The following is a 71,824-nucleotide window of genomic DNA, read 5'->3' on the forward strand; positions in this document are numbered from 1 at the left end:
ACAGAGACAGGGCAAGGCAAACCTCCCCTTTGCTTCTTGCCAGAAAGGGGATCATGCTACCCGAGTTTATCAAAATTCTGTTCCCTCCAAACTCAAAAATGAACCCGACTTTCATTGTGTCTGTAAAAATACTGAATTGTTTCACAGTGTATGTTTCCGAATTATGTTTCTTGTCTCTTCTTGCCCAGTGTTCCTCAAACTTTTTTCCTTTTTTAAACTCAGGGCCCCTTCAAAGCTTTCTCACTCTGAATTCTTTATAACTGTGCCAGCCAAGATTTAGTCAGTTTTGTTTCCCGTAGTCTGATTAATGAAAATAACAGCTTTGTGGAAAAATTGTTCTTGAACCAAAGACACTTCACCATTCTCCTGGGTCTCCTGGAGGGGTCTTCCCCAATTCGAGAATGTGTGTCCTAGCCTTGCACATTAGTGCAAGTAATCCTTGTACTTTAAACCAACCTACTTACCTTCCTTCTTTACTTCCTTTTTTTTTTTTTTTTAAGATTTTATGTATTTATTTGGGAGAGTGAGAGTGGGAGAGGGCGCACAGGGAGAGGGACAAGCAGCAGGCTCCGTGTTGAGCACAGAACCCTACACAGGACTCGATCTCATGACCCTGCGATCATGACCTGAGCCAAAACCCAGAGTCTGACGCTCAACTGACTGAACTACCCAGGCACCCCATGAGTCATCTATTTCTAAATGTGATTAAAGTATACACTGTGTCAAGAAGAAATTTTGTTATGATTAAGTTTCTGTGATCTGGATAAGAAAACATGCACAAAAGAAAGATCTTTTATTACATCTCTCACAACCTGCATCCTTATTCTTATTTTCCTCATATTTACTTATTTTTATTACTCCCCCCAATTGGCATAAATTAATGGCTATAAATCAGGATACACTTTGCCTTCATTATAGTTTTCCTTAGATCACTAAAACGTAATTGCTTGTTCAATGAGTTTTCCTTTCAATATGAAGATTCTGTAACTTCAATTAAATTGAAAAATCACTTTATTACATATCTCCTGCATGCTTCTTATAGGTTGACTCATGTCCCCTCAAAAGACATGTTGAAATCCAGCCCTCAAGCCTGTAAATGTGACCTTATTTGGAAACGGGGTCTTTGCAGATATAATCAAGTTAAAATGAGGTCATTCTAGAGTAGGGTGGGCCCTAAATCTGATGACTGGTATTCTTATGAGAAATTTCGGCATAGAGACAGAGACACACATGAAGAACACCCTGGGAAGACAGAGAAGGTGACTGGAGTTCTATAATTTCAAGTCAAGGAATACCAAACACTCTGGAAACCACCAGAAGTTGGAAGAGACAAGGAAGGACTCTCCCCTAGAAACTTGGGAGACCATGACCCTACAGACACCTTGATTTTGGACTTCTAGCCTCTGAATTGAGGGACAATAAGTTTCAGTTGTTTTAAGCCACCCAGTTTGTAGGATTTTGTGACAGCAGGACATGAATAAAATGCCCAACTTGACAATGGGATATGAAGATAAATAAGAGACCAATCTTTTCATCAGGAGTCATTGCAATCTAAGAGAGGACATAGGTGTGGACATTTTTAAATTACAAGTATTTTGTGTGTTATAAACATATAAATCTGTACACACTATCAAGATACCACAAAGGAATACATTTTTGATTTCTTAAATTTTTTTTTGTTATGTATAAAAGCACTGACCTTTTTTGGTGAATCCTTTCTCCCTTTTCTGTTTGACTTGCTTCCTTCTCTCCTCCCCTTTCACCGTATATCAATCAGCATCCTTCACTCCAGCTAACCTTGCTAATTCTATGTTATATATTTTTCCATATTTTCCTCCAAGCTTAGGTAATCAATCATACTCATAGACATGTATATGTAGTCATTACTCATTTTACAAAAATGTGATAATATTTTAGACATTTACTGTATCTTTCTTTTCTCAGTGATACCTTATAGAAATTCCTACATTTCAATCGTTATAGCTCTAAATTATTCCTTTTATTGACTATGTAATATTTTGTCCTGTAAATATACCATATTTTTTCCAACCATTTCCCTGTTGATGAATATTATATGCACTGTTGTAATAGACATCTTTGGATATACACTCTTAACTGCAGCTACTTCTGTTTCTATGGGCTAGATTTCCAAGAGAGGGATTTTTGTGGCAAAACACACACTTTTAATGTTTTTAAATGTTGTCAGTTTGCTTTTCAAAAATACTACAATACCTCACATTTTACTTGTGTAAAAGAGAGAGTAGCGCTTCCTTCCCCCACCCATTCCCACCAGTCACCGAGGTCAAGATCTTTATAAATATTTGCCAACAAGCTGGGTAAAAACTGACATAGCATTAATTTGCATTTCCTGAATGTATTTTAGCAACCTTTTAAAAAGATTTATGTGTTTTAGAGAGAGTGTGTGTGTGTGTATGTGTGTGTGTGTGTGTGCGCGCACGCACGTACACACTCTTTCACATGTGAGCAGGGGAAAGGTAGAGGGAGAAAGAAAGACTCTCAAGTAGACTCCCCACTGAGCATGGAGACCTACATGGGGCTCCGTCTCACCTGAGATCATGATCAGAGTCAAAACCAAGAATCAGACACTTGACTGACTAAGCCACCAGGTACCCCTAATTTAGCAACTTTTAATATGCCTTCTAACCATATCAATTTGTTTTTCTGTGAATTGTCTTTTCTTATTGTTTGTTCATTTTTTTGATTGGGTTGTTTACTCTTTTGATCAGTTTGTATGAGTGTTTTGAATATTAACAGTACTACTGGCATATCTAAGACTGCATTTAATCATTTGACTTTTTCATCAACTATATTCATTATATCTTTTGTCATATAAAATTTTTAGTTGTTTTATTTTTTATTTTTTTAAGATTTTATTTATTTGAGAGAGAGCACAGGCAAGGGGAGGGACAGAAGGAGAGGGAGAAGCAGACTCCTCTGTAAGCAAGGATGCAGGGCTTGATCCCAGGACTTTGGAATCATGACCTGAGCCGAAGGCACATGCTTAACCAACCGAGCTGCCCAGGTGCCCCTGTTTGTTTTTTAAATATCTATTTTTATTTATTTATTTATTTATTTATTTATTTGAGAGAGAGCACATGAATGGGGGGGATGAGCAGAGGAAAAGGGAGAAGGAGAGAAGCAAACTTCCCACTGACTGGGGAGCCCAATATAGGGCTCTATCCCATGACCCTAAGTTCATGACCTAAGCAGAAATCAAGAGTCGAGGTTTAACCAACTGAGCTACCCAGGTACTTCTAAAATTTTTAGTTTTATGTAATCAAATATGTTTATCTTATTGTTTATAGCTTCTGTTTTCTACTTTATGTTAAGAAGACCTCCCTAAATAATTTTTGGGGCTATAATGTACAGTGACTATAGTTAATAATACTGTACTACATATTTGAAAGTTGCTATGAGAGTAGGTTTTAAGAAGTTGTCACCACAAGGAAAAAAGTTTTGTAACTCTGTGGGAGGTGGATGTTAACTAGACTTATGGAGGTGATCATTTCACAATATATAAATAGCAAATCATAATGTTGTACACCTGAAACCAATATAATGTTATACATCATTATACCTCAATTTAGAAAGTCTCTTCTGCTGCTTACAGGTAGTCTCCTGAATGTTCTTTCTTTTTTTTCCCCAGTTTTATTGAGGTATGATTAACAAATGAAAATTATACATATTTAGATAGTACAACATGATTTTTTAAGGTGTAACAAGTGATGATTTAATACATGTACACATTGTGAAATGATTGCCACAATCAAGTTAATTAACGTATCTATCACCTCACACAGTTGCCATTTTTTCATGTGTGTGGTGATGAGAACACTTAAGATGGAGTTGTTGTTTGTTTGTTTTTAAGATTTTATTTATTTATTTATTTGACAGAGAGAGACACAGTGAGAGAGGGAATACAAGCAAGGGGAGCAGGAGATTGAAGAAGCAGAATTCCCGCTGAGCAGGGAGCCCGATGTGGGGATCAATCCCAGAACCCAGGGATCATGGCCTGAGCTGGCCTGAGCTGAAGGCAGACACTTAATGACTAAACCACCCAGATGCCCTTAAGATGGAGATTTTAATCCTTCATTCTGTTCATTATGATGTATCATGTTTATTGATTTGTATCCCAGGGATAAATCCCACCCAATCATAGCACATGGTCTTTTTAATGTGCCGTTGAGTACAGTTTGCTAGTATTTTGTTGCGGATTTTTCCATCTTTGTTCATCAGGGATATTGTTCTGTAATTTTCTTGTGTCGTTATCTGGTTTGGTATGAAAGGAATGCTGGCCTTGTAAAATGTATTTGGAAGTGTTTTCTCCTCTTTGATTTTTGGAAGAGTTTGAGAAGGATTGGAATTAATTCTTCTTTAAATGTTTGGTAAAATTCACCAGTCAAGTCATTTGGTCTTAGGCTTTTCTTTCTTGGGAAGTTTTGATTACTGATCAATCTCCTTACTTGTAATTGATCATTTCAGATTATCTATTTCTTCAAGATTGATGTTGGAAGATTATATATTTTTAGGAATTTGTCCATTTCTTCTAGATTGTCCCATCTGTTGGTGTCTTTGTTTGTAATAGTCTCTTATCATCCTTTGTATTTCTGTGGTGTCAGCTATAATATCCTTTCATTTATAATTTTATTTATTTCAGTCCTCTCTTTTTTTTTCTTGGTTAATCTAGCTAAAAGTCCGACAATTTCATTTACCTTTCCCCCCCAAAATTCTTAGAGGCTAGAACTGAGTCATAAATCTGCTTTAAGATCATGGTCAGACTGAGGACATCTACCTTTGGATCTACCTCTGGAAGCATGGTTGGGTATGTCTCCTTGTGGGTTCTTGGGTGGACAGGGATACTCTTGGCCCATGCTGAGAGGAGCTGGAGCCCAGATGCAGGGCTATTTCAGGATATAAAGTCAAACGGAGATTGGCAGGCTTACCTCTGGGGACATGGATGGGCGTGTCTCCTTCTGGGTCTCTTGGCAGATGATTCTGGTGCAGGGCCAAGGTCAAATAGGCTGTATCCAAGTTCATGGGCAGTGTCTCCAGGTCTGGAGCCAGGACCACAGTTGATGAGTCTGCTACCTGGACATGTGCCTGCTTTTTCAAAATGGCTCTCCTCAGTCTTGGGGTCCATTAGGGTTTTAGTCTCCTATCTGGATATCACAGTGCTCCCAGAAAGGCACTTTGGTCTGTGAATGGCTGCCAAATCGTTGCTGAGTGGGCATTAGGAGGGGATCTCCTAGTCCACCATCTTGCTGAAGTCCTCTTAGATTTTCTTACAGGATTGCTATTATTCGGTTTTGTTTAATCCATCTTAAATTAGTATTTGTAGGGACACTTGGGTGGCTCAGTTGGTTGGGCCTCTGCCTTAGGCTCTGGTAAGAATCCCAGGGTCCTGGGGTCAAGTCCTGCATCAGGCTTCTTGCTCAGCGGGGAGCCTCTTCTCCCTCTGCCCCTTCCCCTGCTCATGCTCTCTCCCTCTCACTTACTCTCCCTCTCTCTCTGGACAAATAACTAAATAAAATCTTTTTAAAAATTAGCATTGGTATTTGAGATAGAGGTGCATCTTTTTTAACGATAGCCCTTCCCCACTGATTTGAACTACCCTCATTGACATATATTAAATTCTCACATACACTGAGGTCCATTTCTAGAATCACAATTCATTTCCACTGATTTTGTTTATTTGAATTTGTCTATTTCTAGCCTAATCCTAATTTCACTTGTTTATATCACCTCCACTATCTCCTTAGGCAAGTACCCCTCACGGTCATCTTTTGCATATTTTTCTTGACTGTCAGTATTTAATATTCATTCTCCCATATGAACTTTAAGATTCAATGTCTCAGGTAAGGGTATATGTCCAGCTCAGCCTGGGTCACATGCACAGGATAGGAAGCCAGTTTTGCAACTCCTTTTTTAATCATTAAACACCAAAGGTCTTATTTCGAAACCTCTCTCATAATAAAGACCCTAATTGCTCCTGGGGTCTCAGACTCTCAAAACAAGAAAGGTCTGATTAATTCTCTTCCAAGACATAGTAGAGTCGTTACTCCCTATGCCAAGAAGATAATTTATATTCCCAGAGTGAACAAAGGAACACCTCTTACTAGAGCAGCAGAAAAGAAAACACATATGCACACATTTTTTAATTGCTGCTGTATCATATTAAGGAAGTTGGACTTTACCCAACTTGTAGGTATTTGGCTAGCCATTTAAAAGTTTTAGGTGAAAGAGTCACAAGATCAGTTTGGCAGTGGCAAGGAAGATGAATTAGAGGGGGAAGAAACTGGAGACAGGAGGTTCACTGAAGGTACTACTGCAATGTCCAAGCAAAGATGACAAAGATCTTAAATAAGGCAACCGCCAGAGGTATGGAGAAAAGAGGACAGTTTTGAAACCACTTAGCAGGTAGAATTGACAGGATCCATGACTGATTTGATGTTGAGTTAGATAAGAAACCAGAATAACTGCCTGATCTCTAGCCTGGATGATAGAGTTGATGGTAGTACAGATAAATGACACAGAAGCACAGAAAACGAGGAGGTTTGGGTGAAATATAGATAAATAAGCTTAGTTTGGAACATGTTGAATTTGAAGCCCTATGAGACATTGAAGTGTTGATACCCAGCTGACATGAAGATTATATTCAGTTTGGAACTAAAGAGAGTGCAAGACTGAATATGTAGTTTTCGGAACCACCAGGCTGTATGTGGTAGTAAAAACCATGGAGGAGGAGAGCCGAGGACCCAACGCTGAGGGACATCAACTTATACCAGAGAAGAGAGGAATTGGAGACAGCCAGTGTTTCTGAGGATTATCCATTTAAGAGGCAGAAAGGAGGTAACACAGAGGGTAAGGGGGAAATGGGGTAAGAAGGAGGAAGTGGTCAGTTGTGTTGAAGGCAGCAAAGAGACCTCAGAGGTGTCCCGTGGATTTGGCAATTACCGAACGGTTTACTTTGCTAGAGCAATTTCAGTTGATTGGGATGACAAGAGGTCAGGTTTTAAATGTAGAGGGAAGTCAAAGAATGAGGGAATGTGCCAGATGTTCCCCCCTTTGTCCCTCCAGATCCATGCTCTACCCTTTGCCACTCTGCTGCCTGTCCCAGATCAACGGCAACATCAATAGAATACCGTTGAGTGACTCAATTGAGTTTGGCCAAATGTGAGCCCCAGGAGGAGACTGGAGGGAAGACGGAATGGGGTGGGGATATATATTCCCCCAACTCCCCACTTATGGAGCCTGCTGCATTCATTCAACCAAAGGTCCCAACTCTCTCCAGCTGGGTTCAGGTAACCATTTCCTCTTGGCTCCCCTCAGGCCTCACTCAGAGTGGTAATAGATCTGCTTTGCTGGTTCTAGTGCTCTCTACCACCCTTAATTTTCTCTACATCCTGCCCGCACACTTCTATACTAGTCCTTTATTAACCTTTTACAAACCGTCCTGATTTGAGCCCACCATCTGTATCCTGCTGGAGCCCTGAATGTTGCAAAGGGGAAGCCTGGCTGGGAAGAGCAAAGAGAGAGAGATACGCAAACACAAGGTAGGTTTTGTCATGGACCTTATTTTGTAAGAGCTAGAGAGGTTTGGCTATACTGACCAGCTCATGAAGTATCAACAGCCAAGCCTATTTCAATGGTGTGATCTGATAGGAAGGAAGAAGTGGGCAGAGAGCTCTATGCTGGCTGATGACATTATTGGTGGCTTCACCACTATTTCCTAAGACCTTCTAGAACCTGTGTTTCCAGTTTGACCAAGACAGCCCATTTACCAGGTTTGCCCATGGCTGTGTTGGCAAGTGTTGGTCTGAGCAATGAGCTCATGGAAAAGTAGACACGGAGACTAAAGGAGAAAGAACAAAGGTCAGGACCTTAACAGACCCAGGTACTCACCTCAGCGCAGCAAGGCAGTGGGACAATAAACAAAGTCATTGGTGTTTTTTTAAACTTTGCGAGGCTCTGTAGGAAGCAGCCTCCACACCTTACCAATCTCCTCCCTTGCTCTCTTGCGGGTTGCTGATTTGATTGTACGGCTCCCACTGGCCTCCTTTCGCTTTCTCAAATAATACTAAGTCCTGTTCTGCCCTTGAGCCTGAATTCTGACCTTCCCACTACCTGCGACCTGGCACTTTCCCCAACTCTTATTCCAGCTGACTCCTTCTCAGCCTTTCATCTTAAATGTCACTTCCTCAACAGGCTGACCACCAGTTCGAACCAGACCCCTTTGGTCCTCTTCTTCAGCAACCCTGGGTTCTGCTTTCATGTAGTCACCACATTGGAAAACATATTAAGGTGATGGGACGCCTGGGTGGCTCAGTTGTTAAGCATCTGCCTTTGGCTCAGGTCATGATCCCAGGGCCCTGGGATCGAGTCCCATATTGGGCTCCCTGCTCAGGGGGGAGCCTGCTTCTCCCTCTGCCTGCTACTCCCCCTGCTTATGCCTTCTTTCTCTCTCTGTCAAGAGATAAATAAAATCTTAAAATTAAATTAAATTAATTAATGTGCAGAATTGTATTTGGAAAGTCTCCTAGATTCTCTTACAAAACTTTCACTTTTGTTTGCTTTTACCTCTAAGTCTTTCATTCATCCGGGATTTGTTTTCAGTGTACTGCCTGGGGTAAGAGCCCCATCACACCTGTGTTTCGAAAGCACTTGGTCAGACCCTCATACAGCTCTTCCTTTCACTTGCTCATCCACTAACAATAGCTTCACAACCGATGACCCGATGACCCGACATGAAGCCCTTTGTTGCATACAATGAGAATATCCTTATCCCAATGGATTAAAAGAGAATAATGACAGAACTTCTGGGCGCGAGGCCCAGAGAGGATCTCTTCATACCTGGGGACACAGACGCATAAATGAAGAAATGACAGTGTAACAGGGTAAATGCTTTAATGCCACAAAATGATTATAATCATCTGGAATTGTGGCAAAGAATGTGTTTCTATTCACTTCAGTCTCTCAGTTTGTGGTGCTGTGTCTTGCCCAGTGAAATCACTTCATAAATATTTTAACAATTAATTGGAGTGTAAAGTCTTTTTTTTAAGCTTTCACTTTTCACCAAATTTCCAAACACGTGTTCAGTACTTTTTTTTTTAATTAACATAATGTATTATTTGCTTCAGGGGTACAGGTCTGTGATTCATCAGTCTTACCCAGTTCACAGCACTCACCATAGCACATACCCTCCCCAGTGTCCATCCCCCAGCCACCCTATCCCTCCCCCCTCACTACTTCTTCGATATCTCCACCCGTGTGTCCTACAGGAATTTCCAGTACAAGGTGTCCTAAACAGAATTCTCTCCTCCAAAACCCAGTCCTCCTCGACTCTTCGCTTCAGTTTTCTGGGATAGGAAACTCAGAATCATGCTCAATGCCACTCTCTCTCTCTGACCCCACATCCACTCTGTCACCATGTCCTGTCTGTGTAGGCCATAAATACTTCATTTTAGGTCATAAATGACTCATTCACTCATCTCTGCCATCTTGGGTCATGCCTTCATTATCACTTTCTTGAATTGGTTAAAAAAATATGCCAACAGATCTCTCTGCCTTTTCTCTCCTTTCTCTATAATCTAATTGCCACCACATCTTCTGTCTTTCTTTCTTTTTTTTTTTTTTTAAGATTTTATTTATTTATTTGCAAGAGAAAGAGAGAGTCCAAAAGCAGGGTGAGGGGCAGAGAGAGAGGGACAGGTAGACTCCTCGCTGAGCAGGGAGCTGGATATGGGGGCTCAATCCCAGGACCCTGGAATCATAGCCTGAGCCAAAGGCAGATGCTTAACTGTCAGAGCCACCCAGGTGCCCCCACAGTCTTGTTTTTGAAACATAAATCTGACATGATCACTCTTTTGCTTAAAATCCTTTTGCAGCTCCCCAGTGTTTGGGGAATAAAGTTCCAAAATTTTTAAGCATGCATCAATTGAAACATCTCAGTCTGACTGTAGACTGTTCTATCCCAAACAAAGAATCTAGAACATGGGAAAAATGATATACTCAGCGTTGTTCCTTGGGTACTACCATAGTTTTTATTGCTGTTCTAACAAATTATCACAAATTTAGTACCTTAAAATATCACAGAAGATGAAAAGATCCCTGGAATTTGTATCTCTAGGTTTACATTTGTGTGGCTAAATAACTTTTCTCTACTTAAGTCACATCACATTGTTTTCTGTTATTTGTAGTCAAATGCAGCCATAACTAGTTGATGCACCCCTATAATTAAAATAAAGAATAAAAAGTGGTCTGATTCCCAGATACATTTCTCTAATTCCTCATTATCCATTCCATGAGTAGGCCAAGGCCTCTGTTCTAAGCTCTGCTCATACTCTTTTCTTTTCCCTAATGCCTTCTAATCCCTAATGTCTTCTAATCTTTACCCTACTTCTTTCTCGGTTTAGCAAACTCCTGCTCATCCTTCAAAGCCCACATTAAATGTTACACCCCTACAAAATCTTTCCCAAGCTTTCCCTCAAACAGTTTCAACATCATTGTTCCCACAGCATTTTGTCAATCCTTCTACTCACTTTATTTCACTGACACTATATTGTATTTGTCTATTTTCTTGACTGTGTCTCCTACTGAACTGTGAGCAATACATGAGTAACTGGAGGGTCAAAAACCATGTTTAGTGTTTTTTCCCTCCAAAGCTGACATGGCATTCAGTATATAGTAAGTGCACAACAAATGCTTTTCAAATAAGTCAATGTAAGAGTAAAAAAAATGTCCACATGTTTAAACCAAATATCCTCCTTTCTTTCCTAGGTAAACCCCTGTCTTCTCCCCATTTCTGTTCATTTTGTTTGTTTGTTCTATCGGTAAAAGAAGAGTTGAGGTGGAAGTTAGAAAATGGTTATCAGTTCTTAGATCACTGTCATCAAGGTAGGAGTGGGAGGAATGTGACAACACATCTGACTGAAAGTGGGAAAAAAGGTAGAGAAGCACAGGAAATAATTTAGGGCAGAAATTCAAAATTCAGAATGAGAATCCCTCAGACTCTCCTGTCTCAAATCATGATCTATCGTGCTCAAAAGCATGGTGACTTTAGCAGAGTCACAGAGATGAAAATCTGAATCCCAGCTCCCCTTACCATCTCGTCGAATGTTGAGAAGGTAGGTCACTTCCATCCACCTTCCTCTGACACAGGAACCTTCCCTGAGAAAAAGGACTAGAAGTATCTGCCTGGCTGGCTCACAGAGTTATTGTGAAGATCAAAAAGGATGAGACTTCTGTATAAGATTTGCTCTGACACCCAGTGCAAATGTAAATCATGTAGTTTTGTTGTGTGTAGGACAAACCCAACAAAGGCATGGTGAATAACTGAATGAACAAATGAATGAGCCCAGTTTGCTGATGATCTTGTGTAAGTCCAAGACTAAATGCAAGAACAACTCCATTTTTAGGGTTTATATAAAATATAACCACTACATATGACATCATCATCATGAAGAAAGTTCTCCTCCCCATTGAATTGCTGACTCTTAGACTTTCTTCATATGGGATGAAATTTTTTATTCCATCATTTGAGAAATGACTTGAATTGCACTAGTCCTGAGAAAGGAAACATGGCAACTAAAATTGCACTAAGGAATCCATGCTTTCTTTTTTAAAATTTTTATTTCTTTTCTTTTTTTTCTTTTCCTTTTTCTCTTTTTCTTTTTATTTCTTTTATTTTTATTTATTTATTTATAAAGATTTTTTTTATTTATTTGACAGACAGAGATCACAAGTAGGCAGAGAGGCAGGCAGAGAGAGAGGGGGAAAAGCAGGCTCCCCGCTAAGCAGAGAGCCCTATGCAGGGCTCAATCCCAGGACCCTGAGATCATGACCCGAGCTGTAGGCAGAGGCTTAACCCACTGAGCCACACAGGGGTCCCTATGCTTTCTTTTTTTAAAGCATGTTTTAAGAGGGGCTAAGTGCCGAGGAGGACTGCAGCATCACGGTGGCTCAGTCGGTGAAACAACAGCTAGGTTTCAGCTCAGGTTGGGATCTCAGGGTTGTGAGATGGGGCTCGTGCTCAGCAGGGAATCTGCTTGAGAGTCTTCCTCTGTCCCTTAAATAATTGTGTGATCTAGAAGCCAGCCACTTACCACTCTGGTAGGCTATCAAAGGTATCCTTCTTTATTTCCTTCATCTTCCTACCCTTGAAATTTTGGACCTCTTGCTTAACAATTGTTCTTTTTCCTGCTAAACTCAACAGGTAGCTATAATATTGATTTGAAATTAAAAATAAAAAGTAAACACAGCAGGGACGCCTGGATGGCTCAGTCAGTTGGGTGGCCAACTCTTGTCCTCAGCTTCAGTCTTGATCTTGGGATCCTGAGTTTGGGCCCACAGTGGGCTCCACACTGGGTATCGAGTCTACTTAAAAAAAAAAAAAGGAAAGGGGCACCTGGGTGGCTCAGTGGGTTAAGCCGCTGCCTTCGGCTCAGGTCATGATCTCAGGGTCCTGGGATCGAGTCCCACATCGGGCTCTCTGCTCGGCAGGGAGCGTGCTTCCTCCTCTCTCTCTCTCTGCCTGCCTCTCTGCCTACTTGTGATCTCTCTCTGTCAAATAAATAAATAAAATCTTTAAAAAAAGGGAAGAAAGCAAGCAAGCAAGCACAACATAACCCTTACATTTTAGATATATATTTATTTGTGTATATAAATTATACATATGTATTTACATGCATGTGTGTGTGTGTATGTAAATCTGACTTGGAAAAATATTGGAGTAGATCATGAGGAATTTTACTGATTTGTCTCCACACACCAAATGCTCACTAATCTGCTCTTGCGATGATCAAGACAGTCATCACAAACACCATAATGAAAAAAACCCACATGAAGAATCGGTCTATGACTTTTGCAACCTTCTTCCACTCACTCCCCTTGGAGTTGGTGGCCTTGTGGTCTTTGAGGCACTTGGCAATGTACTCAATATTCCTCGTCAGCATCTGGTACCGAGCACAGTAACCGTCAGCATCCTGCGGATTCTCACCATGGCACCCCAAGTCATTTTTTACCAGTTTGTTTATTTCCTTCTTCTTGGGATGTCCTTTGTTTCTGTCTGTTTGCAGATTTGGCTCTGGAAGCTTGCCATATACCTTTGTGAGATGGGTTCGCTCCCTGTCGTGGTGGGGGCTAAGGCAGCTCTCACCCACATCATAGACACACAAGACCCTGGACATGTATTTCAGGATGACGACCCTGGCCCAGTGTGGTACCGGCCGGGCCTCAGCCCCACAGAAGTGGACGTTCATCACCATAATGGTCAAGGCAGTGGAAGCTGTGATCAAGGCCATTGTGGCTATGTAATATTTGCCTGGAAAATAACCACAACGAAGTTAGCTTAAACTGTCCTTGTGTTTGGCTCAAAAATACACAAACACCTTTTCTAGAGAACCTATAGACACTAATGGTTACCAGCATAAGCTTCTGAGTCAAACTTCCTAGATACACCACTCACTCAACTGGTGGCCTGGAGCAAGTTAGACCATCCCGCTAAGCCTCAGCTTTCTCCTCTGTAAAATGGGTATAATTATTGGATCTAATTAATGGAAATAGGATGAGGCTTAATTGAGAGGGTATGTGTAAAGTTCTCAGCACTGTCCCTTCACTGAGTTAAAGGTTTCTAAGTGTTGCCAGAGATCGTGATGTGAAAAAAATTCTACTCTCAACAAACAACGATCCTGCACAGCTCTCAGAATTGTCCTCAGACCTCATTACTATGGGTAAGGAAGGAGCCATTGTGTCACTGTTAGTCTTTAACGTGTGATTGCAAAAAGCAATATTCATGAAAAAGGAAAATTAAGGAAAGAAATAATAAAGGTAAGGGCACAGACTTAGAAAATACAGAACATAAAACCAAAAAGATGAAGAAAAGCAAAAGCTATTTGTAAAAAGGAGTAAGATTGATAAACCTTTGATAAAGCCTCTCACAGAATAGAGGTAGTGGGGGATAGAGAGGGAAGGAGAATGTAAAAGAAGAAATAACAGAATAGAAATTTAGAATACAATAAAATAATATTTAGCTGTATGATAATATATTTGAAAACCTAGATGAAATTTCTAGAAATACATAAGACATCAAATTTAGTGTAAGAAAAAAAGAAAATTGGAATAGAAAAGCTCCAGAGTTTGTCTTATAGGTGAGTTTTACCAAACTTTTAAAAGATAGATAACTCATATCATGCAAACCAAGTTGTTCCAGAAATACAAAAAGAGAGAAAACTGTCTAGCTTAGTTTATGAAGTCACTTTAGCTTTGATTCCAAAAGTAACAGGAAAGGAAGCATTAGGGCCATTTTCCTTATAGACATATTTTAGAAAGTCGTATAAAACTTGTCAGCTAATTAAATCCAGTAGTGTCTTAAAATGGTACTTCATCATGATGAAGGAGGAGTTAGTTCAACATCAGAAAACCTAATTCACTATATTAATGAGGCAAAAGAGAAAACTCAGATGATAATCTCAACAGATGAAAACAATGCATTTGATAATATGCATCATCTACTTATTTGTTAAAAGCTCAAAGTAAACTAAGAATAAATGGGGCCTGTTTTAATACAGTAGAGACCATGGGCCAGAAGCTTAGATCAAATGCTACACTTAGCAGAACACTTAAGCACATTTCTGTAAGATTGGAAGTGCATGTCGTAGGGGCTGCAAATAACAAGCTGTTGTTGTTAACAGATATGTTCTGTGTGCACCCTTTTTAAAAAGATACATTTTATATTATCACAGAAACAGAATAAATAATGTTTGTAGAACTCCTGAGACGCATCTCAAGACATCTGTCTTTAGAACTTTAACCAACTTGCTGTTGAATGTCCCTGCTAAAGAAGAGAGAGTGACCTACCAATTGTCTTGCCTCAAATGGGACTATGATTACAGATCATCACAGTCAATCATTTCTGTCTCAGGAGAGGTCACAGAAATGCCAGTACACCTCTTCCTCTTTATTAGTGGTAGGCGGGAGCGGTGGAGAGAACTTTCAGTGTCTAGTTCTCAAAAATGCGTGTGTGTGTCTGTGTGTATTTGTGTCCATGTGTTGGTGTGTCTGTGTTTTTTTGCTTGGAGAGACATAACAAGGAAGAAATCTCCAAACAAGAAAACCAGTGTGGTATTGTCTGAGTATCAGGTAATATTGCATTCAGTAGAGGATAAAAGAGCAGTACAACATCCCTTTCATATTGGTCTCTAAGTCTCTGCATGTTCTGAAATTCCTCCTCATTGTTTATCTTAAAAGAAATTATGTTTAGCTTCTGATTTTGGTAAGCATCTAGTACAAGAGCAAGTCATGGAAGCAGAGGTCTTGGAGCCAAGTAGTTCCTTGGTGGCGCTTGGTAGCATTAGGAAAGGTCTAAGAATGAGGTAGGGAGGGGCGCCTGGGGAGCTCAGTCCATTAATCTGCCTTTGGCTCAGCTCATGACCCCAGAGTCCTGGGATTGAGTCCCGCCTCCCCGCTCAGAGGGGAATCTGCTACACCCCCTTCCTCTGCCCCTCCGCCCACTTGTGCTCACTCTCTCCCTTTCAAACAAGTTAATAAGATCCTTTAAAAAAAAAAAAAAAAACGAGGTAGGGAAAAGATGAGAGGGTGGGAAGGGGTCATAGTCTCTGTGTCTAAGCCTACCCTTTATAAGGACATTCTAGTAGAGCAGACTTTGGAAACTATGGTCCATCCTAAAGTCACCTCAGGTTCCAAATTCTTGCAAAGATTGCTGAATCGCACTCTTTGGGTATAGGCACCAGCATTTTAACAAGCTCCCCCACCTCTGTTATACCCAATAAAGGTTAAAGATTATTCTATGAAGGGTACATGATGGGCTGCAAAATCCAGTCAACCATTTCTATCCTGTTTGCCACTCTTTCCCAAGAAGACATCCCATATGCTGTGAAAAGATAATAATAGTCACTACTGAAGGTGTACTTACCATATGCCAGCTTCCACGCTAAGCAACCACACATGGAGTAGCAATTACACACACTTTCCAGGTGATGAAGCAGAAACTAAAAGACTAAGTAACTCACCTAAGATCGATCATGAAGAAATGAGTGGTAAAATCAGAGTTCAAATGTAGAATTCTTTAACTTCAAAATCAGAGCCTTAACTTCTAAACCAGTGGAACAGAAAGTGCATGAAAATCACCCAGAAGTCTTGTTAAAACAGATTGCCAGGGCTCACCCCAGAGTGTCTAATTCAGGAAGTCTGGGGTAGGCCCTGAGAATCTGCATTTCGAAAGCGAGGCTGCCCTGTGGATCCAAGGATCACACTTTGAGAACCCCTCAAAGAACTGTCGCCTCCCCTCCCTCTTTTGTATAAACCCAGAGACAATAAGCCCAGTTCTGGAAAACAGCCATCTCGGTATTGAAAGACGCCAACTGAAGACACCACACCACACCGCATAATTGCAGCAGCTTGTGTTGAGTCTGAAGTTGACCTAACGGTTATGAGTTTAAAAGGACAGATGTTATCCCACTCACTAAAGCTAGGCTCAAAGAGTAAGGCGCTTGAACTCACCTATCAGAGGGACATTTTCTGAGGCCGGCATGATCTCTGCCACCATGAGCTGAAATACAGTCATGGCCAACAGGATGGTCACTCCCAAGGAGACCTTTTCCCCAGAGGCTGCTGGGAGATAAAAACTCAAGGGAGCCAGAAAAGAGATGAGGACACATGGGATGAGGAGGTTGACGATATAGAACGAGGACCGCCTCTTCAGAAGGAGAGTGAATGTCACATCCGGGTAAGGCTCCGAGCAGCAGCCATAGGAGATCACATTCTTTACAGCAGGCATGCCATGAACTTCCCACTCCACATCTTCGATGAAGTCGGAGAGATCTCCAGTGTCTAGGGCATTGAATATGTCTACCTGGTTGCCGTTGTAAGTCCAGGAACCAAAGGTCAGATTGCACTGCTGATTATCAAAGGGGAAATAGGTGACATCCACCACACAGGAGCTCTTGGTGATGGCTGGCGTATCCCAGGTGATCAGCCCGTCATACCGCAGGACCACATTGGTATTCACGGGCTCAGAAGACTCATCATCAGCCCTGGAGGTCAGAGGAGGGAAATGAAAGCTGCTTGTCAAGACAACTCATCACCTTCCTTACTCTGGACAGTTCACCAACCTCTGCCCATCCCTTCAGTGTCTCTGGCAATGGATCACCTCACCCTGGCTGAAAGCTGGAATCAACTCCAGTTTGCCCCTACCTCTCTCTCCCATAACTACTCTGGGCCAACTTTTCTTGGATTCTTCCTTTAAAGCATCCCTGCTCTATGTCCCTTCCTCTTCATTTCCAAAGCTGCTCTCTTAGTCCAGGTATAATGAGTCAAACATCTAGATAAAACAAATCAATAAACCAGCTCAGTAGTCCCTCCTCTCTCAAACCCTAGAGCAGTACCAGTCTATACAGTCTGTCCTTTATAAGAACTGGTCATTGATTTTTTTTTTTTTCCTTTTAATTCAGTGAGCTGTACCATACCCTTCCTATAAATTCCTTTTTCCAGAAGGTAGCCAAAGTCAGTTTCCAATGCTTACAACCCTAAATGATAGGTTTTTATTAACTTTTAATGCATGTTTCCCAGTATTCCTTATAATTTTTTCCCTACAAAATGTATTATGGCTAAATGTCATATGTAAGGTATCCTAGATTGGATTCGGGAACAGAGAAAGTTCACAAAAGTGGAAAAACTGATGAAATCCAAGTAAAGTCTATAGTTTAATTAATAATATTGTATTAGTTTTGACAAATGCACTATGTTATTTTGATGTAACAGTAGATGTAACATTAGGGGAAACGAGGGGAAGGGTGTATGGGAATTCTCTGTACCATCTTTGCAACTTTTCTGGAAATCTAAAATTATCCCAGAATCTAAAAAGTTAATTACCCCCCCAAAATATGATACAAAATTTAAAATGTGGTTATTCATTCATATTCTCCTACAACACTATTTTCATGGCAAATAGTTGTCCTATATATTCCATTATATAGCTATGCCATACTTATTTAATCAATCCATCGGTGTTCAACATTGTCTTTTCCAGGTTTTGCATTTACAAGTGATGCTATAGTCAAATCTTTGCATTTATCCACTGACTCTTTCCTTACATTAAATTGCCAGAAGAGGATTTGCTGGATCAAAGAACTGGCATGTTTTTAAATTATTTTTTCCCACTTTCTCAAAATCGGGCACCACAACACTAACTGTAATGGTCTGATTGAAGCGGACCAAATCAGACCATTACAGTTAATGTGTGGAGCTCAATTTTTAATGAGGGTCTTTAATAAGGAGGGTTTAAAGAGAAGGATCTTTAATATAGTCTCCATGAAGATAATAAGATGAAGTTTTTTGAAAATCCCTGAACCTAACCTCTGTAGCGATGAGAAATGGATATAGTTAGCGGAATGAGAAGTGAGCACTGTGATGAACTGAGAATATCCCTCACCCATCCTATCTTCCTTGGTATAAGAGAAGAGATCTCAAGATCAGAGAGAAACTATTTGGACAATTCCATATCAAAAAGAAGTCCCCCCGGGCGCCTGGGTGGCTCAGTGGGTTAAGCCGCTGCCTTCGGCTCAGGTCATGATCTCAGAGTCCTGGGATTGAGTCCCGCATCGGGCTCTCTGCTCAGCGGGGAGCCTGCTTCCCTCTCTCTCTCTCTCTGTCTGCCTCTCCATCTACTTGTGATTTCTCTGTCAAATAAATAAATAAAATCTTTAAAAAAAAAAAAAAAAAAAGAAGTCCCCCTCTTTCTTTCCAAGGCTAACTTCCCTCCTGGTACTGTGATTCATTTCCTCCCACATCTCCTTCACAATTTTGCTTCTCTTGGTTGCTCTTATTTTCTCTGACCCATCGAGACCCTCCCCAGTGCGTTCCCCAGTCTCTCCTACCAACTTCCCTTCTTCTCAGGCACTTCCCACACCCCGCCTCTCCTTCCACACACTGGAAGTGATACACACTGCTGTCACTTCCCTCCCCATTTTGCTTTTATTCTTGCAATTTGGCTTCTTCCCAACATGTGCTCTTTCAAACGCCATTCATGACTTGCAAACACACAAATCTAAAAACCTGTTCTAGGTACCTATCCTATTCAACTCTTTCCAAGCATTTCACACTGTAGGTTGTTCCTGGACATCCTTTCTTCCAGTGGTTTCTATTATACAACTCTCTGTCTTATTTCTCCTTCTACACCTTTAGCCATTTCTTTTAAGTGTCTTCTGTAAATGTCTGCAGTGAAGAGTTTCACCAACTTTATCTGCAGCCATTTTCTCTCCTTCCTTGAGTAGTTCTATAAGGGCTCACAGGGCTTTTGATATCTCTTCCCCAACCTTCTTTCCAGGCTTGAGGATTGCCTTTTCAGTCCCTTCTTGGTTGTCTTCAAGTGCACATTCCTTTGGTCTCCCAAACTGAACAACTCCCACACCAAACTCATCATCGTTTTCCTCAAACCTGTTCCTCTTCCCCTCCTTTACATCCAATCTCATCTAACAGGTTTGCCATTTTCTCAACCACAAGATGACTTAAGCAAACCTTAATGCCAAATTCCAGACAGATCTTTCTGAATATGACAGGGTATCCAATTCCTCACTAGCTCTAAAATCCAAGGGTTAAGATGGCCCATGAAAACCCGGCCATTAGAACTCTTTCATAACAAATGCACATTTGGAATTTCTATAACCCAGTCTCTACCCAATCTAATGTCAGGAATCCTTACAGACTCTTGCACTAACCAGCATATCGGCCATACCCTTAGACTAAACAACTTCACCAGAACTTTGAGCCCTGATTTATTTATCTCTTTACTGATTTGATAGCAGAGCCAATACCTGCTTGAATAACTATATTGCTAAAAAGCTCACTACTTCTTGGGAATAGTGATTGCTCAAGTTATGCATTATGATTAGTTTTAATTGTTATCTTCCCTTTAACTTTTGTCATTGTCTTTATTTTTGTCCTCTACAGAAAATTTCTCTTTTCTCTAACTTATTTTCTCCTTCACTGCTTAACATCTCCATTAAGTCTTTCCAAGAACTTCTGGCTTCCAAACTAGCATCAACAAATTCAACTACCCTTCCCATGAAGTAGCTCCCAGACCCATCTTGAACCTAATCACACCCTAGCAAGTTCAGCCCCATTGAGTCAGGCTCCAGTGGCGAATCTAGATGTGAAGCTTTATCTTTATCACACCTGACTGGATCACTACCACATACCCCTCTTTCCTCTCCCCACCACCACTCAGAAAGCCCATTTTGTGGTCTATGTGGTTCTATGCCGGCTTCTGAGAAATAATGAGAATATTATATCTGGGATCAGAAGAGTCCAGAGGTCCAGGGATTCAGCTGGAAGGACCAGGGTCAGGGAAATGGTTATGACTGAGGTCCCTTCTTTGCCTGATCCTATAAGTCTCTCGTGGCCTAATTTTAGCTAGTTATAGGAATGCAAATGATGTCCAACCATAGCCATATTTAGAGTTTCCTCTAAGTAATAAAACTCTGACATTACCGAGAAGGAGAATGCAAAGCAGAATAAAGGATCGGTGTGTAACAGGAGGGAGGAGAGGACTAAAGAGTCAACCCAGAGTAACAAAAGAGAGCTGATTAATCAGTGCAATGAAAAGATTTTGTGTGGAAAAGGGAAAGGGAACTGAACTCACACATCTCAAGGCCCAAAGGGAAAGAATTTGCCAAAGCCACAGCAGGTTTGCGTGAGCCCACGAGCACACAGCTGGCTTCTAGAATAAGCGCGGACTGGGACAGGCTTAACTTAGGTGACCGTGCAAGCTTGCAAAGAAGCATGTCAGTAAGAGTTACTCACTTCTTCAGCCAACCAAAGCAGGAGGAAGAAGAGAACACACATTCTGTTTGTTTCCCAGGAAGAACTGTTAGAACTGATAGAATGCTGTTAGTGGTCTGTATCAACTCTATTCTCTGATTACCTGCACCCTGTGAGTGAGAGGAGCTAGCGGACAACATGGTTTATTCTCTTGCCATATGTGTGTGTGTGTGTGTGTGTGTGTGTGTGTGTGAGAGAGAGAGAGAGAGAGAGAAGGGGGGAGTGAACCGGTATAATAAAGCACTAACCCTGGGACATTGTTTTGCTTGGAAAGGAATATGGAAGGACCCTCTGGCCATCCAGAGTGGAAAATGGTCAGCAGGATCAGGGCTATGAATAATTGGTCATGACCCTTGGCTGAGCTATCCGAATAAGGAACAAGACTAAAATCCAGGCTGCAACCCACCCCGTCTCTTCCTAAAGAGAAACTCACACCCACTAGAAAGCTGAGCTCTCAGGAAGCCCCCCGGAACTGCCCCTCCTTCACCCTGTTCTGAGTCAAAGAGGAACCATTCCCAACCCACAAGAGCTTGAGTTCCAGAATAAGAAGAGAGAAGCTCCTTTGACAACAGGTGGAGCAAATGAACCTGAACTGTGATAGACCAATGTGGTTCCTTCTCGAAGTCTGATCCAAGGACTAGCAGCCCTGACCTCTGGAGCTTCTAGACAAGCAGAACATCAAATTCTACCCCAACCTACTGAATCCAAATCTGTATTTTAACAAAACTCTTCATGTGCACTTTACAATTTGAAAAACATATCCCTTCTATCCCTTTACATGAAGCCCCTTGCCCTGAAACCAAGAAAGGGTAACTGATGATCTTACGATATAGTTTATCCTCCACTCCAATGTCAAAATCCACAGGTCAGCTGCTAGCTGGTCCATTCTGATTTAATCTTAGTAATATCACCGTTATTGATACATGATCTTGGGGAAGGGAGCACCACTATGATGGGTTGAATTATGTCCCCTCCCCTCAAAATTTATATGTCTAAATCCTAGCCCCCGCCACCTCAGAAGGTAAATTTACTTGGAATAGGGTCATTGTAGATATAATTAGTTAAGACAAGATCATACTGGAGTAGGGAGGGCCCTTAATCCAAAACGACTTTTGTTTTTATAAAAGGGGCAAAATGGACACAGACAACACACATGGAGAACACCAGGTGAAGAGGAAAGCAAAGATCAAGGTGATGTTTCTACAAGTCCAGGGACAACAAAGGCATCCAGCAACCACCAGAACCTAGAGGAGATGTGTGGAGCCCATTCTCCCTTACAGCCTCAGAAGGAACCAACCTTGGACATCTAGCCTTTAGACCTGGGAGAGAATACATTTCTGCCATGTGAGCCCCCCAGTCTGTGGTCCTGTGTTCCCACAGCCCTAGAAGACCAGTAGAGCCTATAATAGAGTATCTCATCCAAAAGGGGGAAGGAGCTCTAAGCTTTTATGACCTATTATTTTATTATCTAAGATCTTATGATCATCATTCTAGGGCCTAGGTAAATGAATTGGAACTTAACTTCAAGCGTGTATAAAACAGTCCTTTCTCATTGTGTTTAAATTCTATTAAATCAATAAGTTCATTCCTGAGCGATGACTGACTTGTACTTACTTGTTATATAGGACAATATCAGGCCTCCACACGAGGTCACTGGGGATCCTGATGGAGTCCAGTCCATCGTACTGGTCTCGATCCCACGTGAGATACGCATCATGCCAGATTTGGCGGATCCATAAATAGGCAGTCAGAATCTGGTTTCTTTCGTCCTGTACAAATAACCATGTTATAACTCTGTCCAGTAGACACCTCAACCAAATGCTTTCCATCTCTGGAGCATTTGTTCTTTGCAAAAGAAATTCCAAAAGCACAAATCTACTTTCACTAAATAAATGAGAGCTTTTCTAGTCTCTCCCTTTAACAAACTGCAAAAGCCGTACTTTTTCTTCTGCTTGATTTAGTGTTCTGAATGTAAAGTGAACAGGCGTTCAAGGCATCAGATCTTTTCATAGATCAACAGCCCACATTTCTCTGGAAATTGGTGAACCAACGACTCACTTGAATGAGAAAGTCAGGAAATACAGTTTCATAACTTTATGCAATTAAACACATACAAGCACAAAACAAGATATGCCATCTTAAAACACCATATTTATTAAAAAAAAAAAAACAGGAATAAAATTCATAGAAAACTCACCATTTAGCCATTTTTAAATGGATGGTTCAGTGGCTTACGGTAGATTCATGATATTGCGCAACCATCACCACTGTCCAGTTCCAGAGCATTTTGTCAGCTCAAAAAAGAAACCCTATGACCATCAAGTCATCACCCACTATTCCCCCGTTCTTCCCATAGTCCCTGGCAACCACCACTCTGCTTTCTGTCTCCAGGATTCTCCGTGTTTTGAACATTTCATAGAAAGGGAATCAAGTATCTGTGACACCATCTCTGTTTAGACAATCGAGACTGTTACTTTTAATGGCCAGGATTATGTAACATCGAGCGAAATGACTTTTGTAGAGAGCTTCCTTCCTTGGTATTCCCTTCCCCCACCAGCTTGTACACGTTCCTGTCTGGTCTCATTTCCTCTCAAATTCCAGGTAATGCATCTCTTTGGAAAGCGCGGCAAGTTTCATCCTAAGCACAATTTCATAGTCACCACTTTATTTTACTCACCATGTCCTTAATCTGAGAAAGTGTAATTTGGAGGGTGACATTCAGGACTTTATCTGTATCTTCTACTGGACGAAGAGCATTGGAATAATCTTCAAAAAGGTCATTAAACAACTTCTGAGCGTATTTTCCATCTGCTGTTTCTACAGCTGCTCAAAAAGAGGGACTGGGATCAACATTCGATGTCATGTATATTTCAAGGCAAAGAACAGCAAACCGAGGGCTAGAACTGGGCCTGACACAGTATCAGCTAGGGACAAGCTTTGGGTACACGAGAGTTAGTTTTCTGGCTAGTCAATAAAAGGCATGAACATTTTCTCGCAGTGAGAGTATCTGTTCTGTTTGCTGGTCCAGTCCCACCAAAGAAATGGCCCCAAATGATTACACACCCATCAGACTCTTACCTCTCAGTCTGGAGAAAGCAAAGTAAATCCAGCAAAAGGAGATGCAGGAATGGGGCCAGTTCATCATTCTCCTGAGCTTCTAGAAATTCTCAAGGAGGCAGCGGTCTTCCACTTCCCTCTGAATGGGAAGGGTCTGGGTACAAAGATCGCACTCTGCCAGAGTCTCACCAAAGCAGATGGAGAGCGCAGGCATGCAGTGCACGGAGGGCCCCGAGGTCCTGAGATCCAGACGGGCTCTCCCTCCTCCCCTCCAGTAATCCGAGACCGGCAGCTCTGGCCACGGAGATGCAGGAGCCTGGGTGGGCTAGGCAGGCAGTGCTGATCTGAGGAAGCTGTCCCAGCGAGGGTCCCTAGCCACCATCAGCAGGAGCATCCAGACCAAACTTTCAGAGGAGGTGAGGTAGGAGCCCAATACCCCCTGAGACTCTGCAGAAGGAGCTAGGTGCTTTCTACACCTGCGGCAAGCAGATCCAGCCAGAGTCTAAGGACTAAGGGAAGACAAGTAGACCCCACTGTGGGGCATCCTCTGGAAAGGCTCTATGAATGCGCTTCAAGGGGCATGTGAAGAGGGAAAGAGAGGCAATTCCATGATCTCCAGAACTGCTTCTACTTCAACTCCTTCAAGGTCCGGCATAGACCTTGTGTGGTAATGTGTGAGCATGGAGGGAGGGGCCTGGAGAGGGGCATTCACTCCCTTTGGAAGCAGTGCTGCCATTAGGATTTGGAGCCAAGACCTAGGTTTAACTGCAAGCCTGAACCCTTCCTAGCCCTACAGCGCTGAGCCTTCCTGAGCTGGAAACCAGGAACCTAGTGTTCTACTGTGATACTTCAGCAAAAGCGCCATGTAAATGTCAGTAAATTTTGCCTCTGATTTTGAAGATCTAGAATGTCTAGAATCACCAAGTCACCCAATATTTACTAGCCCTAAAAAAACAAAACAAAAAAAAATTGTTCAAAGGTTAACCAAATCAGCACGAAAATTATTCATAACTAATGGTGACATTACTGGGATGTTGTTTCTTTGCATTTGAATACTACTTTATTTATTTCACACTCATTTCTCCCACATGATCTAATTTTGCTCCCATGAAAGCATGTCAATTTCCAATTGCCATAACTTATCCCTCTTCTAGCCTGGGGAACCTGCCTCAGAAAAGCAAATTAAGATCATTTGATTGCCTGGAATCCGAGCAAGGAAATTGGATCGTTCCATTTCATCAGGTTACAGAGTCTAATGAGTCACCCTGTCCCTCTTCAGGAATCTATCCTCCAAATGGAACAGACACTCAAGCTGTCAGCTAAGTGTGTTTCCTAATCGCCTGTGCCCCGGTGTTGATTGGGAAGACATTATTTTCCCGAAGTCCCCAGTCTGACTCACCCGTCAGATGACCCAGGTCCAGCTGCAAAACCTCGGGCCCTCCTTCAACAAACCATCTGCTCTGGCATCTCAGAGGCTAAAAGTCCTTCTGAAATTGAGTTGAGCACCTTGTTTTTATACGAGGAAACTGAGATCTGGAGATGTGTGGGGCTCACCTCTAGCAGCGCTGGACCAGAGACAGAATCCAAGCCACCTGTTCAACCTCATGTGCTCCCCACGCTAACACCATCCCTCTTCCTTGTCGTTCAGCCACATGTCACTTGAAGACCGTTGGGTGATACCTTCTCGTGGTTAGAGACTCTCTACCTATGTCTCTTTGATTCCTTGGGACACTCCGAGCAGCCCCTGTTCAGGTGCTCTGAACACTTGCTCCTGGCTACTTCGGCGGCAGCCTGGAAGATAGTCATCCCTGGTGATCTTTGATTGCTTCTAACTAACTCAGTTCATTCGCATGGGCCACTTACAGTTTTTTGGTTTTTTTTTTTTTTTTTAATAGTTAATAGTTGATGTTATCCTACCAATGTTAACACCATCCAAACGAAATCAATACTTTCAAGGGGGCAATTCTGCCTTTTAGGGCAAAGATGCTAAAGGCTAAAAGCAAACGCCACCCAAATTCAAAGTTATGTCTAGAGAACACAGTCATCTTTTCAACCTCTGCTCCGTTTGAGAAGTGGCTGTTGCTTGTCACAAGGTCACAGGCAAAGTATTCCAGCCATTTCAGAGTTTCTAAGAGCCCAGCCTTCCTCAGTGGACCAATTGTGAGGCACTTAGTTATAACAAAAATATGATAGTAAGATATTAGGGACATTCCATAAGATCATAATATTCTTAACATAATTTATTTCGTAAGTGATACATACCTATTCAGAAAAATTAGAAAGTATAGAAAAGCACAGTGAAGAAAAAGAAAGGTCACCCAGAGGAATCCAGCCAGGCAGAGATCCACAGGGCTCACGTGGCGGCCATCTTTTTTAAATGCTCATAGAACATGTTGTCATGTCTTTGAGACCCAGAAGGACGCGGGCCATTAGCAAAACTCTGTCTTGCTCATGAACACATATCTATGTGCAGAGGATGCTTCTAAAGTCTCTTTTCCTGTTCTCTTGGGGTTGCGATGTAGTTCCCTCACAGGCTACCTTGAATGGTCTCCCATCCTTTCCTGCCTCTCTCCCCACTCTCAGGGTCCTTATAAAACCCTTTCCAGTTGAAGCTGCCCAGAACCCTTTGCCCATTGTGGTCAAGCCCCCTGGAGGTGTCCCTGGCTCCGTTCCAGAAGAATGAGGGCAGTGTTTCCAAGCCTTGGAACAGAGCTCCTGCCTGCCAGAGAACCCTAGTGAATTATTTTGCTTAAAGACCTCCTTTTCAGTAGCAGAGGAAGGAAGGGGAAAGACAAATACCTTCCTCCTGCTACATTTTTTTAATTGTAAAAGTCAAAAATAATGTCTTATAAAGGGTTTCTCCCCCATAAATTAATATGACATGAATATTTTCTGTTTTTATTAAATATGAAATCGGGGGCACTTGGGTGGCTCAGTGGGTTAAGCCACTGCTTTTGGCTCAGATCATGATCTCAGGGTCCCAGGATCGAGTCCCACATTGGGCTCTCTGTTCAGCAGGGAGCCTGCTTCCCCCCTCTCTCTGCCTGCCTCTCAGCCTACTTGTGATCTCTCTCTCTCTCTCTGTGTCAAATAAATCAAATAAAATCTTTAAATAAATATGAAATCAGAATCCTTTTTTTTTTTTAAGATTTTATTTATTTGAGAGAGAGAGGTCAGCAGGAGAAGCAGACATCCAGCCAAGCAGGAACCCCAGTGTGGGACTCGATCCCAGGACTCCAGGATCATGACCTGAGCTGAAGGCTGTTGCTTAACCAACTGAGCCACTGAGGTGCCCCAGAATAGTTTGTTTGTTTTTTTTTTTTAGATCTTATTTATTTATTTGTCAGAGAGAGCAAGAGAGTGTGCATGAACACAAGCAGGAAGCAGGGAGAGGGGCAGGCAGAGGAAGAAGCAGGATCTCCGCTGAGCAAGGAGCCTGATGCGGAACTCCATCCCATAACCCTGGGATCATGACCTGAGCCAAAGGCAGATGTTTAACCAACTGAGCCACCCAGACGTCCTGAAATTAGGATAGTTTTAACCCATGAAGATGCCTATAGACCACCTAGCTGAGGGCTCTCATTTTATGGATGAAAAAGCTGAGGCCAAAGGAGGGTGCAGACAGGAAAGGAGAACAAATCTCCACCAAGAGCCAAGCCAGTGGCCGTCAGCTTTCCCTAGGGGCCCAAGCTCTTAGCTGTCTTGGGTGCTCAGAGCTGGGACACCTGCTAACAGTTTCTTCTCAACTCATTGAATTCTCAGGAGATGCCCCATGGGCCCCCACACCCGACCTCCTATTTCACGTCTACTTTCTATGTTTGCTGGATTCATCCTGAACATGAGATTCCAAATTAAAAACCTGAAGTTCCTCTAAAGGAGGAGTATCCAGATTCTTCCACTGCGCACCAGAGTTTGGGAAAAGGGCTGCCCCCAGGGACGCCACGCCTTCTCAAGGAGCTACCCACTCAGGCAGGGCTTTCCAAACATTCTGGGGTTCGTTTCTGTCTATGTTTTCATAATTCAGAAACACAATCGCATGGAGAGTTTAAGACAATCCACTCTGGAGTCGAACTGCTTGGATTCAAGACCTGCCCACCACCTGCTAGCTGTGTAACTTTGGGCAGATTACTTCACTTCTCTGAGCCTTAGTTTCCTCTTCTATAAAAATAGAGATGATTATAATACTGCCTGCTCCCTAAGAGCAGTGCTTGGCCATAAAAAGGGCTACGTACCTGATAATGAAAGGGGGGAAATGCATTCCAGCATTTTTTTTTTTAATTGGGCTTGTAACTTGTAGCCACACTTCCTCTCTCTCTCTCTCATTGATCTTTCTTTCCATCCACTTCTTTGCTCCCCCCACCCCCAACTTCTTGACAGCTTCATTAGAGGATTCTCACCTTACACTAGGTGGGGAAAAAACAGCCCTGCCATTTTCTTGTTGCCCTTTTTTTATTGCAATGTTAATATTACTGTCAACGTGTGGTGGGTTTGTTTACTTTCCTACTTTTTTTTTTTTTTGTAGTAGTCATTTTAATCCTCTAACCACCGTGGGAAAGTTAGCCAATCTAAATCTATCACAGAGGCTGCCAAACGCTCTCAGTAAAGGGCCAGAGAGTAAATATTTTCAGCTTTGCAGGCCAGATGGTCTCTGCAGCAACTACCCTTCTTTGCAGTCGCGCTGTGAAAGCAGCCATAGGCAAGGTGTAAATGAATGAGCACGGCTGCGTTCCAATAAAATTTTATTTACAAAAATAGATGGCCGGCCCTCGCTTGCTGACCTCAGATACACATCACCAAATCCTTAAATCCGCGGACCCAGGCTCAAGCAAACCGCAAGGCGGTCAGCACCCCCGAAGAAGGAGCACAGCTTGAAAGGAAAATGGCATCGTGAGGCCCAGGCTTGCTGTGGGCGGGTGTGTGGTGAGGCCTGGGCTGGCGTGAAAGGCGCTTCTCCAGTGACGTGCAAACCATCTTCCAGGACAGGCTCCCAAGGGCTCCCATATAAATTCCTAGAGAGAGGGAGCTCTTGCCTAAAATGAGCCTTTCCACCAAAGAGGCAGAGATAGTTGGGAGCTAGAGAGCACACAGCAGTCCTGTTTGACGTCCGGAGACTGGGGAGGCTTCCACATGGTGGCCACCAGAGTGTCAGGGGCAGGAAATCAGAATCCCCAAATATGGGCGACATACCATGATGATGGAAACTGGCTATAGCCAGGCTAGAGGCTGAGAGCAGGGGAATTTTTCAGAAGTGAGTCCCTCTCAGGTGCCCATGAACAAGAAAGATGGAGTCTGGGGGTAAGGCTGTAGCAACGTCACAGAGTCCCAGTGCACTGTTCTGTTTCTAGGATGGTGACCCCTATCCCTCAAGTGCGCCCAGCTCCATCTGGCTTGGGGAAATGCAGGTGAAATCATGACAAAAAAAAGATTCTGGAAAGGAAGGAAGGAGGACCTCTTAGAAAACAGGAACAGTGGGCTCTGTATCTTATGGGGTGCTAGCATCAGAATGTGTTCACACTCTTGTGGGGCCATTCCCCTCTTCGTAAATGCACATGTCTGTGTCTCCCTCCTTCCCCGTGGCCTTCTGGCACTGCTGGAGGAGTGTAGTAGACTGGAAACCCCTCATAGCAAAAACCTGTGGGACAACTTCTCTTGGTGCTTCTGAGAGTTGTAAAGAAAATGACCAGCTCCCAACCTTTTGTAACCATGACATAAAACAGACCCCATTACTGGGCACCATCAGTGATTCCTGTCACTCTCTCATGTCCCACATGTTAGTGAGCTAGGGCGGTGATAACAAAATACCACAGGCTAGGTGGCTGGAAGGACAGAAATTTATTTTCTCACAGTTCTAGAAGGTGGAAGTCCCAGATCAGGGTGCCAACAGGGTTGGTTTCTTCTCAATCCTCTCTCCTTGGCTTCTAGATGGCCACCTTCTCCCTGTGAATGTACCTGTGTCCTAATCTCCACTTCTTCCTTTTTTTTTTTTTTAAGATTTTATTTATTTATTTGTCAGAGAGAGAGAGAGAGAGCACAGGCAAGCAGAGGCAAAGGGAGAAGCAGGCTCCCCGCCAAGCAGAGAGCCCAATGTGGTACTCAATTCCAGGACGCTGGGATCATGACATGAGCCAAAAGCAGCTGCTCAACCCACTGAGCCACCCAGGCATCCCCTAATCTCTACTTCTTATAAACACACCAATCATACTGGATTAGGTACCAGCCCAATGACCCCACTTCACACTTCACATTAATCACCCCTTTTGAGATCTTATCTCCAAGTTCTGAAGTGCCAGGGGTTAGGGCTTCAACATACAAATGTGGGGGAGACACAAATCAGACCCTAACACCCCACATCCAATCTGTCAACAAATCTGGGCTGCTTCATCTTCGCAGCATTTCTGGAAGCCAGCCATCTGTCTTCCACTCACCACTGGGGTCCTGGTTCAAGCCATCCCTGAATCCCACTGGTTCCACTGGTTCCACTGGACTAACCTCCTGACAGCAAGCCTTGCCCCACATTCCATTCTCCACGTAAGGCCAGTGTAAGTCTGACCATGTTACCTCTCTGCTCAGCCCTCCTGGTGGATTCTCATTGTGCCCAGAGTGAAAGTCAAAAGTCTTACTAGTGACTGTAAGGTCTTTGATTTCCCATCTCCAACACCTGCTCCCCTTGCTTCCTCCACCCCAGCCACACTGGTCCCCTTGCTAGTGCATGAACATAGCCACTCTTGCTCGGGGTCTTCACTCTCTTGACTCCCTCTGCATGGGGCACCCTTGGACATAGTCTCTCAACTCTTCCTCTCTCCTCCCTCTTGGTTCAGCTCAAATGCCACCTTATCAGAAAGTCCTTCCCTGAGCACCCTCCCCACAGTAACACTTCAACCTTCTCTATATCTCTTCCTTGCTTTGCTGCCTCATGGCATGTATGAGCCCCTAAGGCAGGTGTGTGTGTATGTGCACTTGCTTGTTCATGGTATGTCTCCCAACCAGAAGTTAAGTTCCAGGAGAGTGGGGACGTGGCCCAGTTCTGGACTGTACTCTCCTACTCAGGGAAGATATTTTTTGACTGAATGAGTAATACCTAAATGAGAAAAGAAATCCAAGGAATTAAAAAGTGGGGAGAAGGCAAGCTCTCAGACAAAGGATGGTGGATCCTATGATTCATAATCTTCTCAGAATCTCATTAGCACTCATGGCTCGGGGATTATTTCAGCCTTATGTTACTACTCTAGTGCTGTGTAATATTTTAACCTAGGTCAAAGCAAAATTTCTTGAGAGAATGTGGGTCATAATTTCTACTTCTCTATATGCACTCTGTGTCTTATACACAGAGGCATCTCTCCCATGTCTCTGCTGACCTAACGCAACAGAAAAAATATGAAGACATAGAAGGAGTCCTGTGGCCCCAGTTCAAGCCCTGGGACCACCACTTCATGATCATAGGAGCTTGAGCAAGTCACGTAATTTCTTGAGTCTCCATTTTCTCATTTGTTAAAAATGATCATTATAATATTTACTTGAAAAGGTACTTGGGGGATTAAAGAGGAAATTGGTAAAGTACAAGCCCAAAGTGGGCATAGAAGAGGCCCTCAATAGGGGACCTGGATAGCTCCGTTGGTTAAGCAAGTGCATAAGCCTTCGGCTTAGGGCATGGTCCTGGAGTCCTAGGATCATCAAATCCTGCCTCAAGCTCCCTGCTCACCAGGGAGTCTGCTTCTCCCTCTGACCCTCCCCCTGCTTATGCTCTTTTTCTCACTCATTCTCTCTCCCAAACAAAATAAATAAATAAAAATTTAAGAAGAGGCGCTCTATAAATGCCAGTATGATTCCCCTGCTGAACCACACAGGCTCCAGTGGTCAGCGGAACCTCTGTGGGTAAAAAGAGACCCATTGCGTTGCCAACAGAAGGGCCACGTTCATGAAGCGACAAGAGCAGGTGATAAGGGATATGCAGTTTTCTGGGTCAGGAGAACAGCTGATACACGAGACAGGGTATCCGATGTGTCCAGGTGAGTGATCCAGAGACCACGGCAGGCTCTGGTGTCAGTGCTTTGTGGGAGGGCACACACTGTTCTCCCTGCAACCCCCCAAGGGAATATATTGGAAAGCAGTAAGATTTGACATGGTCAAGTACCCCCTGGCTTCCTCTTATTGCTGGAGTCCTTTTTCGCCACATGCTGAGGAGCCCGTATCTAAGAGACCCTTTGGGTCTCCCTGTTAGGCCACTTGCTTCTCGGGGCTTTCTGAAATTTTCCTTTTTCTTGAGTTTCCGATCCTTTCCTGCCTCAGTATGTTCTTACCCACCCCCCCACCCCGGCTTTCCTTCCCCTTTCACAGCAGCTCGTGTGGTCACCGTTACAGCATATTTTCCCGCTATTTCCGGTGACCCTGTCTCTGGTGACCAGGCAAGGGTTAGAGGAGAGACAAGCAGGGAGGAGGCGGGAGGGGTCACTTCTTCTGTTAACCGTAGCCGGTCAGTTCCGGTAGTCGGTTCTCACGAAGGGGAAGGGGCAGGGCAGAGGCGGCACCATGCAGACCAAGCTCTCACACTCTTCCCAGGCTATCCTGGGAGCTTCTGGCTGCCAACATCTCACACCAGTGTGCGTCCCCTGAGAAGCAGCATGTCTCCATGGGCCCAGGTCCTCACTCGCCCCACCCCACCCCCACCCTTGTCTTGGCCCGCTTAAAAACAGAAGAGGTGTGAGGAGGGACTTTCTCACCACAGCAAACGTCATTCCAGCGACATCGGGCACCTGCCCTCAGTGCCCGGGTCTCCTGGGCTCAGAAGCCTCGCAAAAAGCCCCTCAGTGGGAATGAGTGGTTCAGGTCTCTGCCTGTGAGAAGCGTCTTTGGGGGGAAGGTGGAGGAAAGAGGGTCCTGACTAATAAAACAGGAGAACTGGAAGACAGAATTCTCAGCTATTCCCCCTCTGGGCCGCATGTGAATTTTCTATTCTACGTTTCTTCTTCTTGTGTATCAGTGCCATTGACCCAGGGTCCCCACCCTTCACGTGAATGTGAGGAGACCTGAAGAGCCACTGGAAGAAAAAGGGAAACCCTGGGTGGGGGGAGGGGGTGGACACGGATCCACTGACCATGAATGAGCCGGGCTGGGGATAGGCCATCAGGGAAGGCCACCAGAACCTTCACTCACTCCTCTCAGAGCCTTTCGGAGCCATATGGGAGCCTGAACTCAAAGAGAAAATCAGCAATACTGGCCCTGCTACTTATAATTTTTGACTTTTTTTTATTGACAATGACTTTTTTGGGATTGATTTTGATTTTTCTAGAATATGGCATTAAACGCTGTGCATATTCGTCACTGAATGGCACCTCCTTCCATTCGCTCTTGCCTCGCCCTCGTTCTAGCCTCGGCAAGATTTTAGTTCCCCTGATGGTGCTGGTCAGTCCACGGGGTGCATTGTTTCCTTAAGGAAAGAGAGGCCGGAGGCCATAAAAATCATCGGTAAGAATCCAAGTCCATTTTGTCAATATGTGGCTGCAATCCCACCAGAAGATTAGGAAGAAAGAATGAAATTCTCAACCACAGAAATGACTGAAATTTTAGACACAATTCAGATCCTTTGTTTCCTAATAAAGCCAGGGGACTTTGCCTTACCGGCCACCAGGTGTCTCTGTAAACTCCCTGCAGGGCCCCACACGAGACACTCGGGATAACGTCATAAGTAAAATCCGTGGTTTTTAACCAGCTCTAAAGGGATGGCGCAGACACACAGAGAACAGTTGGAAATAGAACAGCTCAAAGACTGAGACTACAGGACTGCTGGCTAATAGCTGAATGCTCATGTGATACAGTCTACTAACGTACTCCAGCTATGAAGCCGATTATTAACATTCAGTTTGTCCTGATCAATGTACTTTCTAGAATGTCCCTGCATTATTCTTTTCTCATCCCTTAGCCAGATTAATGTCTAACAGAGCACAAGTCTGCAAGAGCAAAACAGTATTTCAGGAAGGTCTCAGAGAAATCAATTCTTCTCCTGGGGTTTTAGGACTAGACCTCTCACTCCTGAAGGGCAGGGGAATTTGAAAACCGCATTCAAACCATTTCCTTACATTAAAAAAAAAAATTAGTAAAGGCATAGAGTGCCGTGCTCAAAGTCCAGTAAACAGAGTGGAAGAAGAGTCGTGGCATTCTTCGAAAAGTAAGTTTGCTTACGCATGTTATCACCCCCCCACCCCGCCCTCCAAAGGAAACATAAACACTCCAGCAAACAGACTGTTTCCTCTGACCTTATTTTTTCCTGAGGTCATCCTCCAAATTAGCCCTTCATTCAATATCCAAGAGGGATCAGGAAAATGGCTCTTGTGGAAAACTCTGCGATGATGTTCCTGGAGTTGTTCCAGCTTATCCAAAACGGCATCTGTTCTTCATTTGCAAATTACTGCTACTCCTCGGGGTACCAGGGTGGCTCCGTGGGTTAAGGGTCTGCCTTCGGCTCAGGCCACAATCTCGGGGTCCAGGGATCGAGCCCCCCATCGGGCTCCTTGCTCTGCAGGCAGTCTGCTTCTCCCTCTTTCTCTGCCCCTCCCCCTGCTCGTTCTCTTTCTCTCTCAAGTAAATAAACAAAAAACCTTTAAAGAAAAAAACAAACGCTTAAATTACGACTACTACCCACGGCAGGAACAATGGCTAATATTTATGGAGGGCTTTCATTACATGCTTGTCAGCGTGATAAGAGAAACTGACAAAAATTATGTCCTTAAAAGGTCATTGCTCTGGGCTTCCGTGAGTCAAGCCCACCGGGTTTTCTCCTAGCTTTCCGGGCAGCTCATCCTCATCAACCCCCTTCTTCCATGTTGGGTTTCTCAGATTCAGTCCCCGGCCCTCTTCTCTTGGTCCGTGTAGCAGAAAAATCCTTGCAGTTAAAATACTATAAGTAAAAACCTGTAAGGAAAGAAGAAGAAAAAGTGGGTTCTGAGATGATAAATTAGTTACACTCACTGAAAAGGGATTGACATCCTCAGGGCGATGAAATCTTCATATTGGTGCTTCTTACCTTTAAAGTGCAGTCAAATCATGCATGGGTGGATCTCTTGTTAAAATGCAGGTTCTGAGTTAGCTTGTCTGAGGTGAAGCTGAGATCTTCGTACCAAGTAGTGTTGATACGCTTCGGTTCCCGAACCACCCTTTGAGCAGCCAGGCTCTAGACGATTCTATAATGAAAATGAGGTACAGATAAAGTATGGCCAGTCAAACTGACAGACCAGATCAGTATATAGCAACAGCTGAATGGTGGGATGGCAAGTAGAGGTTGTGGGAACTTTAAAGGAATATATGTTTCTGGTTTCTAAAACTCAAAATCTATTTGAACGTAAAAGGAACTTAAAATTCCTGTGACATCAGAAATGAGACTTGGTTATTTTTTAAAAGGCTTAACCTAAAGACAATTGTGCAGGTTGAATTGCTAGGTTGGGTATCCCCACCGAGAATCAATCATTTAATAGCAGAATCTGCAACTTTGGCTAGTCTGAATGTGGGGGGGGGGGCATGCACCCGTGTGTGTGTCTATGTGTGGGTGACCTTATGATTATTGTGACCATAAATTATAGAAATAGGGATCCCGGGAAAGTATAAAATAAAATAAGAATTAAAATATGGATAACAATAGAGATGATGAACAAACAACCTTAAATCCATGTAAATGGATTTTTACTGTGTAAAAATAAATTTTGCACAGAAATTTCTGTAATCATTGCAAAACTCATGTGTGTTTTATCAAGTTTTTAAGACACTGGATTCATTTAAGAATATCTAGTGTGTTCCTGTTGTGATTTTAGTTAAATGGATAGAAGAACTTGATTTAGGCTTGTTATCAACACTTAAGTATTTGGAGAAAATTATTTCCTTAAAAACATAAGTTTTGCTCTTTATTTATTTATTTAGTTAGTTATTTTAATTTTATTTGTTTGAGAGAGAGAGTAAGCAAGAGAGGGAGAGAATACATGTGGGAGGAGGGGCAGAAGGACAGGGAGAAGCAGACTTCTTGCTGAGCAGGGAGCCCAATGCGGGACTCCATCTCAGGGCCCTGGGATGGTGACCCGAGCTGAAACCAAGAGTCAGGCACTTAACCCACCGAACCACAAAACCCCAAGTTTTGCTTTATTAGTTATATATGCACTACATAAAGAAAGAAATGCTGACTTTGAAGGTGTAAAAAAATGCTAGTTGCTTAATAAGTTTATGAGATGGTCTCATTGACCTTTTTGTCGTCTATCACATGCTCCAAGTTCCCTGCCAGCAAGCCTTCCACAGTTCCTTTTTCCTAGAATGCACCTCCCCTGATTTTCATACGCCTGTTTGTATTAAACTCAGTGACTCTTACCCTGGATTATGAACCCCTTACCACTGTACCCTTATAGCCTCACAAAGTTATTAGTATTATCTCATGTACAGATGAGGAGGCAGGCATGGAAAGGTTTTTGGTTGTTGTTATTGTTTTTAAGTTTTATTTATTCATTTTTTTTAATTTAAAGATTTTATTTATTCATTTGACAGAGATCACAAGCAGGCAGAGAGAGGAGGAAGCAGGCTCCCTGCTGAGCAGAGCCCGATGCGGGGCTCGATCCCAGGACCCCGGGATCCATGACCTGAGCCGAAGGCAGAGGCTTTAACCCACTGAGCCACCCAGGTGCCCCTATTTATTAATTTTAAAGAGCGAGCATGCAGGCAGGGGGGCAGCAGAGGTGGAGGGAGAAAGGATCTCAGGCAGACTCCAAACTGAGAGCAGAGCCCGATGTGGGGTTCGATCTGACAACCCTGAGATCATAACTTGAGCTCAAATCAAGAGTCATACCCTCAACCAACTGAGCCACCCAGCCGTCCCAGCATGGAGAGTTTTAAGCAACATATCCAAGTGGCAGATCTGGGATAGAAGTCAGGTCTCTCTTTCTCGTGAGCCCATGATTAGTAGTATTGTGCCGAATTCCGTAAACAGGGATCTCTAATGCTAAGTGATAATTCTATTCAGATAGTCTGCTGTGATCTGCAAACACAAAGTCACATAATTACAGGAACTCCCAAAACTTTCCCTAAAAGGGGGATTTGGGACAAATCTTTAAACACTGCTTCCTTGAAGGGCTAATTATGGGAGAACACAATGAACGTATATACCTATAATTAAGGCCTAATATAAATTATGCTACGTGCCCTTCACAAAAATCCATGCACTAATAAGAAATCAAAGGCCCAGCACAGTGAAATTTCCTAACTTTTTTACCTGGAGAGGCAGAAGAGCACAGCAGTTAATTGCTTCTAGAAGGATTCCGGGCCCAGACTGTCTGGGTTCGAATCTTAGAGCTGCCATTTTTCAGCTGAGTGGCCTTGGGTAAGTCACTTAAATTCCCCGTGCTTGGTTGATTCATTTGCAAAGAAAGCATCATAAAGGACCTACCAGGAGGTCGTTCTGAGCTTAAAACACGAGTGTACCTCTAAAAGGAGGCAGTGGACATTTACTACGCACCTATTAATACAATAGACACATAACGAGTCAGTAGAGGAACCAGGACTCGAACCCAGAATATTAGACTTTCATCTCCTTTCCACTGAATCAGATTACTACCTTATTCGCTTGGGCTGCAACTTACTCACGTTTTCACTCTGCAGGCAGGCTAAGCCTTCCATATACTCCCCTTCCCCATTTCCCCTGCTGCCTTGCTTTTCACTGTGTAATTGAAAACCCCGACTGCAGAAGATTTATTTATAGCAGGAAAAAATTAGTGTTATTTAGCTTGAGCTTTTCTGGAACCATCAGTCCATTACTGTAAGAGCATGCACATTTACACTGCAACATCATTCTATTTTCCCAAGGCCCTGTAATCATTAATTAGCTACTCAAAACAATGTTTATTGAATGTCTACAGAGAGCGAAGCCTGATCCAGCCTTCTTCCATCAGAATCCAACATCTTCCCTGAGCACAGACTCCTACATACCAACCACTTGCTAGACTGTTCTGCTGCGATGTCCCACATACCCTTTAGACATGGCCACAATTAACTTACCTGCTCCCCGACCTTCCCCAGCTCTCCCACGTGTTCCTGATTTGGGTGAATGGAACCAACATTCCCATCTTTCCATGCCCAAACTGGGATCTGGCCTAGACTGCCCTCACAAACCACCCCCGCCCCCCAATCAATCACCAGGCTTCATGGAACTCATCTCCTAAGGCCATATGGCCCTACTCCTCAACCACTTCCTCTTCCAGTCCCTCCTCCACATTGTAATTACATAGATCTTTTGACATCTGACCGTGACACAGTCTCCAGCCCATCTGAAATCCTTCCATGTTACCTCATCCTCCAGAGGCCGGAGCTCCACTCTGAGACACAGCCCTTCATATTCTCAGACCCACCTTCCTCTTGGAGTTTGACCCTCAGAGGACTGGCAGCCCGCCGCCCTCCTGTTTTATACCTTATTCCCTCAGCCTAGAGTACTCAACCTGCCTTGCCCAACCAGGGAACAATTGCTTCTCTTTCAAGACTGCTTTTGAGAGTTGCCTAATCCATGAAGCTTTTTTCCAACTCCTAGGGGCAGACGTCTGGACCTCCTCCTCTGTGTTCTTGAGGTCTCTCTTACATGCTGCTATTATAGCGCCTATCCTATTCTTTAATTGCTTAGGTGGTTGTTCCCCCCAACCAGACTGAATACCTCCCCAAAGCTCTACTGGTCTTGGCATTCCCAGTGCCTGGCATACAAGAGGTGTCCAATAAATGCTCATGAAATACATGATCGTAGTGGCAAGAGCAAGAGCCTGTCAGGAGTTCTTCTGAGGGCCCTGCTCACCTCCTGCCCCCATGCCACACTTGCCCAGGCAGCGGTGGTCCGCCTCCCTCGAGGAACAGCCCGGCCCCATGTCCTCTGTGAAAGGATGGCGGGTGCTGAGCGCTTTGCGTCTTCACCTTCCCACGCAGGTACCTGCGCCAGCGAAGCTGCCTTAAGAGGAAGATGAAACCCGGATGTAAATGCACCTGGCAGAGAAGCTTCTACTCGTTCCCAGCTCCAGCAGTGTTCCGGCTTGTCAAGACAGAACCCTGTTTCCGAAGGAGTGCGCTGGGTTTGGCCTGGGAGCCTGCAGATTCCAGGGAGAAGGGAAGGAGCCAGGTGGGCTTAGATTCCACCTTCGACCCCGATGCTGTGCAGTTGCAGCAAAGCCACGCGAGTGCTCAAGACCTTTAACTCCCGGAAACAGATCCAGATTTAACTTATCTTGAGCAGCAAGCCCTTTGGCAAAGGGGAAAAGTCAGAACTATTTTTGATGATTATAAATATTTTTGGATAAAAACTAAAATCATTTGCTACTCGGGTGCCTGCGTGGCTCAGTCGGTGAAGTGTCTGCCTTTGGTTCAGGTCATGATCTCAAGGTCATGGGATCCAGCCCTGTGCTGGGTAGGGAGTCTGTGTCTCTGTCTCCTTCTATCCCCAACCCCCCCTCCACTCCCACCACCCCCACCCCGGCACTCATGAATGGGGGTTCTCTCTCTCTCTCTCTCTCTTTCTCTTGGTCTCTAATAAATAAATGAAATCATTAAAATAAAAGCCGTTTGCTATTTTCCTAATACAAACAGACCCCGGGAGGAAAACTCCCACCAGGACTCTGCTACTTAATTTAGTCTCCCTGCAAATATTTACTAAATGCTGGGTAAAGAGTTTATGGGAGAATTAATTCATTGTCTATGGAAGAAAAAAAAAAGACAAATTTCTAAGAAAAGCTGAATAATAAATAAATAAATAAGAGTTAAACAAGTAATACAAGAAGAATATGCCTCAGAGGGCTGACTCACTGCCAAAGGAGAAGTTCAGAGAAGGGAGAAGACGTTGGCCCCCAGGGCAGACTGACTCAAAGGACAGAGAGAGGATCTCCCCAGACAGGTTGGGCCAGCAAGCCCCTCGAGCTAGAGGGCATGGGGTGGGAGTGGGGAGCATCTTGGTAGAAAGAATAGATTCTTCCAATTTGGGGTTTAAGTTTCTGCTTTGCTACTTATAAGCTAGTGATCTCAGGCATTCCTTAACCTCTCTGCACCTCAGTCTTCTCATGGCCTCCATACACCATTCGAGACTGCAAACGTTACAAACATGTGCTAAGGCCTAGGTAAGAAGATGAAAAGAGATGAGTTTTGCCTCAAGAGCTACCACAAGAGGAGGGTCAGTAAATACTAGTCTCCGTCTTCCTTTCCCCTCCAGGTGTCTGTCCCTTAAAGGAGGGTTGACCAGACCCAGTGGACTATTACTTAGTGGAATGCAGGATATGGGTAGAGAAGGGTGGAGACAGGAAAAAAAAAGGAGACAGAAGCAGCTCATTACCATCCACTTCGGAAGATTCCTGCCCTCCTGCCCCACCCTCTATGATGAACCGGGGCTTTCCTTCCTGAGGCCTGATTTGCAGCCATCCCCTCCCCCCACCCTTGTGCTTTGACAAAGTCTCAGGGTTGCCAAGGTCAAAGGCAGTAACCCTTCGTCAAAGGCTATCATTATCCCAAACGCCTGCTATTTACCTGCTTGCTTAACTTTTGTAATTGCGAGAGACAACCACGAGGGGGCCCAGGAGCAAGAAGCTGAGCGCGGACCCTCTCTATCAGGCAGAATGCCTGCCTTTCCTGCCCCAAACTGAAGCCAGGGTCCACAAAACACACACTGCGAGCTGGAAAGAGTACCTTCTGTACCTTCTGCAGTCTCTTGGTAAAGAACATGGCTCCCTTGAGGCTAAAAAGCATTCTTAACTCAACCCATCCTCCACGGCCCATCAGGCTGGGCCAAGGGTTTCTTAGCCCCGATTCCATTTTTCAGTGTTTTCTCCTGATTAGAGCCCTTTGGCTCAGCAGGATTGTCTATAATGACAGTAAATGGTTCACACGATGATGAGGCAATCTTTTCACATCCTGAGCTGCCATCCGTCTTGTAAAGCCTTGTCCCTGTCTGAATTCCCAGCTCCGGATTCTCAGGAAAGCCATCCACCTGGGGTTATTGGTTTGGGTTCCTGTGTCCCCCCACCCCCGCAAACCCACCCCCTACCCCAGTTTCTCACACCACAGGCAGAGACTTGAATAACTAATGTGCTCTACCACCTATGGCAATTCTCATCCACATCAATCACTCATTTGCCAACACGCGCCCGGGCACACACACAAGCCCACAAAACTCAGGTCCCTCTGTGCGTCTGCGGGTCACGATAACTCAAGTCTCTGTGACCAAACCGGAGTGGCAAAGCTTGTTTTTCTTTAGCAGGAATCCGCTTTCGCAAGGGTTCATCTCTTACATTTTCTTTGAGACGCTCACGCACACTCCAGCAACAATGGAAAGGAGCGCGATTTCCCAAGCAGGTTGCCTAGAAACCACTCCTGTGTTTCTGAAACTAATTTAAACATGAAAATTCAGCTCCTGACTCATGCCAGGAAGGCATATAATGGTTTTCGCAGTATTTTACTTTCTTTTTCGTTCACATTACAAAATTATGCATGCTCGTTGCACAAAAATGGAAAAGAAGATGAAAATACACAGGTCCAGAAAGAGAAAAATCCCCCATCATCTCACTCACTATCAGAGGCAATCACTGTAGCCAGTTGGGGATATTTTCTTCCAAGCCTTTTTTTTTTTTCCTACATATTTTTAACATTGTTGATATTAATACTGAATTTACATAGATCTTGTTTTTTGTGTTGTTGTGTTTTTTTTTCCACTTCGTATATTGCCAGCCTTTCCCATCTGGCTAAAATTCTCAGAATATTGATTTTTTAAAAGACTGCATTATATTACAGTCAATTTTCCATTATTTACTTAACCATTCCCTTAATGCTGCACATCTATTTCCAGCCTTACCTCATTTGAATCAACGTTGTCATGGCCGCCTCAGTACAAAATGCTATGTATTTCCTCATTAAAAAAAAAAAAAAATCAAAGAAGGAATTTCAAAAAGCCTGAATGTTTTAGAATTAGTTCAAAAATTTTAGAATGTTTTAGAATTAGTTCAAAAAATTGAATTAATACATGTTTGTAATTTTTAAACATTTAGACACTACATTAAAAAGTAAATTAAAAGAGGGTTGTTTTGTCCAGGAGCACTTCCTAGAGGTAAACACTACTTCCAGAAGTTTTCTATGAATATAGAACCACGTATCTATGTTTATTTGATACTGCACACTCTTCTATCATTCACTCACTTTTTATTTTTTATTTATTTATTTGACAGAGAGGAAGAGAGAGCCCAAGGAAAGGGAGGAGTGGGAGAAGCAGGCTCCCCACTCAGCGGGAAGCCTGATGCGGGGCTCCATCCCAGATCTTGAGATCGTGACCTGAGCTGAAGGCAGACCCTTAATTGGCTGAGCCACCCAGGCCCCCCTACCATTTGCTTTTTCCACTAACTGCACCTTGGGCATCTTTCTACCTCAATCCAAACTGATCTCTTTTTAGAAGCTGCGAGATGGTCTATTAGGTGACACGTTATCACTTATATGTCCTGGACGAAGCTTCTGGGTGCACTTGATCCGCACTGGGTGAGCTGGGTACCCAGCAGAGGGTCTGAACCTCCACTGCTCCGTCCACACCGCCCCTTGGTTGGAAAAGGGAGCAGATGGTAGCACAGGCAAGGGCTTTTCCGCTGCAATTAGCTTTGTAGTCTATAGAGGTCTCCAGATTTTTCCTTTTTTGGTTCTTTTGTTACTGTGGTTTTCAAACACAAACCTTTTGCTAATCTCCCCCCCCCCCACCTCACTTTCTCCTACCTCTACCCAACCCCAAGGAAACACCGTTCTACCTCGGCTTCTGGGAGTTCGACATTCTTATTTATTTATTTATTTATTCATTTATAGATTCCCTATGTAAGTGATCCCAGGCAATATCTGCCTTTCTCCGTCTGGCTTATTTCATTGAGCATCACTCCTTCCACATTCATCCCTATGAATCTGGAAATGGCAGGAAGTTCCTTATTTTTTAAGGCTGAATAATATCATTCAATTATTATATATAATGCATTCACTTAATATATAATATATATTATACTTATATTTATTTATAATACATACATATACATATATATCTCCCCAATATGTGTGTGTATATATACACACATACAACGTAAGTATAATATATATACAATATAATTATATATATACATATACACACACAATCATATTTTCTTTTTTTTTAAGATTTTATTTATTCATTTGACAGACAGAGATCACAAGTAGGCAGAGAAGTAGGCAGAGAGAGAGGAAGGGAAGCAGGCTCCCTGCTGAGCAGAGAGCCCGACCGGGTTGGATCCCAGGACCCTGGGAGCATGACCTGAGCCAAAGGCAGAGGCTTTAACCCACTGAGCCACCCAGGTGCCCCAATCATATTTTCTTTTTCCACTCATCCATCAACAGACACTTAGGTTGTTTCCAAGACTTGACTATGTGAACAAGACCGCAATGACCATGCAGTATAGATATCTCTTCAAGATAGTGAGTTCATTTCCTTTGGATAAAAACCCAGAAGTGGGATTGCTGGATCCCAGGGTAGCTTTATTTTTAATTTCCTGAGGAACCTCCATACTGTCCTCCATAGGGGCTGCACCAGCTGGCATTCCCACCAGTAGTACACAGGGGTTCCCTCTCCTCCACGTCCAGCTTTTGTCGTCTCTTGTCTTTTTAATCATAACCATCCTAACAGGTGTGAAGTGATAGCTCTTTGCGGTTTTTGTCTGCATTCCGCTGCTGGTTAGTCACATCGAGCACCTTCTCACATGCCTGTTAGCCATTTGTATGTCTTCTTTGGGAAAACGTCTCTTTGGATCCTTTTTTAAATTTTGGCTTATTTGGTTTCTTACTGTGTGAGTTCCTTGTATATTTTAGATATAAACCCTTATCAGATTTGTGGTGTGCTACTATTTTCTCCCATTCCATAGTTGCCTTTTCATTTTGTTGATGGTTTCCTTTGCTGTGCAGCTTTTTAGTTTGATGTGGTCCCACTGGTGTATTTTTTGCTTTTGTTGTTTTGCAACTGCAAACTTCTCTGATCTCCACACCTGGTGATTTTTTTTAACATGTTCCCCTGCCATTTATGTATCTTTGTTTATTTATAAGCTATATACATATACTACTTTATGAGTATATTACTGTTTACATGCTAGAACAGATATTAACGATGGACATTTTATTGGGTTGGATTAAAGATGATATAAATTTATTTTTCTAATTGGGGGGGTGTGTGCTTTGGTGAGTGCTGCGGGGTGTGTGGACCTGGCGATTCACGGACCTGTACCCCTGGGGATAAAAATATATGTTTATAAAAAATAAAAAATAAAAAAAACCCCTAATAATAATTTAAAAAATTATTTGTCTAATAATAAATTATATTTTTATTATATTTAAATTATATAATAAGACAATTTTACTCTTTTTTTTTTAAAAGAAAGATTTTTTTATTTATTTGACAGAGTGAGACACAGCGAGAAAAAGAACACAGGCAGGGGGAAATGGAAGAGGGAAAAGCAGGCTTCCCGCTGAGCAGGGAGCCTGATGCAGGGCTCGATCCCAGGACCCTGGGATCATGACCTGAACCGAAGGAAGATGCTTAACGACTGAGTCACCCAGGTGCCCCCATTTTACTCTTTTTGATAAGAGCAATGTGATATCATATGCTTTGTTATACTTAAAAATATCCACTTACCATCCTGTATTGCTGTTATTCTGGGGTCTGGTTCTAAGTTCAGCTTCTTTCAATAATTGATTTTAAGTGTTGTCGTTCCTGGCTCCACTCGGAGTCCTGCCCCCCAAAAATGCAAACTCGTTTTGAACATTTGCTTTGTGCTCACATTAGTAAGTTTAGCTTTGATTCATGGCTCCTTGGGAAGAATCTTTTTAAAACAAGTTACCCATTTTATACGCTCTAGCTTACCTAAAATTAGGTACTATCTTCCATAAATCCACTTACCCAGACAACTGTCCAAACCCAGGCCTGATCTTCTGCTTCAGACCTTACTCTCCCTCCTCTTCCACGTCTCAGCTCCCGACAACGCCAGCCCCCCAGCTGGTCAAGCCAGAATCCTTGTGTCTCTTCGTCAGCTTCCTTTCCTTCTCTCAAGGCCAGGTGGAATGCCTTAGCAAATCCTATTAGCTCTACCTTCCCGACATTTCCAGAACCTGAGCCCTTCTTGTCCCTTCTCCAGTTACTGTCCTGGTCTAAGCCACGCCCTTCTCTCCCCTACAGCTCTTACACCGGCGCCCTGGTTGTCTGCCCTATTTCTGTCCCTTCCCTCCACAATCTCTGCTTCATAGCAGCACGGATGAGCCTTCTAAAGTTTTTCTGGGGGGCGCCTGGGTGGCTCAGTGGGTTAAAGCCTCTGCCTTCGGCTCAGGTCATGATCTCAGGGTCCTGGGATCAAGCCCCGCATCGGGCTCTCTGCTCAGTGGGGAGCCTGCTTCCCCCTCTCTCTCTCTGCCTGCCTCTCTGCCTGCTTGTGATCTCTCTCTGTCAAATAAGTGAATAAAATCTTTAAAGTTTTTTTGATCTTGTTTCATTTTGTTTTGGACACAATGTCAAACTTACAGAAAAGCAAGAAGACGACTAGTGCAAAGAGCACATTCCCTTACCCCATAGTCCTCTCTAGATAGTATTTTGCCCATCCGTTTATCCATGCATCCATCTAAAGGGCGTGTATGGTAGACCATTTGCTCCAGAACACTTCAGTGTGTACTATTGTCTTGCATGACCATGGGATAATTATCGACCTTAGTAAATACAACATTGATACGGTAATTTTATCTAACCTACCATCTATCTTCCTAGCTTGTCAATTGACCCACTGATGCTCAATATGACACTTTATTTTCTGTAGAACAGGACTGAGGCTGAGATTAGGGTCAGGTGTAAAAGTCAGTTGCTAGGACTCAGGAGTCTCCTTCAATATGAACATTTTATATAGTCTTTGTCTTTTATGCTACTGATGTTTTTGAAGAATACTTGTTCTCTCTCCCCTATGTTTAAAAGAATTTTCTCATTCGGGGTTTCTGGATCTTTCCTCATCATTAAATTCAGGTTATGAATTCCTGGCCCGAACTTCACTGTGAAGCTTGGTCCTTGGCAGGGTACCACATCTGGAAGCCCCCCAAAGTTCATCTGCCCCTTGTTGGCAGCATAAACGGTCATCACTGGTCAAGATGTAGTCTTACTTCTCCACAGGACAGTGACTACTTTTCCCCTGGCAATGAATAAGCAATCTTTGGGTAGGTGCGTTAAGACCCTGGGTGGCTCAGTGGGTTGAGCCTCTGCCTTCAGCTCAGGTCATGATCTCAGGTCATGATCTCAGGGTCCTGGGGCTCTCTGCTCAGCTGGGAGACTGCTTCCTCCTCTCTCTCTGCGTGCCTCTCTGCCTACTTGTGTTCTCTCTCTCTGTGTCAAATAAAATAAAATAAAATAAAATAAAAAAGACCCTGCAAATATCCTGTTGCTCATCAAAATTTCCACTTCCAGTTAGCAACCGTTGAGGATTCTTGCCTCAGCTGGTCTTTGACAGGATGACAGTAAGTGGTAACTTGCCACCCCAGCACATGCAGCACGCTGGCCAGCACGCACCATTCTGCTCCCAGCAAGAGCCCTTTCTTCCCCCTCCTCCATTTAGTAGCATGGATGAGTGGATTGAGTTTTTCAATATTTGATGACCCATTGCTGTCTTTAATTCTCCTGATGCTCAAACCGTCCTCAGTTTACACAGTGTAGGCTGCCTGGGTCCCTGTGCCCTTCTTTTAAAATGAGATCACATATAGGTATTCCCCATATTTTGGAAGTTCTCGCAAGGCTTTTACAAAAGACCCACATTCGTACCTGTTTTCACTGTGTCCTATGCTCTGTCCAAAAGAAGCATGTCCAGAGTCCAGACTCCGGATCTACCCAGCAAGTATCCAAGTTGCACATGTGCCCTGGTCCAGGTCAGAGTAGGTAAGCCAGGTGTCCAACCCAGGATCATGTGTGGCACCGAGCACAGTATCTGCACATAGTAGGTGCTCTATAAATATTTCTTGAATGAAGCAGCAGCATGGTTAGAAGCACGGACTTCTGGGCTAGGTAGCATTGGTTTAGAGCCTTGGCTATCCTGTGAACTGGCTTTGTGGTCTTGAGCAAGTTACTTAAACTCTCTGTGTTTCAGTCGCCTTATCTGTAAAGTGGGGATAATAGTAGTTGTGAGATTAAATAAGAAAAAACCAGGTTTGAGCAGCACCTAGCACACAGTAAGAACCCAACAAGTATTCGTTATCGATATTGGTTAGCTAGCATTCAAGAAAGAGGTGTGTGGGAGTACTCAGGGCAAAGTGGGAGGCCATTAAAGGTGACATAAAGGATCTCAACCACCTGCCAGGCAGCCAAATAAACCTTGGCCAGCTCCAGGAAAGGAATTGTTGTTATTAAGCTGAAGCCAGATACCTTTTCCTAGAGTTTCCGATATACTCTGTTACGCTCTAGAACTTTCTAGATCTTTCCCTCTTTGATTCTAGGCTTGGTCTTCTGACCCTCAGGAGTCATCCTGGTAAAAAGGAAGATGTTACCCCGGGTGCTACACTTGGGGGTGCCTGTCCTCATTCACTGTCTCTGCCAATCTCTGGGGAGTCGCTCTCAAATCAGAAGCAACGCTCAACGGGGGCTGAGGGCCCGACAGTCATATGGACCACTGCCTCATTTCCTGGTTGGATGTCCAATGTTGACCTCTTCCTGCCACACGCAGCTCATCTGCTCTGTCTGCTAGAGCTCGACAAGTATTATCTCATAGCCCTGGTGGTTAACCCACAAACTGTTTGCTAAATGGCCCCAAGAAGCAGACAAGGCTGCGTTTGTTGTTGTTGTTGTTTTTGTTTTGTTTGCAGCTTAGTCATTTATTAAGGCACTGATGCTAGCGTTCTTTGGTATTTGTAAGGAAGTTAGGCAATGGCGACTTCTGTTTTCCACCTCTGGCCGGTGGTAGGAGGGGTTCATCAAGCACAGTGTGCCTTAGCAACTGACAGGAACTCTGAAAAGGCTCCCTTCTGGTCTGTGGCTAATCCAGGGGACTTTGGGATCCCCATTTCCTCGAGATTAGAGTGCTCACAGCAGACGCCCTCTTTATCAATTAGCTGCGTGTGCTTCCTGTCCCAGGGGTTTGACACGGGTAATTGCAGCTGTGAGGACCGGATATAAACAGGGACTTTGCAACCACAAGCTTCCTCGTCTGTTGCTGCAGCCTTTCTGCTTCCAAAGTTCAGTAGGAAAATAAAGTAGATCTCCTGGTTCACAGCTCCATTTCTAGCCAGTTCCTGCAGGAAGGAGTCTTACTGAAGGATGACAAGGTTGAACGGACACGGAGGGCCAGTCATTGGTGATCTATTCTGATCATCTATAGCATTTAGTAGTCACAGTGGAAAGGAAAAGTGATATGTTCATTTTCTATTTAACGGCTTGATTATAGAGGCCAAGATCACGTTATAAGAAGTCATAATGTTAGAGCAGGAAGGGACCCTGGAGATCAAATAAAGTAACCTATTTTAGGGAAACTGAGGCCCCGGGACATTAAACTTCTCTCTCAAGACCATCACATTGGCCAACAGTAGAGCCAAAATCAGAACCACAATATCCTAGCTGCAGGTGGAAAGTATTAGTCCTGGCACCAGTGACGTTTTCACAGCAGCAGGAGAAATATACAAGGGGCTGATTTTAGTCCTGAGATAGGCTCGGACCCGAGCCTATCTCACTAGCCCAGCAACAGACTTGTAGAGGAGATGCTAACTGTGTCCAGATCCATTCCCCCATTCTTCAGTAATAAAATGCCAAAGGTTAGCATGGCACAGGGCTGTTCAGGGAAAAAAAAAATGTTACACTTCCTAGTATGCCTAACAATGAACTCATGCCTGAGTCCTGGTCAGCAGGATGTAAAGGGAAGTAGTGAGTGTTTTAAAGGACAGAAGTGTACACTTTCCTCCAGACCAATGACTGGAATGCTGACCCGAGGTCTGGAGCTGGAGCAGTCATCTTGGGCCATGAGGCAGAACACGTGTGTTGAAGAGGATGGAAGAACAAGAGAGCAGAGATCAGGACACCACCGTACCATCCCTAGTTTGCCTCTTCTTATATGAGAGAAAAACATTTTTTAATCATTTTAAAACCACTGCCATTTGGGAGTTTCAGTCTCAAGAAAAATAATGTAACTCTAATGCCAGCCATAAAACTATTTTGACAGTTTCTTGCAGAATTTCCTGGAAATTAGAATTTCATTTCCTGTACCTAGTGCCTGCATAAAGAGAAACACCTATTTCATAGAATAAGACGAGAGCCAAGGAAAGAGCCCATCACAAAATATAGCCACTCTCTGCTGATTTGACTTCATTTGGTTTTTAGGCCAGTTCTTCCTTTAAAACAAACATTCCCTGGAAAAGCTAACTCCACGGTTCACACCTGCAAATCAGGCCTCCTGTACTGATTGGTAAGAGGCATGGGGAACAGGTGTAGTTGTGTCTAGGCTTCCGGAGGACACATGACTCATTGCAGGGGTGGGGGAGTAGGCCTTGTGGGACTGATGGGATGGGAGGGCAGGAGACAGGACAGTGAACAGGTGAAAAGGGAGGGAGGTGCACAGGTCCTGATTGCTCCTGGGTAGTCCGTCTACTTGTACTGGTCTTTGGGATGCTGGGACAGCACATGACCACCAGAGGGCAGCAGCGGGAGGCGAAATTCCAGCGGCCTCCACATAGGGCCTGGAACCACAAGTCCCCAGTGGAACCGGCTTGCCCTTCCAACCTGGGTCTCTCTGCTTCTCGTTGTCCAAAGCTACCCTCCTTACCAGGAGGAGTGGGAAACGAGTCGCTTCCCTGAGCAGAGGAGGCTGAATCAGCAGCTTTCATAGTCATCAGTTCAAGGTTCCCTGACAATAATCGTTCCTTCCCTCTACATCACACATTCAACATTTTACTAAAATAGACTTTACACGGGACTGTATTTTTTTTTTAAGTTAGTCTTGCCCTAAGCAATAAGACCTGTGAAATAGCGGGTTTTATGTGGCATAATTATTACATCAAAAAATGTGGGGCATCCGGGTGGCTTAGTGGATTAAGCCTCTGCCTTCGGCTCGGGTCATGATCTCAGGGTCCTGGGATTGAGCCCCACATCAGGCTCTCTGCTCAGCAGGGGGCTTGCTTTCCCCCTCCCCCTCTGCCTGCCTCTCTATCTACTCGTGGTCTCTCTCTGTCAAAGAAATAAATAAAATCTTAAAAACCAAAATGTCTGTATCACTAGAAAATCCTCTTGCTATTGGCAGTGGTACACTTAGAGAAACACTGCATTATTTTGCCAGTCCCCCCAATGACCCAACAAAAGAAGGTAATACTATCATCCCCATTTTATGGATGAGGAAACTGAGGCTCAGTGAGATTAAATAGCTTCCTCAAGAGTTTTCACTAGAGCTGGGATTTGAGCCAAGGTCTGTATGACTTAAAAGGGCTTGTCCTTGCTTTCTCCCAGGAGCAGGAAGGCAGTGACCTCTAAAGCTGAAGAAGAGGAGGAATCAGGGTAAAGACTTCCAATCCCGTATGAAATCCTCCCTTCAACTCTCCCTCACTTGCTCCATTTCTTCTTTGCCCTCAGTTCCTAAGAACGTCTCCTTCTCACAAAAACAGAACATTCCAGAATGCATTCCCTCGTAAATAAAGGCTGCCAACTCCTCATCAGGAATAAAATGTCCTTTGGAATTTTCTATCATTTCTAAAACGATGATAAAGAAATGTGGCTGCTTATAGTTCTGAATAAAGCGATGGGGAAGAACTGAAGTTTCTGGAAGAGTCTCACGACATACCCGTGGGAGGCTGCAGAGCCTGTACTTGTCACAAGGAGCCCAGAGGACTGCGGAGAGAAGAAACCTTCACATTTACCTAAAGCAACTGCTCATACCCGAGCTTTATGGTGACAGGCGTGGTGGAAAAGAAAACCCCAGACTCTGCCCCTTAGCAGCTCTGTGACCTTGGACAAGCTACTATCCTCTCTGAGCTTCAATTTTGCCCTTGACCAGAGAGGAGAACCGATCCCTGTCTCAGAGGGTTATTATACTATTAAGTGGGGAGCCTGTAAGTTAGTATTAAAACATGCTACTATTATTGTTATTATTTTAAATTGCTGCGAAAGTAAAAAAGGGCTTTCATGTTCAGAGGACAGTTAGCTTAAAGTAAATTGTAGCACTTGGGAAATATTGCCTTGTTTTCTTGGAAACTTCACTTTAAAAAAGAAAAGAGGCTCTTTGTTTAAATATCCCCACTGACTGTTGAGCCAGCCCCCTGGGCCTGGGTTGGAAGGCCATTCCCTTCCTTTCTGTAAAGCCTAGAACTGGGTGGAGTCTTTTCCTTGAAAGGGCAATTTCCTTTTGGGGTGGGGGTGGGGGTGGGGGGGTCCCTTGCCCCGCCTGCCTTTCTCCTGACTATTTTCCATTGGCAATGTCCAGTAGAAAGATAATGTGAGCCACAGGTGTCATTTTAAGTTTTCTAATAGCCATATTTTTAAAAAAGATTTATTTTATAATTTTGGTGGGGGATGGGCAGAGAGAGAGAGAATAGCAAGCCGACTTCCTCCTGAGCATGGATCCCCACGCAGGGCTCAATCTCACAACCCCGAGATCACAACCTGGGTGGAAATCAAGAGTCAGACCCTTCGCTGAGCCACCAGAGGTCCCAAGATCTTGTTATTCTTAAATAGTGTAGAGTGCATTAACTTTTTGCCAAGAGCATTGTTCTAGATTTGAACTCCAAGGGTTAAAGCTTCAAAACTTAGAACCAGTATTTTGAAGGAGGGGAGTTTTTAGTCAAAAGACTGTAGGTGGGAAGAAAAGTCTAGAATCCAGTCCCCCTTTCATTTCTGTAGAATATGGGAATGAACACCACTTGTTGCCCTGTCGTGGAGAAGTGGCACTTCTCATGGGGGGTTGGGGGGGGGGGAGTCTGACACTCACAGGCCTGTCGTTTGTGGTGGAAGGATACAGATGCTAGCCACGTGGAAGCACCGCATACAGAAGGAGACGGAACAAAAGCAACCCTGAAATCTGGGCCCACGACAAGATGCTCTTCATGAAAATTTGCCTTCAATTTAGTCGCCCAGTTAACACTCCAGAATGTGCTGGGGTTGTTCGCATCAGTGACTTGCAACAGGAGAACAGATACAGCAACTGCCGAAAATTAAAGAAAATAAATAATTTTATTTATTTATTTATTTTGAAGATTTTATTTATTTGACACAGAGAGAGAGAGAGTGGTCACAGGTAGGCAGAGAGGCAGACACAGAGGGGAGAGGGAAGCAGGCTCCCTGCTGAGCAGAGAGCCCGGAGGCGGAGTGCGATCCCAGGACCCCAAGACCATGACCCAAGCCAAAGGCAGAGGCTTAACCCACTGAGCCACCCAGGAACCCCAAATTTTAATTTAATTTAAATGTATTTTTTTCATTAAATTTTTATTTAAATTAAATTTTAGTTTAATTTAAAAAAATGAGAAAGGAAAGAAAAGGGGCATTTGAGTGGCTCAGTCATTGAGCACCTGCCTTCGGCTTGGGTCCTGATCCCAGGGTCCTGGGATGGAGCCCCTCGTCGAGCTCCCCGCTCGGTGGGAAGCCTGCCTCTCCCTCTCCCTCTGCGCCTGCTTGTGTTCCCACTCTTGCTGTGTGTCTCCCTGTCAAATAAACAAATAAAATCTTTAAAAAAAAAAGAGAGAGAGAGAGAGAGAAAGGGAAGGAAGGGAAAAGGAAGGGCAGGGAAGAAAAGGAAAGGAAAAGAGGAGCTGAAAGACCATTTCCTAAAGCAGAAAAGAAATTGTTAAATGTTGAAGTACCCCTGACCCCAAAGTCTCACTTCAGACATTTTTTTCCTCTTTCCTGAATATTCTAGCCCAGTACACATGACCTTTTGCCTCTGCCCCAGGGCCCCACAGAGAGTACAGGCAGGACTGACAGGACATGACTTTGCCCAAATTACTTTCACTTTCTCCCCACCAGGCCTCGGTCACAGCCACGGAGAACTGTTTTCCATGGTGCTGAGGGCATTTCTGTTTTTCTCAGCACCAGGCAGGCAAGGCTGAAGTCAGAGAGCTTGGTGATGCAATGAGTTTTCCAGCTGCCAGTGACACTAGTACCTCATCACATCTTTTTATCTTCCTCTCTAACCCCAAATGGAGCAAGCATCCACGTTCTCAGGAACAAAGCCACCTGTTACCACTTGGGATGAGTGAAGCAACCTTTGTCTACTACTTATCTACCATCTGACCTCACAAGACGGAAGCTAATTACTGAAAGTCACAGAGAAACAAAGATGGAGGGAAACTGGGTCCCCAACATCACAGAACCACATCCCAGCTCTGAAGCTTATGCGTGATGAAACCCCTATCCCCCCCACAACTACTACCATCCCCCATAGCTCTCAGTGAGCCCCGTCTTTACCCCGCTCTACTCTATCGCCAGCATAAATTTAAGCTCTGCGGAATGACAGATAGCCTTGGGAGAATCGCTCTCTGTCTCGCCGATGTTTCTTTGTCACGGTCTATCTTGATTATTCTGGAGAATGGTGACTCACTCCGTAGAGGTTGATTGACCAAGGAGAGAGAACATCATTCCTATTACAGCCTAAATGTAGATATCTGGGACCCCCCCCCCCAACCTGTCCCCCGCCACCACCACCAATAAGTAAACAGCTACGTCTACAACAACTTGTCTATTCCTGAGGGCTTTATCTGTCCAATCAGCTTAGTGTTGAGGGAGTTTAGAGCTGTCAGACACTCGTCAATGGCTGAAAGAGAAAGAAATACAGAAAAAGATTTGTCAGTAATCACTGTGTACCAAACTCACATTTGTCTTCTGTCTAGAAAGCTGGTCATTGACTTTGACTGTGGTCTCATTGATGCTGTTAGAAATATTTTACCTCTAAATGAAAATAAAGATGAACTGCCTCTCCAAAGAAGCAAAAGGTAAGAGATAATTAAAAAAAAAGAAAGAAAGAAAATTTGATACAATTCCGTTTGATGTTTGATGACATTCAGTGTCTCAGAACGGTGCTTTGGGGATAATTTTCCCTTTTGATCTTGCGGTATGAACAGACACAAAGACCATGTATATAAAAGAATAACCTAGGTACACAAGGCCAAAAAAAGAACTTGCCAGGAAAGGGGAAAACACACATATATAAATAAGCAGAAATAGTAACTCCTGTTTATTAAGCTATAATTTCTTCTCCACTCCATACCTTACCAACCAATTACTCAGCAATACACGTCAATGTAAAGAGTATGGTAAAACCAATTTTTCAGATTTAGCTCACTTTACTGCCAGGTCAGCCCTCTCCATGGGTACCTGTCCCCTACCCCTTCCACCACCCCCTTCTCCCTCAGGGACCAGAGAGTTGCACTCCTCTTGATTTTTCCCATAAGCCGCAGGGACCTAGAATGATCTGAAGCAGATACACAGTCTTCTCAATGTGCCTCTCTCTTCCACTTTCTTTTCTTGCTTCCCTGCACCCATGACAGACTACCCTCCTCACTTGGATCCTTCCATCCCCGGCAGTTTTGTATGGGATCTCTCTTGCTTCCTCCGTCTGATTTGGCGAGTCTGTAAGCATCCACGAGGCTGCACGACATGGAACGAACAGAGGTCAGCAAAATGTCAAAATCCTGACTTTTTACTGCCTGGCTGTGTGATCTCTGGCAAGCTACTGAACATTTCTGCCTCAGGAAGAAGTAGCTCTAATAGTACCTCAGAGGAATTTTGAGGCAATTCAATGAGAAAAGGTACATAATGTTTAGGGCACATAAAGTACGTATTAAAGAGCAAGTTTCTTTTTTTGTCATGTCCGTTCCCTCCGGTAGTCTTGGTTTAAAGGATTCTTTGTCACCAGTTACACTAAATAGGGTGGCGTCCTTATTACTCAGATTTCATTCAGTGTTTTCATTCATTATTCTAAGGAACACAATAACATGTCATTTTTGGTGCCTGCCTCTGGGGAGGTCGTGGCATCTTTTTTTAGTCATAGATCATTTTCATAACCAGCTCTTCACCTTCACAGAATACAGCAGGGTCTGCTCAGTTTGAACCTGTGAGGATCCTCAGTGGTTTCCCGGAAGCCCGTCTCAGCCCCTGGGGAGCCAGAGGAGTATCAACCGAGAAGTTTCTACTTCTCTTCCACGCAGAGGGCACTGCCGAGAAAAGGTGGGAGGGCTGCCTGCTCAAGTGTGGCCTTCAAAGACAAGGTGGAAATGAAAGAGAGGTGAGAATGGGCGCAGTAGCCTATGAACCCGAGACACGTAGCTGTGGGGAACCGCGGCCAGTACGGAGTCATTTGCATAAACCAGTTCACAACCGGAAAATGGAACCACCTGCCATCACAGCCTGGAAGACAGGGACAGGGTTTTCCAGTATGGCTTTCATTGTAGAGGAGATCACACCTCATCTCAGCTCTCAGGGCAATTGATTGGATGCTGCTCACACAGGTTTCTTTGATGAGGAAAAAATTGCAAAATCATTCATTTTCTTTTCCTTTACATTTCCGTTCCCATGAAGTCAGAGGCCAGACTCAATAGCAAACAGGGATGAAGATACAGCTGAGGCTGCGTGTAAAAGAGACATAAAAATGGAATTGTATTTTTCTGATATAACAGTTTGCACATTAGTTTTCCAGAGCTGGTTCATGTTCTGAATATGAACATGAAAGTGGGTGTTGGAGACCCAGTTTCCCATCTTTTTGCTCTGTTATTCTCAATACATAACTTCCATCCAGTGATGTCAGATGGCTGCTCTGGCTCCTACCATCTCATCAACATTCCAGCTGGCAAGAAGAACAAAAGAAAAAAGGGAGGGCATCTTGCTTTCCTTCACAAGAAGGCTGGAAGTTCAGGGGCACCTGGGTGGCTCAGTCAATTGAGTGTGGGACTCTTGATTTTGGCTCAGGTCCTGATCTCAGCGGTGGGATGGAATTCCCACAGGGCTCAACACTCAGCGGGGAGTCTGAGATTCCCCCTCTCTCTCTTTCTCATTCTGCTTCTCCCCCTGATCATATACACACATGCACCCTCTCTCTGAAAGAAAGGAAAAGAAAGATAGAAAAAAAGAAAGAAAGAAAGAAAGGAGGGAGGGAGGGGGAGAGGGGGAAGGAAAGAAGAAAGAAGGGAAAGGAGGGAGGGAGGAAGGAAGAGAAAGAAAGAAAGAAAGAAAGAAAGAAAGAAAGAAAGAAAGAAAGAAAGAAAGAAAGAAAGAAAAGGAAAGAAAGGAAGGAAGGAGGGAGGGAAGGAGGGAAGGAAGGAAGGAAAAGGAAGGAAGGAAGGGAGGAAGAAAGAGGGAGAGAAAGTAAGTCTGGAAATCCCAAATATCAATTCCACTTTTATACCATTGGCCAGAACTTAGTCACATGGCCATGCTAGTTGCAAGGGAGGCTGGGAAATGTAGTCCTAAAGGGGCACACATGAGTGGAGCTAAGACATCACCACAGAAGAAGGGTAGACTGTGATATTGGGGGACATTGCAGTTAGCACTCTGCCCAAAGGACCCAATAGATTTATAAAGCACTGAAACCTGCTGGGTATAAGGACATCTGCATATTTTATGTGGGTAGTGAAGCCTATAGGTGAGAGAAAAGAGGAGAGCCCTACTTAATACTGTCAGGCTAAAATTCAGGCTCCGTGTTCCAAATCTACTGGTTTTCAAGAGAAACCAGAAAAGATTTTCTTAAATATGCTGCTATCTACCAATTTTAAATTGTTGGCTCAAAAATATTTTAACACTGTACAGGCTACATGTATCTGTAGACTGACATTTGGGCCCCTGTGTTAGGTTCCATTTGCATGAAAATCTCGACTGTGTTTACCTTTCAGCTTGAAATGCTAAACTTTACAAATCCAAAACCAGAGCTAAAAGGCAAATATATTTAGTTTAAAAAAAAAAAAGTTGATCAAGACAAACTCTTCAAAGTAAATCATTTCTTGGCTTGTGAGTCAGGCACTGAAACACAAAAATCATGAGTTGGCCATGGATTTCCTTCATCCTTCAAACATCCTATTTCACTTTTAGGTGTGAAAGAACTTTACTCTCTCTCTGGTTTGCCATGATCTGGTAGTTACTTAACTGAATAAATGAATTGGAAGAAACACTCAGGCTCCATTTTTCAGCACAAGGTAGAAATGACAGTAGGCACAGCAGCCGTGAATGTTCCACTCAGAGCTCCTGTTGTGGGAGCATCACTGTTGCCCCCAAAGCTGCCGGCCCGTCTGGATCTGCTACCATGTTCACGTGAAGACCCGCTCCTGGGGAGCTTCTTCCAACCCATGACCGAGCACAGAAGGGGACCTTCTCCAATGGTGGACTTTGGCTCCCAGACTCCCCAGTGGCCTAACCAAACTTCTCTAATTTTTTAATTTGTTTTTTGTTTTGTTTTGTTTTGTTTTTTTGAGAGAGAGAGAGAGAGAGCACACATGTGCAAATGCATGGTGGGGGGAGGAAAGGGCAGAGGGAGAGTCTCAAGCAAGCTCCTCCATGTGGGGCTCAATCTCACTACCCTGAGATCATGATCGGAGCAGAAATCAAGAAAGGGACACTTTGCCCACTAAACACCCCCGGGCTAAAGCATTCTTATAACTGTACTGCAGTCAAAGACTCCTCCAACCATACCCTCCTTCCTTTCACAGGTGTTAGAACTCTCTCCACTTTCCCCTGCCCCTCCTCCTCTATCCTTCGCAGACACCCCCCCCCCAGCTTAGAAATCCCTTGCATATCTAATCCCACCTTGACATCTGCTTCAGCGCAGACGTGAACTACCCCAGGAGGCTAATGACAGCAGCAGCAATTACAGGAGCAATTGCGAGACTGTGTGCTGGGTGCCCGGCATGGGGCTTACTTACACGGGGTGTCAGAGACCAGGGGGCTGGCGGCGGGGCAGGGGGGGCAGATGGGCAAAGTAGGGAGGGGAGTAAGAAGTACAAACTTCCAGGAAAAAATAATGATGATGGCTGACTTTACTGCGTATGCTCTAGGACCATACATTACAGCCTCACAAGCATTGTCTTCACAAAAATCCTGAGGTGGGTAGTGGACGGCCATTCTCCTGATTGTAGGGATGTGCCACCAGATTCGAGAACTTCCTTGAGATCTTGTATCCAGCAGAGGGAGATGGTGATTGAAACCCATGTTGGTCTGACTCCAAAGCCCAGTTGTTCATCCGTCAGATACTTGTGTACCCCTCCCAAATTCTCCCATCTCCAAATATCACCATGACTTCCATGATTGATGGCGCCTGCATGATTATTTACTTAATATTTTTCTTTAACTAATTTTTAAAACTTGACTCTGTTTATTTAAAAAAAGGAACTTCATATTCCTAAAATAAATGGTCGTCTGCCAACCCTGACAAAAAATAATCACCATATGGGGCACCTGGGTGGCTCAGTGGGTTAAGTCTCTGCCTTCGGCTTGGGTGGTGATCTTGGGGTCTTGGGATCGAGCCCCGCATGGGGCTCTCTGCTCAGCAGTGAGCCGGCTTCCCCTGTCTCTCTGCCTGCCTCTCTGCCTACTTGTGATCTCTGTCTGTCAAATAAATAAATAAATAAATAAATCTTTTTTTAAAAAGGGAAAAAAATAATTACCATAAAAACAGAACAACGGCATCAAATTTTAGCTAGGCAATATAATAACATTTAAGAAGACATTGTATCTAACTAAAGGCTCAAAATCCGAGGTCTGCACTCATTTCATTGGTTTTTTCAAGGGTAGAGTAGTAAGTGTTAGATGGTAAGGAAGCACTAGCATCACATGAAGATTTTTTTTTTCTTGACAAAACCAGAAAGATCGAAAACACTAAGAAGGGACTAACTTTCCCAGTTGGTGTGTCCATGCTCTTCAACGTTACATCCACGTATCCCTAAAATCCTCTTGCGGGGGGTAGGATTTGGGAAATGATGACTGATGGAATGGAAAGAATGCTCATTTGGATGGAAAAACAACTTTATACCTTGGTCCCTGGCCCCCCAAAGAAGGGAAAAGTCAATCTCATAACTTTTCAGCCTCTGCAGGTTCCCAGTGCTCACAATTGTCTTCTTGGTTTATCTAGAGGGTGCAATTTTTCAAAAAGTAAAACAACACCGGAGCCTGCAGTGTGAGTGAAGCCCGCTCTCGGGGCAGGTGTATCCGGTAGAGAAACAAAACACCGCTCTGTGGTTAGGCCGCCTGGTGCACTAGAGTTCAGCACATTCACAAATCAGCCTGCCTGGTGGGGGGGTTGCTGAAGCCCACACCGCGAAGACATGGCCCCTGTGTAAAACCCGCCCAGCCTTTCTGGGTATAGATGACAGCACTGACCCAGGGCTGAGTAAAGGGCAGCCCACAGCTCCTGCCACCTCTGAGTTGGGCCTTCCTGCCACAGCCCCTGTGTCACTCAGGGCTGGGGTCCTCCTGGGTCCTCCAGGGTCACGTGCCGTTGCCGTGGCGCAAGCCGGCTCTGGCCACACTGTGAATGGGAGAGAGCTTTGAACCCAGCAAGGAGGTTGCCAGGGCTTGTCACCAGCCATCCTTTCTGACTCGGAGTTCCTGAATCAATTTTCATTAGGATCACTTGCATTTGCTCTGTAATTGATTGGCAGATGTAGTTGGATCTGGGAGTGGAGACAAGACTCGGATGCTGCAGCGGAGAAGTGTCTCGGGGCTTCTGCACCTTGAACCCCTGCCTTGTGCCCACTCTGCGGATGGGAACACAGAGTCAGGAGAAACTGAAATGAGTGGCTTGAAGGCTGAGGCGGGACCGTGGGTCTACGACAGATTTCCTCATTCTGTACCACTCTAGGCCTCTGGATCTTCCGTATATTATTCTTTTGAATTAATCCCCATCTTAGCAGACATAAGAAGTGGAGAAGGAAGGGAGGAATAAGTAATATTTGTGGAATGCAAAACACCTTAAACGCCTCGTCCCGTTTAATGCTAAAACCCCTATGGGGGTGTGTGTTCCCCTTCTTTGCCAAAAAGAAAATTTTGAAATACAAGAGGCTAATTGCCAAAGGTCACCCAAAGCGAGAATTCAAGCCCAAGTGGTCTGACCCCAGTGACCAAACCCATAACCACCACGCTGTCTTTTCAGACTGACACACGTGAGTCCAAACCCAGACTCTATCTTCTGTGTTATTTGGGGTAAGTCACTTGACCGCTCTGACCACTGTTTTCTTATCTGTAGAGTAAGGATAAAAATACTGATTATCATTTAAGGCTGGTAAATAAAGCACTAAATGAGGGTTTTTTTGTTCAGATGTGCTTTGCATAGTGCCTAGGATGCAGGAGGAACTCAATAAGTGCTAAGTAGTATTAGCAACTGAATCATGACCCTAAGACGATCCACTTCCTCTTTCCCTCTGTAATGGCTGCCCTCTTTCCAGTTTCCGCCTGCTGTTTACCTAAGCAGAGCCTTCCCTTTTGTCTCAGTCACTCAGCAAGGCTGATCTGGGGAGGGGAAGCTCACGAGACAGAGAGCTCATCTAACCTCCTCACACAGCCTCTCTCCTATGGAGCCACACGCAGGAGACCAGGGCAGGCCCACCAAGCACTTCCAGAACCATCCAGGATTTTTGAAGGCAATGACGAAATGCAGGAGAGACGGTATCGGAGAGCTCTTGGTCACAAGAGGAATTGCACCCCAGTGGGGGCCACTGAAAATAAGATGCCCATGACCTATGTGTGTCCCTGGGACTTTTCAGAGAAGGAGCTCTGTGTGAGGAGTGAACTGAAGAAGGACCATCCTGTGATGAGGAACATCGAATTTGCAGAATCTCTACATATAAGGGTTTTAAAACACGTCTGTGAATTCTTTGATACCCATCACCTCAAGAGGTGGCGCCTAGTCCCCTTACCCTTGAAGATAGGCTGGACTTAGTGACCTGTGTGACTTCTAGGCTGTATTATAAAGGGTGGTTTTGGCCTGACTCTCTGTGGGGATGCTTGGTCTTCAAACCCAGCGGCCATGACAGGAGGAGGCCAGTGACAATGGAGAGGACAAGTATGGCTGTTCTGGTCCTCAGCTCCAGGTGACGTCCCAGAGAATGGACAGCCTCTAGATCAGTCTGTCTGCCAACTGGTGAGAGACTCTAAGTAAGCACCATTTCCCAAGCCCAGGCAACAATGAAGATTGTTGTGTTAGGCCACTGAGTTTGGAGAGAGTCGTTACACAGCAAATAATTGGATACTATGATATATTTCACAAAGCTCCATCTCTGGGTCATCGTTAGCTACTGGGAGCTTTGTGTTACTATCGATTTTAGTTTCTTAGAAACTATTAGTTTAGCACTTTCTTTCATGATGCATAGTACTTTTTGTTAGGTGCTTACCAAATAGTTTCACAATCCATGGCAATCATTTGTATTGATTTTTTTAAAGATTTTATTTATTTGTTTATTTATTTGACAGAGAATGAGAGAACATGAGCAGGGGGAGAGGCAGAGGCAGAGGGAGAAGCAGACTCCCCACTGAACATGGAGCCCGATGCAGGGCTTCGTCTCAGGACCAGTGGAACATGACCCGAGCTGAAGTCAGATGCTTAACTGACTGAGCCACCCAGACACCCCCATTTTTATCAACTTATTTCAAAATAATTCTGTAATAGGAACTAGAAATGTGACTCACTTTCTGTGTTCCACAGAGGGAGAAGCCTTTCCTTGGAATAAACCCGAGGAGAGATTTTTGGCTCCCTAAACCCACAAAAGTGGGGAAGTTTTAGAACACATTGACCCTTGAAACCCTCTTTGAAGGAGGACTGAAACCAATAGAGAAGCAGAGCCCTGATCCCCCCCAGCCCCAGCATCTTGGGCTGTGAAACAATAATGAAGAAGTTTTCTGCAAACCATCAGCCAACTGTCAGGTGTTTTCTAAGTACCAGTTTTGTTGTCAACACTTGTGGAGTCCACATCCAACCTTCAGCACCTACAATAAAAATGGGTATTCATATAAATGTTAATACATATATACACATACAAGTGCACATACACTAAAGGCTCCACTATCTTTTTTTTTAAGATTTATTTATTTATTTATTTATTTATTTATTTAACAGATGGAGATCACAAGTAGGCAGAAAAGCAGGCATAGAGAGAGAGAGGAGGAAGCAGGCTCCCTGCTGAGCAAAGAGCTCGATGCGGGGCTCGATCCCAGGACCCCGAGATCATGACCTGAGCCGAAGGCAGAGGCTTTAACCCACTGAGCCACCCAGGTGCCCCAAAGCCCCACTATCTTACCCATTGTGTGTCTTGACTTCACCATCTCAGTATTTTGTTTCTAAAATGGAGATAATACTTTCCTCATAGGATTATTGAAGTAAACCACTAGAGCAGACCAAGTTCAATGCATATCAGTTATTATAATAATCTATACATATGCATAACACATATAAAAGATAGATGGGGAAAATTGCACCAAAGAGCTACTGTAGTTATCACTGTGTTGTAGGACTATGGAGGCTTTTTATTTTCTTTCTTATAGTATTATGTAATTTGAAAACGTCCTATAAAGTTTCATTAATTTTTTTCATTAATTTCTTTTAAAACACCATCTCAATAGAAACTGTTTTATTTTTAAATGAAGGTGGTTACTAGATGATAGGAGTGTTTTTTTTTTTTAAGATTTTATTTATTTATTTAACAGACAGAGACCACAAGTAGGCAGAGAGGCAGGCAGAGAGAGAGAGAGAGAGAGATTGGAGGAAGCAGGCTCCCTGCCGAGCAGAGAGTCTGATGCAGGGCTTGATCCCAGGACCCTGGGATCATGACCTGAGCAGAAGGCAGAGGCTTTAACCCACTGAGCCACCAGGTGCCCCTATGTTATGTTTTTTTTTTTTTTTTTAATGTTTTAAATTACTTTTAGTGTTTGAATTTTCTCAAACTGACCTCGTGGAATTTTAGGTCTAGGAAAATGAAGATGGAGGATGAATGCAGGCTCAGTCATGTGATACAGATTCAAGGCGTCACAGAGTATCATTAGCTTGATAGATGGAGATTACTAAGGATATCTGCCGTCATGGTTGGCTTCTCGGAGGTGGTGAAGCTCAAGGTAGAAACGTGTGAAGGTGCCAGCAGATTCAATATCCCATGAGTACCCCTCTTCCTGGCATGTGCACAGCTGCTGTCTTGTAATGTCCTCACACAAAGGAGACAGAGAGGGCTCTGGTCTGCTTCTCTTCTTACAAGGGCACTAATCCCATCATGGAGGTTCCACCTTCATGAGCTCATCTAAACCTAATTGATTCCCAAAGGCCCCACTTTCAAATGCCTAGAGGATTACAGCTTAAATACATGAATATGGGAGGGGGAGGGAGAACACAACATTTTGTCCATCACAGGGGAAGAGTCAATCCCAGGGATAAAAATATGGGTGTTGGGTGCCTGGGTGGCTCAGTGTGTTGAGCCTCTGCCTTCGGCTCAGGTCATGATCTCAGGGTCCTGGGATCAAGTTCCTCATCGGGTTCTCTGCTTGGCAGGGAGTCTGCTTCTTCCTCGCTCTCTCTGCCTCCCTCTCTGCCTACTTGTGATTTCTCTCTGTCAAATAAATAAATAAAATCTTAAAACAAACAAATAAACAAAAAAAAGATGGGTGTTCCCAGAGGCAGGAACAGCATAAACAAAGGAACAGAAGAGTGCAAGGATATTAGTGAGCACCATAAACTACAAGAAGGGTACTCTTCAAACTCTCCCTGCCTCACACACACAGAGTCCTTTCTTAAAAAAAAAAAAAAAAAAAAAAAAAAAAAATTTACATGTGGGAGCCTAAAAGCTAAAATAGATAAAATTAGGTTGGCTGTGTAAGGGCCCTAATGGATACCTCTCCCTAGAGGTAGCCAGCCCATGAAGCATGTCCTCATAAGATCCAAGATTCCAAGAGAGGTGGCAAGTAGGGCTGGAGATCCTGTAGCAGAGTACAGACAGACATGATGACTCTGCTATGGCAACTGGTTGGGACCAGGTCTTGGATGGCCTGATTTCTTCAGCCTTTGTAGAAATGCAGTGGGGCACCACTGAGGGGTTTTCCTCTGAGAAGTGTGTACTCAGAGTTGTACTTTGGAAAAGGAAGTGGTGGTATGTGAGGGAAGTGCCTTAATCTGGGGGAAAATCATAAAGGCTTGAACGAGGGCAGAGGTTAAGGCAAGAAGCGGGTAGGTCATTGGAGCATTTCACTAACACTGTTTTTCATAAGGTTTTTTTCCACTAGGACGTTTCACAGAAGGAGGTCTGGCTGCCTATGTGGATGTGCGCCTCTATCGGCAATCTTTTGGCTCATCATTCATACCAACCCCTTTCCAGCAGCCATTTGCCCATGCAATCCCAATAGCCCAGATGAAAAGATGCCTGGTTTTGTGTGTGTGTGTGTGTGTGTGTGTGTGTGTGTGTGTGTGTTTAGAAAGAGAGATTGAGAGAGCACACATGAGTAAGTGAGGAAGGGATAGAAGGAACAAGAGAGGGAGGGAGAGAATCTCCCACAGGTTCCAAGTTCAGCACAGAGCCCATCACAGGTCCTGATCTCATGACTCTGAGATCATGATCTGAGCTGAAATCAAGAGTTGGGCGCTTAACCATTTGAGCCACCCAGGCACTTCAAGATGCCTGTGTTAAACATAAGGGCAAAGAGGTTATGTAGCTGTGATAGTTAATTTTATGTGTCAACCTGGCCAGGCCAATATATAGGGTCATCCAAATATTTAGTCAAACTCTAGTCTGGATGTTGCTGTCAGGTATATTTTAGATGATATTAACTTTTAAGTCAGTGGACCTAAGGAAAGCAGATTACACTTCATAATGTGGTGGGCCTCATGCAATCAGTTGAAGGCCTCATGAAAAAAGAATGACTACCCAGAGGAAGAGGGAAATCTGCCTTTAGTCTGCCACTTTCTCCTAGGTCCCCAATCTGTCTGCCCATGCTGCAGATTTTGGACATGCCAGACTCTACAATTGTATGACCCAATTCCTTAAAACAGATCTCTTTCATATCCATATTCATCTATCTATCTATCTATCTATCTATCTATCATCTACCTATACCTATTGGTTCTGTTTCTCTGGAAAACCCTGAAAAATACAGTGGCTTACTTCATTGTCCAGACAGAGGCAGGAATAAAATGCTGACTTGAAATAATGTACTAATTCAGCTCACCACCCTACCTTCTACAATGAGTCCAGAAGGTGGGGCAGGTTGTACTCTTACTCAGCATTCCTAAAGCAGAGCTCTGATTAAATAACCGGCCTGCTTAAAATATTCAGTGGTTCTCTGTAGCCTTCCAATAAAGTCCCAATTATGTGGTCTAATGGTCAGGGGTCTCTGTGCCCTGGATTCAATTTCCATTCCCTGTCTTGCCTATAACAACTGATAAATTGATGATTGTGCACCAGAATTCACACTTTTCCCCCTAATAAGATTGTATGTCCACATTCTTTGCCTTATGACTTGTGGTCCCCCACAGGAGAAGTATATAGATTCCTGCTCCACTAATTTGGGGACTTGTCCACATAACTCATAAATTTACCCAATGAAACGTAATCAAACATAACAAATACCCATCTGAGTGGGAACTTTAAATGCTTGTGTGATTCAGCTGAACTAAAGGCAGGAGGACTCTAGGAAGTTGAAAAATAGTGCAGAACTCTCTCATGAAGATTGTTCTGCTTTTCAAGTAAGAATAACAACTGCCTCTTCTAAAACTTCCTTGGAAGTCCAGATTTTATACTCTGATATAGTGTGAAATTGTTTCACTTTAAGCAATGAGAAGCTGTGTTTCTTGAAGGTTTATTAAGATACTTATGATTTGGGATATTTACATTATAAGCCAACAGATTTCTTTGAATCTTAACTCAGTGTTTCAGAGGGAAAAAAAATCTCTTAAAACAATGCCTTGTTTTATTTTTACTGTGTAGCGGGGTAGGAAAAAAAATCTCAACAGTGGACATCAACTCTTAATTTGAATATAAAATGTCTTTATTTAGGGGGCGCCTGGGTGGCTCAGTCGTTAAGCATCTGTCTTCAGCTCAGGGCATGATCCCAGGGTCCTGGGATCAGGCCCTGCATCGGGCTCTCTGCTCAGCAGGAAGCCTGCTTCTCCCTCTGCAACTCCCCCTGCTTGTGTCTCTTTCCCTGTCAAATAAATAAATTTAAAAAAAATTTTTTTTAAATGTCTTTATTTAGGACAATAGTTTTATGAGTCATTTAGGATGGGAAGTAAGACCCTAAGACATGGGAGAACAGGTGCAGGAAAAATAAGATGACAAATTAGAAATAAATAAGAATGGGAATGAAAGTAGGAGGCAGAGAGAGAAAGTAGAGATTGAAGGAGAGTGGAAAGAGAGAAATAAGAGAGAGAAGGAGATTAAGCAAAAGGGGCTGGAACCCAGATTGGTTGAAGCATAGACCTGCAGTCTCCAAAAATCTGTTCCCTATTTCTTGCATAGTAATAGAGTTCCAGTAATAGAGTGATAGAGTTGACTGCCTGCTAAAGACTACAGTTCCCAGATTCCATTGCAACCAGTGTGATCACATGACTACGTGTTGCCAATGGAATGAGAATGGAAATGATGTATGTCACCAGCTGCTTAGAAGGAAATCTTTGCCTGCATTTCCTCTTCTTCTCTATTTCCAATGGTCTATTTGTGGACATGGTTTGACACAGCTTTGGCCATGCAGATGAGGACACAGCCACCCAGGGGATGGCAAATCAACAAGATAGAAGGTGCTCTGGTGGAATGATGGTAGAGAGTAAACATACCCTTCATCCTAGACCACTCTTCCTTTGGGCCCAAGGAAGAATCTCATTGTTTCAACAGCTTAGCCTAAATCTTAACTAATACAATGGCAAAATCACTAGGAGACATTTAAAAAATAGAGATAATGATTATTCAGGTTTTTTTAATTTGCATTTTTCTGTGTTCTAAAACCCCCATCTTTTGACTTTTGGCAAAATGTGTTACATACATAAAGGCCGTGTAAGAGACTTGGTAGAAATCAAAGAGGATAAGTGGGTCCCCTATCTGGGCCCACAGAGCACAGCCAAGAGTGAGAATGGGTGCAAGTTGGTCCATAGACCAAAATAACCCCATAGAAGTAAGAGCTCCGAGCCAAAGGTCAACGTGAAAATGTGAGGTCATCTGAATTCACAGACATCTCAAGGAAGGTCTGGATATGGAATGGAAGGATGTTTCAATGCAGTCCAGATCTGAGGGGTCAGGATAACTCCAGTGAACACTGGGACCAAAACAGTGATTAATCCAAGATGGCAGGAATATGTAGTGATGAAGAATATGGACTCCAGAGTCAGATGGCATGCATTCTAATTTGTATTCTACCACCTACAACGGTGTGACTTCAAGGATGTTACTTAAAACCTAAGTCTCAGTTTCCTTATCTGTAAATTGGGTATCATAATAGTGTTATCATAGAGAATTGGAAGGAATATTGTATTGTGTGACATATGATGAAGGGTCAATTCATACTAGATTTATTATTAATGATCATTAATATTTTTATAATATTAATATGAGACCCTATTATTCAAGCCTGATAGGAAAATCATTAACTTTGAGACTCCTTTGGCAAAGTCAGAGGCTCAAATGTTTCTGATATGACCTGAGGAAAGTGGGTGGGTGAAGGGTGTCACTCCAGCATTCAAGGTGTGCAGGACCAGGTATCAGTAGTTTCATTGTACGGATGAGAAAACAGAGAAGTTGAGAAAGTGCCTCATTTGAGTTCAAAGGCATTTTAACAAAGTCAGTCTGAGAAAATAAGAACATTTTTCCTGAAGTTTTGCCTCAAAGCCTGCCCTATACCCCCTCTTCCTTCCTGCTGCGTTCCCCCCTTCAGTAAGTCACCTACTGCTACTCAGGAACTCAGTCAGGAAATCCATAGTCGTTCTGTACTTCCTGTTTCCCTCACCCCCTACTTCTAATCAGTCCTCACAGGGTGTGTATTTCATCTCCAGAATTGATCTCCAATCCATCCACTTCTTCCTACTGCCTCCGCCCCCTGCCTCCTTCAAACCACCCACCATGACTTCTTCATTGCTGTCCGCACTTGCTTTTTTCATTTTCCTCTCCTCTCAGCAGCCCTAGAGCCAAATATAATGACACCTGTCCCTGCCTCCCATTGGCTTCCCATTGCCCCAGGAGGAAGTTCAAGCAGCCTACCTTGTTCGTGTCAGCACATAATATGCAGCCCCCCAAGCTCTCTCAAAGTTCAAACCAGGACAGGTTTTCTGTTTCTAGAGCAGAGCTCCCAATCTTTGAATGCTGTCTCCTCTATCTAAACAGTTTCCTTCTCCACATCTAAGTAACTCATTTATCCAAAACCTTCCTTTTTATCATGCTCCTACTTTGTGCCAAGCCCTGTCTTAGGCCACAGAGATAAATAATCTTTTTGGTATTGTGAACCCTAGAGGCAATCTGGTGAAAACTATGGACCTCTTTCTGAAGCTAATGGTTTTCTGTTTTGTTTGTTTGTTAAGGATGATGATATTTTATTTAAATATCACTTCATATCATTGTTTCCTTATTTCACTTGTACCTCACCACAAGCCTAGATATTATTGTACCCCTCTTTTTCCCAACACGTTACAAACAACATTGAAAAGAATATTACAGTGGACACTGGTAAGATAGGCAGAAAAATGCTCCCCCATGCTTTAACCCCTAGAGCCAGTGAATATGCTATGGTATATGGCAAAAACTCTTCGCAAACAGAATTAAGGACTTGAATATATGGAGACTATCCCTACAGGAAGATTATCCTGGATTATTCAGGTAGGTCCAATGTCATCACATGGGCCCTTAAAGGTGGAAGGGGAAGGAAGGCATAGGAGTTAGTCCAAGAGGCAAGATGGAAGAAGAGGTAGAAGAGATATGAAACACGGAGGACCTGACCCACCATGGCTGGCGGCGATGATGGAGAAACAACTGTTATGGTTGAATTGTGTCCCAGGCCAACTGTTTTTTAGATGCATAAAATAAATATGGAGGATTCTAAAAGAAACCAAATCTGCTGAAATAGTTACCAAAATCTTTTAAAATTGTGATATAGTAACATATCTGTTACTTTACTATTGCATTAAATAACAAAATCTAGCAGTGGGTTTGAATAACTTCCTATTAGTGATCAGGGTAAATGGTATTTCAAGATATCCGTAATGCGTGACAAAGACTCAAGTACCGTTCATACCACTGTGGTTTGTTGTCTACATTCACAATGGAAAGAAAGGCTAATTTTCAGTTAGGTGTTAGTGAAAATAAAGATGTCATTTTATTTCCCTATCCAAATCATAGAGCCCCAATTCTAGCCACAGACGCCGGAGGGTCCCTAATTTTAGTTTAAATCTGGGGATTACAGTAGGAAACTCAGGGGTTTACGTTCAAGTCGGGGGAGGCTGTAATCATGACAGTAACTTCAGATTGTGATGAGTTTTTTAAAGACAGCAGAATAATTTCAGATTATAATGAATTCTTTAAAGAAAATCAATAAAGTGTTAGAGATCAACCAGCAATTAGGGTGGTCGATGAGGGTGACTGGAAAAGGGCTTTGTTTTCAGCTGAACCCAAAAGGAAGAGAAGGAGCTGGTCTTCAGGAGAAGGCAGCGAGGCGCGTCACAAAGATCATGGACAGGGAGAGCCCTGCCCCCTCCCACCCCTACTGCAGCCCCCACCCTCCACCCTGTGGAGAAGCAGGAAGACATATGCAAGTCAGTCTTAGTCAGACGCCCTCAAGCTCCTGCTTTATTCCCTCCTCTTGAAAAGCAGGATGGCACGGGGTGCCTGGGTGGCTCAGTGGGTTGAGCCTCTGCTTCAGCTCAGGTCATGATCTCAGAGTCCTGGGATGGAGCCCCGCATTGGGCTCTCTGCTCAACAGGGAGCCTTCTCTGCCTGCCTCTCTGCTGCCTACTTGTGATCTCTTTCTCTGTCAAATAAATAAATAAACAAAATCTTTAAAAAAAAAAAAAAAAGAAGAAGAAGAAGAAGAAAGAAAGAAAAGAAAAGCAGGATGGCACTGAGACCAGCATCTGGAGGTGATTCTAGAAGCCCCTGTGATTCCCTGAGTGAAAGAACCTGGTGGACCAGCACAACCTGAAAGTTTCTCATGGGTCCCACATGGTCTCATTCAACCTTTGAGTGCATACGGCTGGGTCCCCATTTCTCTGAGAGGTTGGCTGAATCATTTGCTTACAGTCACATAGCTGGTTTATGATAAGGCCGGGCTTCAGATGAAGCTGTCTGACCATTTCCTACCTCTTAGTTACGGAGAAAGCCCGAGTTATTCCATATCAAGCTCACCCACCTCTCCAGTGGCTCCTTGGACACATTTGTCTGTGATCCTCCCCCCTTGCAGAGCAGTGTCTCCCTGGAGGAGAGATTTAAAAATCCAAATGCAGCAGCTAAAAGCTGCCAGGCCCAAGGGAAGCCACTTAGCCCTAATTTCCCAACTGTTAAAACCAGGATAACCATGGCAACCCACTCCAGAGCTTTTATTAAAGAGTCTAACGGTGAAAATCAGCCTAAATCAACGTAAGGAGGAGAAGTGCTCCATTCTCTCACCCATGCTGGTTCCCATCAGCCTCAGCATCCTGAGGGGCTCAAATCATCCTCCCCACTGAGGGGCAACCAACCCATCCTTTTGTAAGAGCAGAAGCTCCAACGAGCCCTTCCTGAGAGAAGTGTCTCTCCCAAAATAGGTAAGTGTCCACATAAGGGGTCAGGCTTGTGCTGTATTCATTCTCCTTCCTGAAACAGTCCAAATGCAGCCAGGGAACATCTCCTGTCTAGTTTCCAGAGGTGAGAGAGAGAGAAAGAATCAGGCAGAGGGTGAGGATTGGGTCAAACCTTCTCTGTTTTCACTCTCTTTTTCTTTTTTCTCTCTGTCTTCTGCCATTTCTCCAACAGCTTGACCTCAGAGCCTTCCTCGCACGATGCCTCTGGAGATCTCTTTCTGGGTGGCCCTTTGGCCTCAAGTGTTTGGAATACACATTTTTCCTGCTTCATCCAGGTATATCTGGGCAGAAGGGCCTTGCCTCTACCTGCTGCCTCTGGAATGAGAAAAGGCATCAGTAGCTCTGTGTCCTCCATCCAATTCATGAAGACCTTGATGGATTGGGGAACATTCCAGTGCCCTCTGGGGGGCAAAGTGCACACCGTGCACCATTGGGCAACCTATTTTACAGGAACCACTTCCCACCCCTTTTATTTCATCATCACCAGCAAGCCAGAGGGTGCCCCAGAAAGGACAGAGGTGACCTTATTACTGAGTCTCTATAAGGCCCACCCAGGGGCTAAGCCCATCACCTCATCACCTTATCACCTCATTTAAACTGAATTACATTCTGAGGTAGACACTATCATGACCTCATTCCGGACAGGAAACTGATCTTTAGAAATTGTAATCACTTGCCCAAGGTTACTCCAGATTTCAAATGCAGGTCTCAGGTCATCTGACTCCACAGTTCTTACATCCCCCAGACGTTGTCCCCTGGTCAAAGGACGGGGCTAGATGGTGACATGGTGATTAGACCAAAGTTTACTGTGGGCCTAGAATTGACTTGTCAACATGAGACGACATGGGTAATGTCGTGTCATGGGGACTCTTACGCATATACTGTAAAATAGTCATAGATTTTTGTGAATGGAAAGTATTAAATGCCCCTTAGCTTGCCACCGAGCCTCATGGAAACGAGGGCTCTGACTGACTCATCCGTACTGAGGATGCCGACCGGTGGTGGCAGCCTCCTTTTTTGATGTGGCTTCCCTCTCAAACTTATCTTGCCAAACTGCTACAGAGAAATAAAATTCCTTCCACAGGACTAAATTCCTACTCATCTTGGCTGCGGCACAGAGGGAGGCGGGAAAGCAAAGGAAATTAAAAAGAGTGAGTGGGTGAGCTTGTAGCCGTAGCTCGCAAGGAAGCTGGGCTTCCCCCAAC

The 71,824-nt window shown here is 43.8% G+C and overlaps 1 protein-coding gene and 1 long non-coding RNA gene across 5 annotated transcripts; both read right to left on the minus strand.

Moving 5' to 3' along the window:
- Window positions 1–12,712: 12,712 nt before the first annotated feature.
- On the minus strand, window positions 12,713–24,811 carry CHRNA9 (cholinergic receptor nicotinic alpha 9 subunit). Its single transcript, XM_059163041.1, has 5 exons — window positions 23,932–24,811; window positions 23,531–23,676; window positions 22,468–22,622; window positions 16,537–17,069; window positions 12,713–13,339 (listed from the first exon to the last, which is right to left on the minus strand). Exons 1-5 carry the CDS (start codon window positions 23,996–23,998, stop codon window positions 12,798–12,800), a joined length of 1,443 nt encoding a protein of 480 aa, XP_059019024.1. The 5' UTR covers window positions 23,999–24,811; the 3' UTR covers window positions 12,713–12,797.
- A 9,736-nt stretch (window positions 24,812–34,547) lies between these two features.
- On the minus strand, window positions 34,548–39,162 carry LOC131819253 (uncharacterized). 4 transcript variants are annotated; one of them, XR_009349112.1, is made up of 3 exons: window positions 38,896–39,162; window positions 34,928–35,084; window positions 34,548–34,815 (listed from the first exon to the last, which is right to left on the minus strand). It is a non-coding gene; the product is annotated as an uncharacterized LOC131819253 (long non-coding RNA). The 4 variants fall into 4 exon arrangements; XR_009349113.1 differs by lacking the exon at window positions 38,896–39,162 and adding an exon at window positions 38,711–38,869; XR_009349108.1 differs by lacking the exon at window positions 38,896–39,162 and adding an exon at window positions 38,219–38,351.
- Window positions 39,163–71,824: the final 32,662 nt, after the last annotated feature.

The sequence above is a fragment of the Mustela lutreola genome, chromosome 1, assembly GCF_030435805.1.
Source record: "Mustela lutreola isolate mMusLut2 chromosome 1, mMusLut2.pri, whole genome shotgun sequence".
NCBI lineage: Eukaryota > Metazoa > Chordata > Mammalia > Carnivora > Mustelidae > Mustela > Mustela lutreola.

Excerpts from the sequence above, each read along its gene's own strand:
- CHRNA9 (XM_059163041.1), bottom strand. The coding sequence starts at position 23,998 with ATGATGAACTGGCCCCATTCCTGCATCTCCTTTTGCTGGATTTACTTT. Across the intron at positions 17,070-22,467 it reads GATATTGTCCTATATAACAA|GGCTGATGATGAGTCTTCTG; the intron begins GTAAGTACAAGT and ends TCTGACCTCCAG. Across the intron at positions 13,340-16,536 it reads AGAAAATGTCCCTCTGATAG|GCAAATATTACATAGCCACA; the intron begins GTGAGTTCAAGC and ends GTTATTTTCCAG.